The sequence below is a fragment of the Sturnira hondurensis genome, unplaced genomic scaffold (assembly GCF_014824575.4).
Source record: "Sturnira hondurensis isolate 20B ecotype Veracruz unplaced genomic scaffold, ASM1482457v3 Scaffold0004257, whole genome shotgun sequence".
Classification (NCBI taxonomy): Eukaryota; Metazoa; Chordata; class Mammalia; order Chiroptera; family Phyllostomidae; genus Sturnira; species Sturnira hondurensis.
In genome coordinates this window covers 3,788,214-3,857,722 of record NW_028076888.1, presented here as the reverse complement: position 1 = coordinate 3,857,722, position 69,509 = coordinate 3,788,214, and the positions used below count along the sequence as shown (strand labels likewise).

General features: G+C 54.3%; 3 protein-coding genes and 1 pseudogene across 3 annotated transcripts in view; 3 read left to right on the top strand and 1 right to left on the bottom strand.

The window, feature by feature from the left end:
- CFAP107 (cilia and flagella associated protein 107) overlaps positions 1 to 2,362 on the top strand; it is a 12,019-nt gene extending 9,657 nt beyond the window's left edge. Inside the window, exons 3-4 of the mRNA XM_037045320.1 lie at positions 707 to 884; positions 1,934 to 2,362. Coding sequence (XP_036901215.1) covers positions 707 to 884; positions 1,934 to 2,115 — 360 coding nt within the window. The 3' untranslated portion in view covers positions 2,116 to 2,362. The remainder of the gene's footprint in view (positions 1 to 706; positions 885 to 1,933) is intronic.
- A 5,973-nt stretch (positions 2,363 to 8,335) lies between these two features.
- On the top strand, positions 8,336 to 11,066 carry LOC118986278 (PRAME family member 12-like). The gene is made up of 3 exons (XM_037045050.1): positions 8,336 to 8,622; positions 9,041 to 9,613; positions 10,493 to 11,066. The coding sequence occupies exons 1-3, from the start codon at positions 8,336 to 8,338 to the stop codon at positions 11,064 to 11,066; spliced, it is 1,434 nt and encodes a 477-aa protein (XP_036900945.1).
- Positions 11,067 to 30,720: 19,654 nt separating this feature from the next.
- On the bottom strand, positions 30,721 to 48,546 carry LRRC38 (leucine rich repeat containing 38). Its single transcript, XM_037045195.1, has 2 exons — positions 47,462 to 48,546; positions 30,721 to 32,088 (listed from the first exon to the last, which is right to left on the bottom strand). Exons 1-2 carry the CDS (start codon positions 48,108 to 48,110, stop codon positions 31,835 to 31,837), a joined length of 903 nt encoding a protein of 300 aa, XP_036901090.1. The 5' UTR covers positions 48,111 to 48,546; the 3' UTR covers positions 30,721 to 31,834.
- Positions 33,508 to 34,373, top strand: LOC118986385 (60S ribosomal protein L13a-like; annotated as a pseudogene).
- Positions 48,547 to 69,509: the final 20,963 nt, after the last annotated feature.

Genomic DNA, 69,509 nt, shown 5'->3' with positions numbered 1-69,509 from the left:
AAATATTGGGTGTGGTTGGCATTTCCAGACCAGAGCAGCCACAGACCTCCCTGTGTGCTCCAGACCAGAGGACGGGCATGAAAATCGACATTCTCCTCCCCCGTAAATCAGCCCAGTCCCCCAGGATTCCTGTCCGGGGCCCAGGGATTTTCTGAGGAACAGCTCGGATTCAGGCAGTCGTCCCAGAGGAGGGAGAACCAGCTTTCTTTCCCCGGTAAATGACTCTCCACCGAAGGGGTCCCTCCCTGAGTCTCCAGCCGAGGTTGCCGTAAATCCTGTGCAGAGGAAGGCTGCTCTCTGACGCTTCCCAGTGACCGGCTGAAGTACAAGGTGCACACGCCAGGCTCCGCATTCAGCTTGCACTCGCCATGGAAATAGGCGCTTGGAGACTGGAGACAAGTAGAAGGGGACAACTTGAGAGCACAGGGGCATGGGACGAGATGGTGTGACCCTCCCTGTTCGGCCAGGGGGCCTGACTTTCGTGTTAACGCGTCCCAGTAGTTCACTGACTTGGCAGAAGAAGCTGGGGGTCACTGGTACAGGGCACTGACGGCAGCTAAGCTGAGGCGTGTGTTTGGAGGGAGCCGATCAGGGTGGGACAGACCAGTGTGGCCCTGGGAGCCCGCACAGCCACACTCGCCATCACCGGGGCAGGCAGGGGATGCCTGGCTCCCACCAGCAACATGCCATTGGCCTGTCCTTCCAGGGGCTCCCGTACAAACACGTCATCACCCACCACCAGGAGCCCCCCCACCGCCACCTGATCAGCACGTACGACGACCACTACAACCGGCACCATTACAACCCGGGCCTGCCCCCACGCCGTACCTGGGATAAACATAAGTCGCAGTGGCTTCCGGAGAAATCCGACTTCCCCCTTCTGGGTATTTTTATCATTTTAGATTTCCCCCTGTGTTGGGCTGTCAGGGGCCCACACCTGCCCAGGGCTGAGGTGTGCCCAGGGGACCCTGGTGCAAGGAGAGCATTGGCGTGAACCCAGGGGGGGAGGAGCCCTGTTTGCCCCCAGGGCTGCCACCTGCCCCCTCCCTCTGACCCTGGGATGAGGCTGGTGGTGGGATGAAGCCCCACCTGTGCCCTGAGCAGCAGGTCCACCTAGAGCACAGGTGGCTGGAGCAATGGGTCTGCACACCTGGACTAATCATTCATTTCCTAACTAGCACGATGGTCCAGGTGTCAGGCTTCACTGTACCCCTTGGACACTCAGCAAGGACACACAGGGAGGAACTTCTGCCCTCAGGGAGTTGACGTTCCAGTTGGGAGACGATTAAGACACCTTTAGGGAATAAGATATCTTAAGATCTAGTAGTTTTGGACTGGGATGTGAGCTCTGATGGAAACAGGGAAGGCTAGAAAGTGAGCTGGGTGTTCCTGGATCTCCTCTGGGTGGGATGATGAGGGCTGGGCTTTCCTGAGGAGATAACTGAGTGGAGAAGGAGGGAGCCACACAGGGATTAGGGGGAAGAGCATTCCAGGGTGGGGGTAGCTCCAAGATAGCACCAAAGGTTTTCGGAGGGATTTACCTGGGAGAGTAGCTGAGTCTGATTTATGTTTCAAGCTACCCTGACCCTTTGCCTCCCCCTCTCTGTAGTCCTACCCTTCAATGAATGCCATGGGACGTAGGTCAGAGAGTGAACGGCTTGTCACGCTGCATTAATTTTTGCAAGGGTTTCTTCACTTTGCAAGCCCACACTGCTCCTTTCCCTGCTGGGGTGGGAGAGTTACCCAAGAGGGGGCGGTGCCACCTCATTGGGTCATGGGCCTGACCTCTCCGAGGCCTCCTGGTCCCTTGTGAGTACACGGGAGCACCCCAGCCAGAGGCTCCCTCGAGCTGGCCAAGCCAACGCTCGCCCGCAAGCCTGCCTTCCCTGCCTGGCACTGCCAGCCCAGGCCCCGGACCTGCTTTCTCTTGCAGCGCCCCCTACAAACTACGGACTCTACGAGCAGCTGAAGCAGAGATGGCTCCCTCCCGAGGCTGGTCTACGAGAAAGCACCTACACGTCGTCTTACGCCCGACCACCGCTGTGCGCCCTGTCCCGGCGGGAGCACGCCATCCCGGTCCCTCCGCCTCGCCTGCACCCTGTCCCACGCTTCTGAGAACCACTGCCCCACGGGTAGCGCAGGCGGCACCAACCGGAGGCCTGCCGCACGGTCGGGCCTGCCAGGCGGGAGGCGCTGCGGAGACAGCCCGAGCTCTAAATCCAGCCTGTCGGAGGGGCCCTCAGAACTACGGTTTGGGTTTGGGGCTCCCGCCCCTCCTCCACACCCACGGTTCCTGTATTTTCCATCCCACAATTAAAGCTCTTTGACATGGTGGGGTGTCATGTATGTGCAGAAGGCAAGACTGGTAGAAGAAACGGAGGGACTCCTTAAGTTTCACTTCCTCATTTCACGGGAGGGGAAACTGAGGCCCACAGAAGTCATGTGACTCCATCAAGTTCTCACAACTGGGTCTATACCCCCCAGGAGTCTCTGACCCAATGGGGGAAACAAATCTGACTACAAGGTGCTTCTTGAAAACTCCATGAAAGAGTCCAGTGTGATTATGGGAAGGGCAGCCCCAAAGAGGGGGCCTGTCGCCGCCCCCGAAGACGCGCACTTAAACCTGAGGGCTCAGAGGTAGGGAAGACATGGGGCGTCTCCCCTCCATCTCCTGACTCTCAGATCGTTTTAGGAGTTTGGGGATGAGGAATTTTTCAGTGAGGGGCTGGGAGGGAGGGCGGACCCCTGGTGCCCGAACTCGGGTCTGTCCCAGCACAGGGACTCTGTGCTGTCCTCGCCCAGGTTGGAGTCCCCTGAGACGTGCGTTATCACCCGCTGTGGAGGCCACCTGGGGCCCAGAGTAGCTCCTCCCTGATCCGCCCCCTTGGACTGCCAGGGTTTGAACCGCAGAGCCCTGCTGTGAAAAACGGCCTTTCTCTGCCCTAGGCCCCCTCCCCAGCTGTTCGCCTCCACTACCGTAGAGACAGCTCTGGGGACTCAGTGGGCCCTTACTGCTCCCTGGCTGGGAGAAGGAGTGAACCCTTGTCTCCGGGAGCTTCTCCATGAACCCACACTCCACCCCACTTGCTACGCCCCTCCTGTTCTCGGGTATGAGCCCCCTCTGTCCAGCTGCTTCCTGTCAAGGTAAAAACGGCAACCTGGAAGCAAGGCTCAACAGACTGAGGAACATGCTTCCCCGGATGACAGTGTGCAGTTTCTTTTATACTTTGGGGATTCAGGAGGCGCTCTAAGGAGAATTAGGTGAACGTGGGAGAAAGCAGGGTGGGGACTGGATTACGGGGGAGTTAACAAGATTATGCGCTCTCCTGAAGTGCCACGACCCCAGTTCTGAAGAAGAGTCACTCCAGGGGCGTGTTAGCCTTGGGCGTGAGTATCCACCATGACCTGTGCGGGTGGCAATTTATGATTGGCTCACCCTATGAGGTTACTTTCGGTTAGGTTTATTACAGAGCCCCTCCACCCCCCCTATTTTTATGTTCACAGCCCTAAAATCCCTGCCCCGGGGTGGGGTGGGGCTCTGTCTCTAGGCCCCAATCACTCTGATGTCTAAAGATATTCTTCCCAAGAGCTCAGCCTCTCTCCGCTCCTGACTCAGCAGCAATGAGCCCCTCGATTCCTTGGCCAGGCTCAGAGAGGAGGTCGGCTCCCTCCCTCCGCATCCTCAAGAGCCTGGCCACCCATCCACGCCGCTGCTGTTGGCGCATGTCACCTGTTCTGCCACCAAAACAAACCAACCACAAATAAGCAACAGAAAGATGAGTGGATTGGACTCTTTTTCTATGAATTTTTTTCACATTTTTGGGGGGGTCACTTGCTACCACATTCTAGCAAATCATCATGAAAAAAAATGGCAGAAGAAAAGTTGAGATAATATTTATTGTGGGGAACCCAGTGTGGGACCGAGGCTTCGCTGGGTGGTCCCGTTGACTGTCACTGCCGCCAGCCACGACCGGTGTGCCAGGGCAGGGTTGGGAGTGTCATGTCTGCCGGCAGAGGAGGCTGAGCCCCTCCGTTTTATCTGCGCAGTTTGGTTTTTCGTGACAGCAGATTCTGCCGTGGAAACAACGTGGTGCATTATGGGTCTGGTGCTGTCTGAGGCTTCCTCCTGCCGCGGCAGAGCCCACGGCACTGGAAGGTTACTACGAAGCATTGACATGGGCAGCGCATTGTCCAGCACCAGGGCCATATGGTGTCATATTCAAGAGCAGGGACAAACAAGCGGGCCTTAGAATTCTGCCTCCACCACTGACAGGCTGCGGGGCCTTGAAGAAGCCACTGTCCCCCACCCCCCAATCTCTCTCTTCCTCTGTCAGGGATCATCTCTAAGGCAGAGAAAATTACTGAGTCCAGTGACTGGTGCAGAGTAAGTCCTGCATACATGTCGGTGGCTGTTGCTCAACATTCAAAGACAATAGACACAATCAAGAAAACAATCCAGGCCACAGAGGACGACTCAGACCTGAGTCAGAGCCCACTCACGGGGCAGCTGTTCTCTCTGCTGGGACGCAAGGGTGGGACCGTGGAACCCAGTGCTTCCGCCCGCTGGTGGGACGAGCCTGCCCCCTAGTGGCCAATTTGACACCAGCTTACAAGTGGCCAACAGTCCAGCAGGGCACTGTGGCCTGGCCCGGGGTTGAGCCTGAGGAAGGCAGAAAAGATGCTGTACTCCTTTGCTGCAGACCTGAGACCGACTTTGGTCAGTGGCCCGGCTTTGAGACTCGCCAGGCCTTCATCTTCTCCTCAGTTTGCTGAGCTAATCCCATCATCCTCTTGGGAGGGGCAAAGACAGAACCTCCCCTTTGCCCTCAAGGGTGACACTGTCTCCACTTTGGCCTGTCCCCTTTAGTGTCTTGACTCACCCAGGGAGAAGTCTCTCAAACCCTCTCCTCTCCCAGAAAAGCCCCATCTGTTACGTGGCATTGGGTCATTCAGGACAGCCTGGCTCCACCCTGCCCAGCCTCCACCCCGGCTCCCCGAGGCCGTTCTGACCTACCCTTTCTCGGAGGGGCCCAGGAGTCTGGGGGACTGGCCCGTTCTCAGCTGCCTGTCCCTTGCTCCCTGTGTGAGCTCAGGGTCTGCTCCGTTTCCTGACAGAAAGCCTAAGTGACAACTTGAGGCTCGGACACGTTTACTTTCTTTTCTTTGGGTACGGCACCATCGTCCTCCCGAAGCCGTTTTAACCCTGGGACATCTTGATAATTTTGCTGTGGCCAGAGGTCCTCCAGGGGGGATGCTTTCTGATTTCACGTTTCCCCTGACCGAAGCCGGGAACCAATCGCACCCTCCCCTGGAGCAGGCGGGGGGTGGCAACTGCTGGGCTGTCAGCAAAACTCAGTCTTGAACTTGCCCCCTCCAGGATTCTCTCCCTTCCTTAGTGATTGTCTGATCCAATCAATTAATCTGGAAGAAGGCGAAGACCTCATCAGGGTTAAGGGTTAGAGATTGAGGAATCTAATTAGGTATTGATTTCTGATTGGATGCTGATCATTGGAAAGGGGAAGATGTGATTACAAAGGTCTATAAAAGCCTTGGACACCAAAGAAGAGACAGAAACTCACCTCTGGAGTCACGGCTGGGGTCCTCACCTGGTCTGAGGTCTGAGCACCCGGCCAACCACATCAGCGCGGGTAAGTGTCCCCCTCCACTGAGGACGTCCTCTCTTACCAAAGGCAGCTGGTCTCACGGTGGCACGCCGTCTGGGACGGCACAGAGACCCTTCTTTTTCCTTTCTCTGCAAACCAGTAGATTTAAGTGTTCGGTTTTGCCTCTAAGTATAGTTTTGTTCAAATTCCAAGCATTTCGATTTGTAATTTGGTTTGTTATTTTTAAATATCTTAATGGAGCTGACTTCATTTTATTTTTTGTGTGTGTTTCTCCTTCCGTTATTTGTTTTGTTTTTGTTCTTTTCTGTTTTGTTTCTTTTTATTTTCATGTGTATGCTTTTCATTTTGTTTTGGTCCCATTTAAAAAGGTAAAAGATAGACTTCCGGCCAAGATGGAGGTGTAGGTAGACACACTGTGCCTCCTCGCACAACCAAAACAAGGATAACAACACATTTAAAAGAGGTAAAAAACAACCAGAACTGACAGAAAATCGAACTGTATGGAAGTCCAACAACGAAGGAGCTAAAGAAGAAACATTCATCCAGACGGGTAGGAGGGGCGGAGACAGGCAGCTGGGAAGAGAGGACCCGCAGCAAGGCAGCAGGTACAGGACTGGTAGGGTGATGTGGTGGCTGGCAGACTGGGCAGTCCCACATTCAAGGGCAGATAAACAGGGAGGAACAACTGGGGAGCTAAACAGACCGCACAACCCAGGGCTCCGGCGCAGAGAAATAACACCTCAAAACCTTTGATCAAAAACACCTGTGGGGGTTGCGGCGGCAGCAGGAGAAACTCCCAGCCTCACAGAGACTTTGTTGGAGACCCACAGGGTCCTAGAACGTACACAAACCCACCCACCTGGGAATCAGCACCAGAAGGGCCCAATTTGCTAGTGGGTAGTGGAGGGCGTAACTGAAAGCCGGCTGAGAGCTGAGCAAGCGGCATTCTCTCTCTGAGCCCTTCCCCACATACAGCAGCGAGACAACGCAGCCACGTGGGTTGCTCCACCCCTTCTACGTAACAGGCGTGCTGAGACCAAAAAAAACAAAAAACAAAAAATGAAAGAACAGATCAAAGTTCCAGAAAAAATACAACTAAGCAACAAAGAGATAGCCGACCTATCAGATGCAGAGTTCAAAACACTGGTAATGAAGATGCTCGCAGAAATGGTTGACTGTGGTCGCAAAATAGAAGAAAATGTGAAGGCCATGAAAAGTGAAATAAAGGAAAATATATATAGGAGACCAACAGTAAAGGGAAGGAAACTGGGACTCGAGTCAATGGTGTGGACCAGAAGGAAGAAAGAAACGTTCGACCAGAACAGAGTGAAGAAACGAGAATTCAAAAAAATGAGGAGAGGCTTAGGAACATCTGGGACAGCTTTGAACATTTCAACATCCAAATCATAGGGGTGCCAGAAGGAGAAGAAGAAGAGCAAGAAATGAAAAACTTATTTGAAAAATAATGAAGGAGAACTTCCCCAATCTAGCAAAGGAAATAGACTTCCAGGAAGTCCAGGAAGCTCAGAGAGTCCCAAAGCAGGTGGACCCAAGGAGGAACACACCAAGGCACATCATAATTACATTAGCCAAGATTAAAATAAGGAGACAATCTTAAAAGCAGCAAGAGGAAAGGAGACAGTAATGTACAAAGGCGTTCCCGTAAGATTGTCAGCTGATTTCTCAAAACAAACCTTGTAGGCAAGAAGGGGCTGGAAAGAAATATTTGAAGTCATGAAAGGCAAGAGCCTACATCCAAGATTACTCACTTAGAATGAAAAGGCAGATAAAGTTCTTCCCAGATAAGGTTAAGTTAAAGGAATTCATCATCAGCAAGCCCGTATTATAGGAAATGTTAAAGGGGCTTGTCTAAGAAAAAGAAGATCAGAAATATAAGCAGTAAAATGACAACAAACTCACACCTATCAATAAGCGAACCTAAAAAACAAAAACTAAGCAAACAACTAGAACAGGAAAAGAATCACAGAAATGGAGATCACATGGAGGGTTATCAGCAGGGAGGGGGAGGGAAAGAGGGAGGGGGCAGAATGGGGGAAAAGGTACAGGGACTAAGAAGCATACATGGTAGGTAGAAAATAGACAGGGGGAGGTTAAGAATCGTATAGGAAATGGAGAAGCCAGAGAACTTCTATGTATGACCCGTGGACATGAACTAAGGGGGGAGGGAATGGGGGCAGGAGCGGGTGTGCAGGGTGGAGGGGAATAAAGGGGAAAAAATAGGACAACTGTAATAGCATAATCAATAAAATATATTTTTAAAATGTTAAATGTGATTGGCATGCATTTGAAGGGCGTCTTCTCAACCTTCCCCAGTGGGCTAATTGTGGGAACGGAGGGTAAAGGCTGTTTGGGCCTCATGACGTCTCCATGTCCGTCACTTCAGGGCAACGAATGGTCTGCAAGTTTCCCTCCAGGAGGGCGGGGTCAGCTTGCGGGCTCCTCCGTCCCCATGTCCCGGCTGCCCTAGAATCAGAGATGCGGGTGCCTCTGAGATGCTTGCCCGGGGCCAGCAGGGGCAGACTGGAGCTGGGTAAACTGAGGCCCTCCCCATCGCCGGGCGGTGGCTTTGGCCCTGAGTTGGGTCTTCTGAAGGGTGGGGAGTCAGACGCTGGGGGTGCTCACACTTGGCCTGACACGGATGCTTTTTCTTCTAGACGTGTCCACGGGCTTCCCTCCGGAACAGATCGAAGATGAGCTTCCAGACCCCATCCAGGCTCCTGGACCTGGCGGGACAGAGCCTGCTGGGGGACAAGGCCTTGGCCCACTCGGCCCTGGAGTGCCTGCCCTCCGACCTCTTCCCACCACTGTTCATGCAGGCCTTCTTTGGGAGACACGGGGAGTACGTGAAGGCCATGGTGTGCGCCTGGCCCTTCGACTGCCTCCCTCTGGGGGGCCTGATGCAGATGCCTCAGCAGGGGACCCTACAAGCTGTGTTCGAGGGGCTTGACACCCTGCTTGCCCAGAAGGTTCGCCCCAGGTGAGGCTGATCCACGTAGCCCCATAGGGTCCGGGCCATCCCGGAAGACAGCTGGGCTCTGGCAGTGTGGAGGGCCGAGGGGTGGGCCAGAGGTTGCTGAGGGTGACAGGGACATTCAGAGAAGCTCAGAGGCCTGCTTACAACAAGGCCGGGGCACCTGAAACAACATGCCCTGTGTCCTCCCCACGGCACTTAAAGGTACTAGACCTGCCGTCCAGAAAGTATGGAAGGAGAGGAGATGGAGACAAGCAAAGCAGAGAAGGCGGAAGAGGGCCAAGGAGAAACCGATGCTGGGGTGCAAAGTGAAGGCCGGGGGTGGGGGTGGCAAATGTTGCCTCCCGCTCTCGGGCTCGCTCTGATCCGCTCTCGTTCTGTTGACTGCAGAGCGCCTCAGCCAGCGCCCCTGTTTCCCCCGCAGGCGGTGGAGACTGCGGGTGCTGGATTTACGGAACACGGGCCAGGACTTCTGGAGCAGGGGGTCTGGAGCCAGGGCCCCGGCGCGCTCCCGGACCGGGCCCGTGGCCGAGGGCCATTCCGGGGCACGGCAGCCCTTGGCCCCCTTGGAGGTGTTCATAGACCTTTGCTTCAGCGATAGGATGCAGGATCATTTCTTCACCTTCCTCATCTCGTGGGCCAAGGAGAGGGAAGGATCGCTCCACCTGTGCTGTAAGACGCTGAAGATTTTTGCGGTGCCCGTCAAGAACATCAGGCCCCTGGCCCTGGTGCAGCTGGACTGCATCCAGGAGGTGGAAGTGAGTTGCCCCTGGAGCCTGTACAGCCTGGGCACGTTTGCTTCGTACCTGGGTCAGATGACCAACGTGCGGAGGCTCTCCCTGTCCCACGCCCACATGCCGGCCTCCAGGGAAGAGGATCGGAAAGAGGAGCACCGCGTCGCCCGGTTCACCTCTCAGTTCCTCAGGCTGCGGCGCCTGCAGAAGCTGCATCTGGACTCTCCCACCTTTCTCGCAGGCCATCTGGACCGGATGCTCAGGTGAGCTGTGTGACAGTGCGCGTGACAGCAGAATGTCAAGTGCTTTGTCCCGTTTGCTGCTCTGAAGGGTGGTGTCACATAAACCCCCAAAGAACGGGGGGGGGGGGCTCGGAGCCAGGGAGGGTGGGCTTGTAAAGGCTTCCTTAGGGAGAGATGTCTAAAGGAAGGTGACTTCTGCAGAGGTGAGTAAAGAGGAAAAGCCACGTGAGAAGGAGCATTTCCAAAAATGAGCTCCGTGCCTGCTGACTGCGTGAACGCAGATGGCCCTGTCTCAATTCCCCCGCCTGGGAGAAGTGGTTTCGTGCTCGAGGCAAGGCAAGCAGTAGATGGGAAATGCGTGATTCTGGAGACTGAGGAGCAGGGGCGCAGAGGGTGACCAAAAGTGAGAGATGGTTTGCGGGTAACCTTTGCAGACTGGCCACCCAGCTGGTGTGGCAGGATCGTGCCCAGGTGTGTTCTTTCTGCCTCAGAAGAACTAGCCTCACGTGGCCCAGGTATCCCGGCACCTGGGGCCCCAGCCATGGACAGAAGGAAGCCAGAGTTGAGAGCGCTTTTGGTTTTACCCCCGGCATTAGGATTCAGGGATGCTCACTCTTGATCGAGGCACTGTCAGGCTCACCAAGCCTGTTCCAGTGTTTCCCATTTATCCATCCACCCTCCCAAGTGGAGTGCTCTGCCTGACAGGTGAGGAAAGGAAGCTTTGGAGATTCCGTGAACTTGACCCAGTCACATCAGTGGAGGTGAAAGGACTCTGCCTGCAGCAAGACTGGGGGTCCTGGCCGTTGGCCTTCATCAGATGGTCAGAGCCACCCAACACTTGAACAAACCAGTCCTCTGCCACCCCCACTCCCCACAACTAACTGCCCTGTCTCTCCCCAGCTCCCTGCAGACCTGCTTGGAGAGCTTCTCCATAACAAATTGCCTGCTGATGGAATTGGACGTGATGCACCTGTCCCTGTGCAAGAGCCTCCATCAGCTCAAGCACCTGGATCTGAGTGGCGTCTACCTGACCGAGTTCAACCCCGAGCTCCTCTATGCGTTACTAGAAGAAGTCACGGCCACGCTCCAAGTCCTGGACTTGGTTTACTGCGGGATCACGGACACCCACGCCGAGGCCATTTTGCCTGCCCTCAGCTGCTGCCACCAGCTCAGGGCCCTCAGCCTGTCTGGGAACCCCCTGTCCCTGGCCGCCACGGGGAAGCTGCTGCGCCACACCGCCGGGCTGGGCAGCCTAAGCTTCGAGCTGTACCCGGCCCCTGTGGAGAGTTACAATGCCCACGGGGGTCTCGAACTGGGGAAACTCGCCCAGATCCGGGATGAGCTGACAGGGATTCTGAGGGACTTAGGACGGTCCAGGACCATCCAGCTTAGTGCCAGCCCCTGCCCTCACTGCGGCGAGTCGGTGTCCTATCAGGTGGAGCCCATTCTGTTCTCCTGCGATAACCCTGCTTAGTGGGGTGCGTCCAGCAAAAGCTTCCTCCCGGGCACTGGGGAGCTGAAACCCAGGACCCAGGCGCAGACAGGGGACACACACCCATGTTGCAGACATGTGCTCAGTGTGAAAGGGGAAAGGGAGGGGATCCAGCCAGGGGGCAGGAATGCAGGGGCAAATGTTGGGGACTTGATGGGACATTAGGTGACAAGTGCCCCGTAGAGTCAGAAACATGAATGAATCGCGGAGGGGGAACTGGGCTTTCGATGCACGGGTGGGAGTTAACCTGGGGTAAACGGTTGTAAGGGAATGGTCAGAAATAAAGAAAATTTCCATGGCAACAGTCTGGCCCTCCATGGTATGTTGACCTGTGTCGTCACCCCCCCCCCCGCCCCGTGTACACCTCAGGGCTCTCCAGGTACTGAGGAAAAGGAAAGGAGTCGCCGAGTTGTCGGGGTCAGAAACTCTAGCGTCTGGGATGCGCTCGGCTGCAGGGCTCCCAGCACTGTTGTGTCCTTGCCTCCAGTTCTTCACTCCCGTCTGGGGCTTCTCGTACCTCCTTGTGGCTGCTCAGTGGGTTCACACAACTGGAACACACCAAGCGGCCAAGGAGTCCCTGCAGTGAAGGGGACCCCACTGCGGACTCAGGCAGTGACCCTGGACATGAGCCTTCGTCAGGCTTCTCCGGGTAGACCCGTAAGTCTCAGTTCCCAGCTGTTGGCTGTGCCAGGGAGGGTTCGCCACACAGGGCAGGGCCCCCCTGTCTGGAAGGAGTCGTCCACACTTCAGATGAACGGAGCTGCTGGGCCTCCCCAACCCACGCCTGTCGTCCTGGTGGGTCGCAGTGCTTCTGAAATCGACCTGCGTGTGGCCAGTAAAAACATCCACGTTCCTTGTAGCAAAATACTAAAATTATTCAGGCATATAGCATTTTTCCTTCATGTTTCTGCACCGTGTTAAAAGTGTAACCTTTTGTGGGGCTAGGTCACATCGATGAGAGGTTGACTTTGCTCCCCTAACGGCGCCCGACTCTCCCTGTCAGGGAAGACTAGAACAGCATCTTTGGAAATCAGTGTGTCCGGACGGGCAACAGAAACGGCCTTGCTTGTGCAAAGTCGCTGTGTCAGGCAGGGTTCTGCGGACTCACTGGCAGGATACACGTCTGAGTATGCAGGAGATTCAGCTCAGGAATTGGCTGGCGCAGTCACAGAGTCAGAGAAGTCCCACCATCTGCCCCCTGCTGGCGGCAGAACCTGAAAGCCGAAGGTGTAACTCAGTCCAAGTCCCGAGGCCTGAGGGCGGGGGTGGGGGAGCCCACGGTGGAACCCCCCTGTCTGAGGCCAGAGGCCTGAGGACAAAGGGCAGCGGGTATGAGTCCTGGAGGTCGAAGCCCTGAGAGCCAGGAACTGCGATGCCCATGGGCAGGAAAGGATGCGCCTCTTAGCCAAAAAAGAGAGAATTCATCCTTTCTTCCCCTTTGGGTTCCGTGGGGTCCCAGGAGATTCTGGCCTTGGTCACCGAATCAAACCCTAATCCTCTCAGGCACACCCAAGATTGTTACTGCCGATCTTGGCATCTCTCAGGTGGGCACAAAATTAACCCATCGCAGTGACACCCTGTGCAAAGGGCAGCTGGGTGAGGGCTCCCAGCTGTTGAGGGCGGGGAGGGACCTTAGGCAAGAAGCTCAGTTTCTCTGTAAAATGACGGTCATGGAGCTCACTCAGCTGAGCAGGTTCTTGCAGGCTCCAGCGGGATGATGCCTGTTGAGGGCCTGTAGTAAGTGCTCAATAAATGGATTTTTTCTACTTTCTCCCTCCCAGGAGAAGCCTCCAGCATTCACCCCTCAATCTTATCCTCGACTCGTAAGAATGTGGAGGAGAGCGGAGCACAGAGCATGCAATGGAACTCGGCTTCTACCTTAGCCAGCAAAGGTCGTGATTTACCCAAACAGCTCTAGCAGTCAGCCTGGGGGCAGGGGTGGGCAGGTAGGGGAGAGGGGCTGTGAAATGTGACAGACTGGATTCACCCCAGTGAATAGCAGAGAAACATTTCCAAGCTGTAGGGTTCAAGTGCCACCTGCTGGTCAGACCCGGTGACATGTTAGTGTTGCAAGCAGGGCTGTGCTGTTTTTTAAAAAGATAGGCTCTTCCAACAAAAAACCCACCAAGTTTTTAAAAAAAATTTTAAAAATAAAAGTAAAAAACCCTGCTAATATATAGATGCTCTTTGAGCATGTATATGTTGTGATTTGCGCAAGTATTACAGATACAAATTGCCTTTTAGATGATAAAGGAAACGTAGCACTTTTAAATCATGCACGTGGATATTTTTTAAATATTTAGTTTGGTTCAGAGCCTCAAAACAAAGGTTAAAACTGATTTTAAAGATCAATGACCAAGAACGACTTCTTTTTAAAAAATATTTAGAATAATAAAATATTAGAGCTGGAAGGGTTACAGTTATTTTTTTTAAGATTTATTTATTTATTTATCTTTTAGAGGGGAAGGGAAGGAGAGAGGGAGAGAAATATCAATGTGTGGTTGCCTCTCCCATGCCGCCTGCTGGGAACTGGCCTGCAACCCAGGCACGTGCCCTGACTGGGAATCGAACTGTGATCGTGTCTGGTTCACAGGCCCGCGCTCAATCCACTGAGCTACACCAGCCAGGGCGTTACAGTTATATTTTTAAAAGTGGACTTTATCCTTTAGAGCAGTTTAGGTTCACAGCAACACTGAGCAGAAGGTGGGAAGAGTTCCCATGGACCCCCTGCCCCTCCCCACGCACAGCCTCCCCACCATCAGCATCCCCCGCCAGGTGGTACATTTGATACAACCGATGGGCAGACCCCAGCACGTCCTTACCGCCCGAAGCTGGTAACTGGCATTAGTGTTAGCTCTCAGTGTTGTACAGTCTACGGGTTTGAGCAAATGTATAAAGACGTGTACCCACCATTTTGGGATTGTACAGAGTCATTTCATTACCCTGAAAGTCCTTTTTGTCTTCCAGAAGTTATAACGCTAGTTTTCACATGTAGATACATAATCCATTCCCAGTTCATTTTTATGTATGGTGGGAGTAAGTTTGGGGTGTTTTTGTTTGTTTGTTTGTTCCCATGTGGATGTCCTGTTGTTGTGGCACCATTCGTTGAAAAGACCTGTATCTCACCATCGAATCACCTTACCGAAACTGACCACACATGTGGGGGCCCCTGTTCTGCTCCGTTAACCTGCGTGTCGACGGCACACTGTCCCAGTTACTGTGGCTTTCTACCAAGTCTTGAAATCGGGTGGCGTGAGTCTTCCAAAACATTATTGTTTTATACAATTGATTTGAGGTGAAACAAAGTTTTTACATTTCCACATAAATTTCAAAATAAGCCTGTTAATTCTACAAAATAAAGCCTAATGGAATTTTGATTAGGATCGAATCTATAGATTTGGGAAAATCGACATTTTAACCATATGAAGTCTTTCAAGGCATGAAAGTGCTGTCTCCATTTGCTTAGGAATTCTTTAATTTCTTTTCACCCTACTTTACAGTTTTTAATGTGTGGGTCTTGAACATACTTTATTACACTTACCCCATCATGCTTTTGAATGGTCTTGGAAGTGGAATTTCAAATTCAGTTTCCAATTGTGTGTCACTCACAGCTCGCATAGACATACAATTGATTGATCTCGTAGCCTGTAATCTTGCTTAATTCAGTTAGTTCTGGTGGTTCCGGTGCAGGTCCTGTATGCTTTTATATGTGGGTGTTTGTGTTGTTTGCGGGTATAGACGGTTACTTCTTCTTTTCCAACTCAAATGGCTTTTCTTTCTTTTCACTGCCTGGTGCCTGACGTAAGGAGAACGCATTCAGTTCTCCATGATTAAGTATGAATTTGGCTATAGGTATTTTGAGACTGGCTTGGATCCTATTGTGAAATTATCTTTTATTCTATTTAGCTGAGAGATTTTTAAAAATCACGAATAGATCATTGAATTTTGTCAAATGCTTTTTTGTTTTTGTACCATTGAGACGATCGTATGTTTTCTTGCTTTTATTCTGTTGATATGGTTAGTCATGTGGATTGATTTTCTAATGTTAAACCAATCTTGCATTCCTGGAGTGAACCTCCCCGGGTGATTAAATCACTGGAAGAGAGATAGGGAGATGGGATTGGCAGAGGTGGGGGGTGGGGGCAGAGGTGATGAGAGCCAGCAGCCCCGTAAGTGGGACTTCATTTTACTATTATTTCCCAACTGTGTGCATATATGTTTATGTGCATATATATTACGGCAGAGCCTTCGTTTGTGTGTATTTTTCACAATAAAACGTATTATAATAAAAAGAGTAACAACAGGCTAATACATTTGAAAATCAAAAACGAAAGGGAAAGTTTCTGGAGAAGTTGGAAATGGCACAATTTGTGCAAGAAGAAAGAAAATCTGGAATGGATTGGTCAAAGAACCGGAACGGGGAGCCGAGGAGCCCACTTTCCCGGACAGCTCTGTTCCCACGCACTTCCCCTCGCCTGCCGTGGGGCAGGTCCTGTCTCACACGAGAAGTCCCAGAAAATGGGCGGGAGGAACAGCTGTGCCTTCGTTCTGTGGGACCAGCTGGCACCTACACTTCACACCGAGTACGGGCGCGAGGAGGAAAGTATTGTGAATTACAGGCCCATTTGGCAAAGATTCTTAATTTGGCCGAGTCCACGTGTGTTCAAAAGTGATCTATCCTGGCCAAGGGAAGTCCACTTCAGGAACAAAGCCAGCCTCTGAAACTGTCGGTCTAAATTCACCCCATGGACAGGCTGAAGAAGGGAAACCACAGTCGCCTCAAAAATGCGGAAAAGAATGTTGGAGAAATCAAATCGCATTTGCGTTAAGAAAGAGTCTTTGAAAAATCAAATGTCATGTACTCAAAACTCCTATTAAATGTCAGATGCGGTGCAGAAACTCCTAAGACCCCTCCTTCCTCAGGAAGAGAGAGGACAGCAAGGGAACAGGACGTCCGGAAGACTTGCCTCCTCATGTCCCTTTGCTCTCCAGCGAGGCAGACGTGCAGGATTTCAGTCCTTCAGTTAGCACAGAGCGTGACCTACACATTCACCTTGTCTCGTTCCAATCCTTGATTCTTTTGGCTGACAGTCTGCCTCTGGGACATGGAAGCAAATCGGACCCTGCGCCAGGAAGGAGATGAGATAAAGGGATTTTATCCGGTGCAGGGACAGGGAAGTAAAAGGGGCAAATTGCCTCGAGGAAGCAAATGCCGTTTCCGAAGAGAGACAGACCAGAGTGGTGGGCACTTGAGCATTTTGGTCTGATGCTGGGCGTGGGCAGACTTTTTTTTTTTTAATAAAACTTCCTTTTGCCTAATGGGGATACCACTGGAGGTTCAAGTCTGTATTCTGGGATAATCAAGGAACACTATTTAAAAAGCAGCTTATGGCGTGTATTGTGTGTGTTTTTTTCCCCCCAGGAGAAGCTCAAAATTGATTTCCCGTGTTGTTATTTACCAGGGCAGTCCCCAAGAGGGCCTGTTCATAAATAAGGTGATTAAGGTTCATAAATAAGGGCCTGTGATAAATCAGGTGATTAAGCTGGCAGCTGGCCCCCCACCCCACAACCCTCCACACCAGGATTTGGCCAAACCCTTTTGGTTTCGCAATCATGCTTCTTGCTCTCAGACAGCGTCCCCAGCGCCCGCAGAGGCTGCCGCTTCCCGGGTGAGCGTGCATGCAGGCGCGGCCTGTCCTCCGACTGGCAGGAGGCCAACACAAAACGAGTCAAAGAGCTGTCACCTTTCACAGCAGCACATCCCAGGGGACAGTAACTCACTTCCAAACAAGACAGCAGTGGCCTTTCTCTCTATGGGGTAGAATGTGCCGCCACCAGGGGTGGGACGTGGTGTAGGAGCCGCCAGGGGCCACATAACCTTGGCTCTGGGGGTGGAAGGAGACAGGCAGGGGTCCTCTCCCCTCTGTCTGGAATGCTTTGCCGACCCCACCCCTGCCCCATGACTTTTTACTGGGCTGCTCCTTTGGGTCCTCGAGGTTTCAGCTTCTATGTCACCTCCTCAGAGAAGCCCTCCCTGACCACCTCTACTGTTCCCATCACCACTCCGTTGGTTTCCTCCCCGTGCCAAACATATCACAACTTGTAAGGATGAACATTCTGTTCTTTCTAGATGACCAGTTCTGGGCGGGACATGAGACCTCACCTTGTCTTATGTGCCGATGTTGACCCAGCAGCGACGGCAGGTCTGGCCCCGTGTAGGTGCTCAGGACACATTGTTGTTGAGACTTGAGGGGTAATAACTGGCCATTCCTCTTGCCCTGTCTCCATATTCAGCACCGGATGAGAAGTGCAGGTTCAAAGGTCAGTGTCCTCCAATAATACGTGGACTGGGGACTCTAAGTCCCCCACTGGAACTGACCAGGTTAGAAGCAATCTGAGGAATATGACGTCCCTCTCTGTGACCCACCCCCCAATCTGTGATCCTCCCCCTGAAAGTGATTCCAACCTCTTCAGGGGGCCCGATGGGAATGGGCTGCCTCACGAGATGGTGCTGGCCGTGGTCTGGTAGGCACCCTCACTGTGCCGCCCATCGCTGGTGGACGAGCCCCTCGGGAAATCCAGGGGCAGGTGGCCCGTTCCATGCGGGAGGCAGCAACACAGTCCCTGGAAATACCAGTACTCTGAGTCACCCAGAACCATCCTTTTCTACGGGAGGCTCAGCGTCCCCTGAGTCCTCTTCTCCATGCACAACCGTACAAGTGCCTGCATTTGCTGTGTGTTGCTTTTCCATTTTTTCCAGTGGTGGATGTCCTTCCTCCCTTCCCATCGGGGACTGCTTGTGAAGAGACTTGCTGGCCATCTCCTGGGGCAGCGGGCTTGGGGAGGCAGCCAGCTGTGGCTTTGGGTAAAGATGAAGGATGACAGCCGTCTGCGAGGCAGGCGGAGGGCGTGGGGAGACAGCAGCCACCAATGCCCAGTCGTACATAACTGTCCGCCCACCCACCTACAGTGGAGCCAGCCCCGTGCCAGCCGGGAGGGGCGAGGGAGGGGGCTCTGGCCCCTCAGCTCAGCAGAGCTAGGAATGCCACCTCTCTGACCGACTTTCTGAATCTACCCCAACCCTCCCTACTCGGCCTGCACGGGGGCAAGAGGGAGAACCCGACTGGCCAGAACTGAGTCCATGCCCACTTGCTGGATGCCCATGTTGGGGCGGGGAACCCCCAACCTCTCCCAGCTGGTTTCCCCTTTCTTCAAATGAGCTTAATGGCTCCCTGCTTTACAGGAGTGTTGTGAGGACCATGCGAGAGGTGTGTGTGCCCACACACCGTCAGTTCTCGTTGTTCGAGGTAGTTACCTTCCACCAAGTCACGAAAAGGCTGAACCAGCAAATTCTGAATGTTGGGCCCTGGGGGAATCTCTGAGTTGGTCCCTTGAGCCTCTGGTCACAACATCTTTGTCAACCGACTGACGCACAACATTGGTTTATGTATGTTTCTGCCCAAAGACGTCCTCTTTCCTGCGTATTGGGGTGATGACTTACGACCTCGCCCCCGCCAGCCTGCAGTGCTCTGACTCAGGCCTGAGCGAAGCTCACCCAACACATGTACCTTCTCCGTGGGGCACCCCACAGCCTCCTTGGGCTTAGAAACAGGAGGCAGCACTTCAGCACTGTGCTCGGGAGTCGTCGTAAACAGCAAAATCACCAACGAAATGCACAGCAAAAGCCCCAAACGCGACACTAAGTGGACAGTGCACGGGATGTTTGCGGGAGGAGAGGCAAAACTAGAGGGGGGAGGGTCACTGTGTCTGACGTCAGCTGGGAGCGGGCAACACGCTTGGCGGCTCCAGTTTTGCTGCTCTGAGTGCAGGCGGCTCCATGAGTGTGGCTGGTGTGGTTCAGCGGATGGGGCGCGGGACTGCAAACCAGAGGATTGCGGTTCGATTCCCAGTCAGGGCACATGCCTGGGTTGCAGGCCAGTTCCCAGCAGGGGATGCACAAGAGGCAACCACACATTGATATTCTCTCCCTCTCTCCTTCCCTTCCCCTCTAAAGATAAATAAATAAATCTGAAATAAAGAAAAGAAAATGCAGATCAGCTGAAGGTATGCATTCCCTGCCAGGGCCCCAGTCCCAAGTCACACTGGAGACTAAGGTTGGCTGGGGGAGGGAGCCAAATTTCCAGAGAAACAGCTATAACTCATGTATATGAGATTTCTAGTTGCCTGCCAATACCCAGTCTCCATTTCTTCCCTAGTAAATAAAGCAACATTCTAGTGGTCACGTAACCCTCTCAGCTCCATGGCTTCTTTTCTGACTCTCTTAAAGGAGTTGTGGCCTGGTGACCCAGTTCGAATCAATAGGAAATAAGCAGAAGTGTTGTGTGAAACTTCTAAGAAGTCCTTTAGAAAGGGAGTGCAGTGTTCATCCATTCTCTTCCTCCTTCTTGCCGGCTGGGATGCTGAAGTGATGGCCGGAGCTCAGGCAGACATCTTGGACTGAGAGGTAGAAGTCAGGTGCTGTGGATGGCAGACCCCCAAGGAGAGGGAACTTCGGGTTTCTGGAATTGCAGAGCAGCCAAAGAGTCCTTGACTGACCACCCAATGAGAAATAAGCTGCTGTCTTGTTCCCTGTTTCCTTTGTTGTTGGCTTGTGTGTTGTTATTTACGACCAAACCCAATCACAGGCGATATGAGAGGGCTCTGACCCTGCGGTGCCATTAGCCAGCTCTTTTACCATACTGTGGTCACTTCACCTCTTTGTGTCTCGATAATCACATCAGCAAATTGGCAGGGAACTAAAGTAGCAGTAATTAAAGAACCCTCATTCTCATTTGTCTGATGTATAACTCTTTCAATGCATCTGTAAGGTCATTCTCCAATGAACGATGGAAGGAGAGCTGTCATTGTCACAGAGATGCCCTTGTGACACTATGTAGTGCTAATCAGCCACACAGAAAATGCTCCAGGAACGTTCCTTGAATGAATGACCAAAGGAACCGGGACCAGGAGGGCAAGCCAGCACGTGGTCAGAGTCTAGCCAGAAGATGGCACAAGCCTGGCAGCGGTCGGAGGCAGCTGCTGTTCTTGCCCATCTTCAGGAGCCAGCAAGTGGCGGAAGCAAGGGCTACTTAAGCAAGAAAACCCCAGGCGGCTCCAACTCACCCCAGGCAGAGGTGTCCAGAAGAGGACAATCTGGGACATTTAGAAAACTGGACCCGAAAAGTATTGCCCAGTCAATGCTCCTAGTCCCGGCAACAGATGAGGCTTCCTGCTGGGGGGGGGGGCTGGGTATGTGACCCCCAAAAGATGGAATTTCAGGTCAAGATCAGGGCCTCTGCCCAGGTGGGCCTGGACCCAGAAGCTGCCATTACCTAGAGATGTCTTCTCTGCTGTGGAACCGCCAGCTACTATCTTGTTAGAAACGATCTTTATCTGAGAAAGAGAACTCTTTTCAGAGAGGCGAGCTGCCTACTGTCTCCTCTGTCCTCCATCTCCAGGGATGCCCGGACCCATCGGGAACGGGATTTGAGGTTAAGTCTGCCCAGGAGACACAAAGGTGTTCCTTGCTTTTGTTTGTTTCTCCCTTTTTCTTTTCTTGATTTTCTTTTCAAACATGTTTCATTTCTTTTCTGGGGCAGAGGCTGAACCCTGCTGGCTCCTGCTCACCCACCCACTGCTCTGTTTATAGTCCTCGCCCAAGACCCCCGCAGAAAGGAGGGCAGGGCGGCCAGCACATCGATCTTGCATTTCGATCCATCCTCTCCATGTCTGCACCCCCAAAGCAGAATTCTCCTTTCAATGTAGGAGACATACACATCACATGGAATTCACCGTGTAAAGTAAACCAGTCAGTAGCATTTGGTACGTGCCCAGTGTGGTACCCCCGCTGCCTCCATGAAGTCCCCCAACATTTTGCCGTCCCCAAAAGAAACCGCGTGCCCATGTTGGGGCTGTTCCATGTGCTGGGAGGAGGTTGAGATCAGCCCAGTCTAAGGGCTGCGAGCTCACCCTCTGGTGATCGGCAAGGGGCAGGATCCACATCATATCTCCAGAGGGGGGCGCCACCTCAGCGGTGGGAAGTGGCAGTCTCAAGTACCTCTTTGAGTTCCTGATTGAGAAAAAGACATCCCCTGGCTGAGGTCTGTGGACCTGTACACACCCCTCCTGGGGGGGACCTAGATTGACCCTGACCATATTTATTTGGATTTAGAAATGCAGGTTATGAGGAAAGAAACAGGTGGGATTTAGGATTATACATTCTTTGTCCGGCTTCCTTAAAGAAATGTCCTGTCACTCCAGGGATCCCATGGAACCGAGGCTCTGCTGCGTGGAGGCAGAGGTTTCCTTCCAAAAGCCTTGTCTAGAGCACCTTTTATGCTTGTCTCCCTTGTGGTTAATCTGAGAAGATCTTCCCTTTTCATAAGAGAAAAATCCCTGGGCACCATTCATCAAAGCACTGGGAAGGTGTTGGTCGGAATGGCGTGGCCGGGGTTACAAAGCTGGCACTGGGGACCGGCCAGCCTGCCTCAGTCCAGACAGACACAGGCAGAGAGCGCCCATAGGCACTTGTTCCTGTAAGGGGTTGGCTGCTGCTTAAGCACCCCCACGGCCAAGGGCCCCTGAACTCTGCCTGCCCTGGACGGGGGAGGACTTGTCACAGTGGGCATGTGACATCCGGGGAATTCCCAGGAGCTGGCTGCATGACTATTTCTGTCTAAGAAATGGGCAGCTGGAGCCCTCCCGCTTCCCCAGGGACCCTCCCATTGGTGCCAGGTGGCCCACCGGGGCTGCAGAGGCAGCCGGGAGCCTGGAGGCTTGGAAAATGTCAGGATCCCCCCCTGCTTTGCAGAGCGTCACCCCAGGGCGACCATGCCCTTGCTTAGGAACTTCCAATGGCTTGCTGGGACACAATGTGGCAGGCCCAGTGCCTCTGGCTGGCTCTCAAGGACTCTTCTGGGATGGAAAGCCACCGCTCCCGATGGCCATCTTTTGAGGTGTGCTGGGCGCTCCCGGCTCTGGGGTTCCACCCCCTCCCCCAGTGTGACCAAGTCTTGGTGCCTCAGCAGCCAGCCAGGGCCGGAGGAAAGGGCTGTGCCCTGAGTCTGTTTGGTCATGAGCCCCGCCCCCAGGCGCAGTGCCTTGCCTCCCTCTCCCACAGCCCTATTACCCCCACACCTCTACCTCTCTCTTGGGTCCCCGAATCTCCTATGTCTTGCAGGAGTTTCTGCTTATAGCTGTGAGGACAAACAGAGGGACTGGAGGGGACCGCCTGGGTCTGAAGATGGCAGATGAGAGGGGACACAGTTGGTGGGGGTATGGTGCTATGGAGAGAGCTTGGATAGGATGAACAGGCACTTTCCTGGCAGCCTGAGTGCCGGGGTCTTCCTCCAACCACAGCCTCATGCTGCTGGACCCCCGCTAGAGTTCAGTGGCCTCCCGGTGCAGGAGCTTAGACGAAGTGGCCAGTTTTCACCAGAGGCATTTTTCCTGGCCCCTCGCCCCGAGCTGGGCTCCGCAGGTGCCTGGCACTTCCTGGCGTGACTTGTCAACATTTTCGGAATCTCTTGTTTTACTTGTCTTTTCTGGTAGCAAATTGCGTGTGGTCAGAGGCTGCGTGCGTCCGTGCTACTGTGTGACCAGACCAGTGCCAGGCCAGGGAGTAAAGAGTTAACTGCTACGGAACGAATGAACGAGTGAGCCGTCCGCCCCAGGTAAGGAGCATCTAGCAAAGGGTCATTAAGGCAGGACAACTTGGGGAGAGGAGGGAGGAGGGCAAACCCAGATGACCTGGGGGCCTGCTGCACTCTCCCTGGGACCTGGGGGACAGAATTGAGGATGTCTCAGGGATGTGCCGGTGGCTTGAGGGACGTGGGCGCTACGGGTGGTTATGTTCTGCCTGGGCGGGCCGGGCTGCTCTGTGCTGGGAGTCGGAGTGGAGACCAGAGGTCACCAAGGCTGCAAAGCCAGGGCTCCTGTCACCTCCTCAGCCCTCCTGCTCTCACACTCGTGTCTCCCACCAGCAGCCAGGCTCTTTGGAAGATGGGGGCTGAGCGAGAGAGCAAGCTCTTCCAGGGAACTCATCACGGGACAGACTGACCTCCACGGAGAGCCAATCCTTGGAAACTTGAATAACCCCCGTGGGACGCTGTCTCCTCCCTCGAGAGGCAGGTGGTGGGCAAGGACAAGTGAAGGCCGTCCCTTTCTGCCGTCCCTGGGATTTAAGCCCTTTTGGCAGGGGAAGCCTGTCCAAGTAATTAATGGAAGTAATTAGAGGTCAGATGGTCACAAATGGAAATCACTCAGTACCCAGTCACAGATGCCAAGGCTGGCTGAGAGGAGGAGAGGAGGTTGCGGGGCTGGGGGGTGGAGGGTGGGGGGGACTCAGAGAGGAGGGAGGGTGGCCTCTGCACCTAACAGGACGTAGAGATCCGATGGGGCTTGTTCTCCAGGTTCACAGACCAAAGGCGAGGTGCAAAGTCTGGCTGGGGGTTCGCATCTGCGGTCAGCAGCCTGCACTGAGGCTGAGGGGGGGTTTCTGAGCTGCAGCAAAGATGGGGGCGGGGCTGCTAAGGAAAAAAACACCAGAGGTGGTTCCTGACATCTCAGCAGCCCTGGTCTCAGAACTGTGCCCCCTGCAAGGTGAAGAGGCATTTTCCTTTAACGCAGTCAGTGTACCTTATAAATCCTTCCTGGTTGCATTCTTCTCATTTTATGTGTGGCTTTCAAGTCCTGGGAAAGGGTAGAAAAATTTTCACCCACCCACCCATCCATCCATCCACCCATCCATGTATCTATCCACCCACTCACCCACTCACTAATCACCTACCCACCGTCCATCCATTCACTCACATACCCATCCATCCACCCACCACACCCATCCACTTCACAATACTTATCAGGCTCCTGCCAAGCCCACGGCAGATCTGGGCTGTGGGTATGCAGGAGAAACAGGCCAAGCGTGGACCTCACTCTCGTGGTTGCCATCTGTAGAGAGGGAACAGTACCCGGGCAGGCCAACAGGACCCAGGACCCCATTGCATTCCTCCACACAGCCACGAAGGAATGCAATGGGGTGATGACGCATTAGAGGGTGACAGATGAGGGTCTCTTTCATGGGGATGGGCAGGGCGGACCTCTTTGAGAAGGTGACCTTTGCGCTGAGACCTGAATGCCAAGAAGAAGAAAAGATGGAGGGGAAGAGCATTCCAGGCGGTGGGGACGGCCAGGACAAGGGCCCTCTGTGGGGAACTGTAAGGGTGCCAAGGGGCAGAAGGCATGAGCAGTGGGGACAGGGACGGGAGCAGGACCACTCACGTCAGCATCCCACATCTTTAGTGGCAGCCAGGTGAGCGGCACACCCAGCTCCGCTACCCTCCTAACACTCAGAGAGGGAGCGCTGAGGGACTCTGCTGGAGTATTTTGTTACTCCATTATTCTAGTACTCGGGTTACACACTCGAGAGTCCTCCAACAGAGCCATTTCGGTGGTGGTGGGTCATCTGCAGTTCGCTGGCGTGGACCGCGGCTGGGACCCGCCTCCTTGGACTTCCTTCTCTAAGGGAGGGAGACCCTGTGGTGTGGCCCTCTCTCCGATGGGCAAACGTGTGTTCCTCTGTTCCGGGGACAATGGAGGGTGCTGACAAGTGAGTGTGGGGGAGTTAAGGGCTCCTGTCTGCCAGGCCTGGTCAAGGGCTGGCACTTAGTGACGGTGGCCCGCAGGCCCTGACTTCATGGAGCTCACGGTCTAGAGAGTGTTTCTGGGGACAGAGGATTCCATGGGGATACAGGGGATGGAGGAGGTGTCTGTGGTGCCAGCTCAGAGCCCCACGGTGGGGATGTCCCAGCCCCGCCTTTGTCACCTTCCCAGGTAGCTCTGGAGGGTGTGGGGAGCCCACAGCTCCCCACCCAACCCCTGCCCCTCCCACCACCGCCTGGCCATTCAGTGGGAAGGACCAGGGCTGCTCAGTGCCTTTGAAGCCTGCTTCCCTTCCTGCCCCACCTGAGCTGGATCTGCTGTGGAAGCTGGCGGTTGCCATGGCTGCAGGAAGCTATTTGCTCACATTGATAAACCTGGACAGCAGGAAATCTGACAAAAGGGAGGTTTTGGCGTTCAGGGAACTGGGGAATCTCAGGAGGTGGGGCAATAAGCCCAGCCTAGGGACTAGTCTGATTCCACAGGGCGGGTGCTGTCTCTGTTTCCATCGGAAACACAGAGTCCCTGTGGGGCGGTGAGTGAGGGCTGACAGGGAGGTCACCTGTGAGGACCCCTCCAGGATTGCCAGTTTGGAATTCAAAGCCTGGTGGGATGGTTGGGGGTGTAGGAACCCCAAGAACCCCAGCAAGGTGAGTGGAGGGTCCCAGGCAGGGGTGGACCCTCAGCAGACATGATGGATGCTCAGTGGAGGCCAGTTTGGACTGGGTTTTAAGCCCAAGAGAGACTCCATCCCCAGAAGCACGTGGGACTCCTACCAATACTGCTTTGAACTGTACAAGCTCACTTATACCCAGATTTTTTTTCAATAAGTGCACAGTCAGCCCTCCCTATCCCCACGTTCTGGATCCATGGATGCAACCAACCTCAAAACTGGACCAGAACACAATACTTAAGTTATAAACAGATTTTCGACTGCGTGGGAGTCGGCATCCCTAACCCCGTGTTACTCAGGGGTCCCCTGTACTTAGTGTCTGTGGGTTGGGGGGTGTGGGCGTGCTTTTACGTGCTTTTTCAGGCAGGTGGGACCCAGCAGGACAACATCACTTGAGTACTTGTTCCTGTGGCTCCACTGTCTTCCTGGCCAGTGGCCCCCAGGGACCTGCAGGTTCTGTGTGTAAGAGCAGCCTTGACATTTGTGCAGTCCTGGGAGCACCAAAGTGGGTCCATGAGGCTGGCAGCGGCAGGTCTGGGGGCTGGTCACCAGGTGGGAAAGATGAGAACTGAGCTCCCGGTGACAGGCCGGAGGTCTTCAGACTGCTGGCTCCCGACTCCTGTTTCCTGGTGCGGGCACTTCCGCTTGGATTCCACTGTTCTTGGACACCACACCCTTCTGTGCACCTAGGAACGAATGCACCACTGCTGGGCTTCCGAAGGAGGGGGTACAGGGCCAACTGTGGGGGGTGGTCCCTCCCCTCATTTCATCGCCCAGAAGTCAGCGCTATTCTGTTCGCAAAGGAGGGCTCATAGCTCCAGGAGGGCCCAGGGCATGGCCACGGGCACTCAGCTAGGAGGACAGAGTGGACACTTAATTGCAGGGCTGACCACCCCTACGCACCCCCAGGCTCCTTTTGAGGTTGATTAAGGTGGGGTTGCTTCCTCTGATTATTCACGGTCAGAGACTTGAATGGGGATGGAGGTTCTGTACTGAGTGGTAAACCCTGAAAGAACGGTTCTTGGAAAACCAGCTCCCAGCTCAGGTTCCAATGGGAGTCCAGCGAGCAAATGAGTTCACGGCTAAGGGACCTGAATATAGCTGTGAGGTTGTACCATAAAAACATGTATTTTTTCCCAAGGCCAAAATATAATGACCTCACACCTCGAAAAGGCATGTTTTCAAAAAATGGATTACATTTGTAAATAGCAGACAACAGTGTTCACACACACAAAAAAAAATTTATGTGGAAAAACAATGTAAAGTTTGGATGTGTGTTTATTGGCCTGGAGTCTTAAAAAACAAAGCTACCTTGTTGGCTGCAGACCAATGAAACCCACAGGGGTCTGCTTGGGGGAGGTTTTACTGTACTGGGGACCCCTAGACCACTTTGCAAATAATAAATTAGTTTCACTCTGGAGGGCACTAGAAGCCACTAAAAATGAGTTCATGGCCAAGGTCCAGGGCTGACGGCTGGCTCAGAGGGTGGTGGGGGGATGTTAGAGACCTAGAGCCTTGATACGCTCCAGGGTCCAGTTAAATTTAATAGAGCTGGAAACACCATGCTGGCCGCAGCCACTGGCTGCACCTAGAACTCATTCCTATAACGTTGGCCATGTGAACCTGTGAGGACCCTGAGTGGGCCAGGAGGAGGATAAGAGGAGGAAGAAGAGGGGGAGGAGGAAGAGAACAGAGAAGCAGGGTTGCTGGATGCAAAACCCTTCTCCATCGCTGGTGGAAGCGACCCGTGTGAGTGAGTTTTTCAGCCTTGCTGTTTAAGGGCCCATTCTGACCGGCCCTACAGGGCGGAAGTGGTGCCTGGTCCCAGGGCCACTGACAGGGTGTGTGGCTGCCCTTTGGTCTCTGCTGGGTACTCAGGTCCATCTGGGAAGCCAAGACAGAGTTCAAATACCCTCCATACACCCATAGCTAAACATTCACAAGTCACAAATGAAGACAAACTGTTAAAGAAAACATTCTATTCAGCTACCTTGACAAAAATACCTTGTTAATGAATGGCAAGACCAGGGTTAAATGACAATTCTTGAATTCCCAGGAATCTGGCGTGTGGGCCGAGCCCTCCGACACCTGCCCCTTTCCTTCCCCAGCCCTGGCTCCATCCTATGTCTCAAGGGGTCTTATGCCCCCCTGTGTGGACACCCCACGCCTCACATCCAAACCCTGCTCACATCCCCCAGCAATATCTACTGCCTGGCCACTCAGTCCCCTCTGGAGGAGGGACACTGGGAAGACAGGCTCATCCCAAGTTTGGGGACAATTGAACAGGAAATTCTGAAATCCTGAGTGCCCCAAGAATGTTCTGGAAGAGGGCACTGATTTGGGGTGGGTGGGTGCCCTTGGCCTCACAGGTTCTTCACCCCAGGGGGAAGAGCAGAGTTGGAGGAGGGCCAGAGAAAGGACCCCTTGCCCACGTTCAAGGGCTGCATGGGTGCCACCCACTGTCGCCACGGTAAGACGAATTCATTTGTGATGCTGGGGCAATCTTTGGTTCTTAGATCTTAGAGAGAGTGAGACTGTGAGACAAGATATTTTTGGTGGTTTTGATTCTCTTGATGGGGTCCAAGATGATGGATTTGAGGCTCAAAATAAACTCAGTCTGGGTGTGCCTAGCCAGTGCAGGCTGCTTTTCCTGGAGCCCAGCGCACAGCCCCAAGATGCTGCTCCATACTGTCCCTGCTGGCCAGAGAAGGGAATGCAGCTGAGTGGAGTAGCTGTGCCTTGGTCAGAGCACCAGCCGCCCAGGCGTCCTCTCCCCACTGTAGTCCATCCACCTTCTCTGAGCCTCGGGGTCCTCGTCTGTAAGATCGGGGTGATGGCAGCTCTCGCCAGGAGTTGTGAGGATGCTGAGGTGGAGTTCATGTCTGTAGCGTTTCTAGTGTGGTGCCTGGAGCTCATTTGTCTGCTCCTTCGGCCCACGTTATCTTGGTGACCCAGGACTGTGTGCCAGGCACTGCTCGAAACACCGAGACACAAACCACCCAAGTTCCTGCCCGAGGGCAGCTCCTGGTCAGGTCCAGAGAGACAGACCGTAAATGAAGAGATGGGATAATTTCACATCGCGGCACACGCTGGGTAAAAAAGAACACGGGTTGCTGCGACAAGAATGATCCTGAGGCAGTGACATCTGAGACCCAAAAGACACCTGTGCAGATCTGAGGGCCATGTCTGCCGCACGGGAGCCCTCCACTGCCGTAGAGCATGGTCATTTCCATGGTCAATAATAATAATGATGATGATGACTGGAGACCCCATTGCAAGTCAGGGAGCCCCGAACCATCGCTTGCTGTCTGTGCCCTGTCACATCTTAAGGGGCACTTCCCCGCTGAGCTGTGGCTGCTGGTCAGCGAACCCCGCAGACGTCCCGCCGGTCCCCAGCATCCCCACGAGAGCTTTACGGCCAGGCAGCAACCGTTTCCTCGCTTTACGGCCAGGCAGCAACCGTTTCCTCGGGCTGTATGGTAACGCTCGTCCTCTTCCTCAGCATCGTGTTCACTCCAAAGCTGGGTGCAGCCGGCCGAAAGGAGGGTTGGTTGGTGCTCAGAAAGCCCGAGCTTGCCCCTCCCCTTGTCACTCACTCATTCGGGAAGTGACTGCTGGCCCCTCTGCCCCGCAGGGTCCGCACTCACTGACCAGAAGGAGCCCCTTGATGCAGATAAGGAATAAAATGGTCTCGTTAGGAGGGAATGCATTCACCAGAACCTGTTGTAACAGGGTCTCCTGCTCTTTCCACAGTTCCAGACACCCTCCTGCTAGGATCCTGGGGGAAACACAGTGTGGCTTTGCTGGGGGCCCAACTGGGTCCTGATAGGCTGCTCCTGGGGGTAGGAGACGGAGACTGTGATGACAGGCAGCATCCCAGCCCCACACAAGTCTCGGCTGCTGCTCCGCTGAGTCTGTGGCTGGGCTGGGGAGGTGATGACGCTAGACTGTTTTGTGTCTCAGACGCACAGCCTGGGAATGCTTGGTCCTCCCTGTCGTCTTTCATCTTCCCTCCAGGGGGCGCCATGTCAGTGGAGTTCCCTTCTCTCCAGATCTGAAAACCTTCTTCGGGAACCTTCTCTCATAACAAGGTGTAAATAACGGCTGAAACCTTTAGGGTGAAACTCGAATATCACCTGGGGGCTCAGGATGACCGACTGCAGTTTGCCTACATGGTTTCCTCAATGGAAGCATGACCTGCACTCAAGGCGGAACCTACGGAAGTGGTCATTCAGGCGCTGAAGTTGCCATGGAGTCTGGGACGAGGCTGCATGTTTCTCCATCTGCCCCGTGGGACAAGACAGCCGCTTCGAGCCAGGAGTCTCCTCCCCTGGAGCCAAGCATGCTGGAGGCTCGAAGCGGGTACCAAGAGTCTCCTCCAGCATCGGGGGAGGGGAGGAAGAGCAGAGAGAGTGGAAGAAGGGAGGGAGGCAGGCAGGCAAGGGGATGAGAGAAGAAGGCAGGGTACAGCTCCAATCAAAAGCCCGTCCCCAGTGGGATGGTTCATTTCATGCGTCAACTTCATTGGGCCACTCGGTGGCCAGGTATGCATTGTTTCCGGTGTGTCTGTGAGGATCCTTCTGGAGGAGGTCAGCGTTAGAATCTGTGGACTGTGTGAGGCAGACAGTCCTCCACGCTCTGCCTGCCTGCCTCACCAGGGTCTTCTCCCGCCCTCCAACTCTGAACTGCACCCGGTGGTCAGGCCTCTGGACCTGACTAGAGCCAAACCACCAGCTTTTGTTGGCTCTCAAGGTGGCTAACTTCAAATCACAACACTTCTCAGCTTCCAAAAGCATGTAAGCAAACTCCTTACAACCTCTCGGGATAGATGGATAGATAGATGGATGGATAGATAGATGGATGGATGAATAGATAGATTACACATCTCCTCTGTTGGTTTTGTTTCTCTAGTGAGCCCTAATATACCCAACTACCCAGTTTATTTATTTACTTATTTATTTATAGAGAGCAAGGGGGGAGGGAGAGAGAGAAAGAGAGAGCGTTTTTGTTCCACTTATTGCATTCATTGGTTGATTCTTGCATGTGCCCTAACTGGGGATCAAGCTTGCAACCTTAGTGTATGAGGACGACTCTCTAACCAACTGAGCTACTCTGGCCAGGGCCCAGCAACCCACTCTGGAATGCTGTCCACTAGTCATTCTGTCACAAGACCTCCTTTATGCCCTTCAAGGGGCTCATCACCACTTGTAATAGGAGGCCCACACAAGCAGGGGCCTGTCTTTCTAATTTAATGCCTGGTGCCTAGCAAACCCTCAGTAATTCTTTATGGAAGCAAAGGTGGAAAGGCGCAATGGAAGGAGTGTATTATGAGGAAGAACAGAGAAGCAATGGCCAGCAGTATCCCTGGAGCTTCCCCTGAGCCCCTCACCTGAGCGCCAGACCCAGCAAGGCCCAGCGCTGCTGCCCCGAGGGTTTGCCCCGTGCTGGCTCACATTAACCTGCTGTGACCTGGAAGGACATTCTTTCATCACCGTCCGTGAGCAGCACGCTGCCTTCCAACCCTGGAAAACACTGCCTGTCACCGCGGAGGCTCCAAAAAATTATCCCACACACCCAAGGGCCAGGGATAGAGTTTTTTCAGAGGCCAAGCTCCAGTTTGTTTTGTCATATTTTAGCATTCTGTTGCCTTGATGCAATATGCTTTCTGGAAGCCTAGCCCCCAGGAAGGTTTTAGTGCAAGTTCTAGAACGGCCAGGTGTTATTTGGCTGAGGAGGGACTCAGGGGGCCGAGTGTGGGGACAAGGAAGGGAAACACTTTCAGAGGGAAGAGCAACTCTGAGCAGAGGCCCTGACGACCGAACGAAACGACCGTCCTTCCTCTTTGGACTGCTGCCTCTACGGGTAAGGATCAGGGTTTGAGTTCCGGAGACCAACGTTTTCCTGACCTGCTCACCAAAATGTAACAACCAACGCCCTTCGGCCAGTTCTCAGCTCTCTCCTCGGTGCCACGTAGCCAAACGTGGGAGCGGGACCTGAAACCCAATCCCCACTCTCTGAGCTGCTGCCTCTCGGGAAGAAGGAGGTGTGGCGTGGTCTCCCAGGCCAGGTCAGGGAAACGGACGTCCCGAAATCATCTTTGTGGGCAAGAGCTGATGGTCTCACACCCCCTAGGTTCGCTGTCAGCCAGCAGCTAGGAAGCCGGACTGGGTCATGTCCCACACACACACCTCAAGCCGAGAGGCAGCCTCTCCTCCAGGAATCCGTCCTGAGCTCCTGGCCCCACAGGCTCTAGACTCTGAGCTCAGAGGTCCCGCCCAGTGTGCCCATCCGGGTGTGAGGCACCAAGCAAGCACCGCTCCGTGCTCTGGGCACTGGGGTGGTCGTCTTCCTTTTGCCATTTCCCTCTCTTCTCGGAGGGGAGCCACCAGCGTGGGTTCCTGAAAGCGAAGCGTGGGAGGGTGGCTCAGTCGTCCTCGTCCTCGTCTTCCTCCTCGGCGTCTTTGTTGGGGGTGCACCTCTGGAAACACTGCACCACGGTGGCCAGGAAGAAGCTGGAGATGATGGCGGCAATGGACACAGCCACGCCAGAGAAGATGATGATGAACAGGTCTGTGAGTGAGAGGCTGAACTTGCACTCGCTGAAGCTGGCCTCCGACAGCTCTTGGAGGGATACCCTCCTGTTCTCCAAGGGCAGGGAGCACTGGATCTCACTGAGGCCTGGAAGGAGGCGGCAGAACGAGAGAGAGGTTTAGGCTGCAACCCGGGTTTGCCTACGATTGGGCAAGGGAGTGTTTGCAAAGTGCAAAGCGGAAGCAGACCCCAGCACCAAAACGGGGGAGCCAGGGAAGGTGATTGGAATGAAATTTAAACTTTTTTAAAAGCCTCAGAACCACCACCATGGGAGATAGCAGAATGTGTCGGGTTTCCTCGGCCTCCTCTAAGGCGTGGTACTCGGGGTGCCGAGGGAAGGGCAGCAAAACCTGCTTAGGGTTGAGGACCTCTGCAACCCAGACCTGGTAATACCCAGCCTTGGGGAGGGTGGGTGGAGGGCAGGGCAGATGCTATGGGATGGGGGCTGTGTTCGAGTTTGCTACCAAGCACAGTCTACACGTTCCAACGGACACACAATATGAACTGTATACAAAGTCGAGTTGCTGCCATGATTTTACAGACTTCAGATATAAAAAAGAACGCATGATAGTAAAATGCATAAAGAACTCACATCTTCTGCTTCTCATCTGGAAGAAGAGAGAAATGCAGAATGGTAGTGATTCACACTCACATTGTACTTACTAACGGCAAACACTAATCTAAGGGCTACGTACGTCAACTCTTAATTCGCACAACCGCCTTCCGAGGTAGGTACTGCCATTACGTCAGCTCAGCTCAGGATGAGAAAACCGCAGCTCAGAGAGCTTGTGTCTTCAGCAACCCAGCTTCTCCAGGACCTGAGGACACCGTTTTGACATTGAGCCTGACTGCCTGCGTTTCTGCTTACCTGTGGCTTCCGTTCAGTTCTCAGGAAAACCGTAGCTGCTCTTTTTCATTGCTTCCTGGTTTCAGAAAGCTGACCCCTCAACCCATTGCCAGCATTATCTGAAAGTCAAGAGGGTTTCTGGGCACGGCGCTAATTAGCTTGTTTCTGTCCCGCCAAGAGCAGCCCTGCTGATTGCATGGGCAAATCCGCAACCACCCTTTGGGTCCTTATTTGCCTATGTTTCCTTCTCCAGAAAGAGAAGAAGAAGGAGGAGTGGCTGAACTTTGTCCTTTCTTCTGCCCTGGCCCACTTTTTTGTGTGTCAGTATCCAACCCATGATGTTCCCCTTCCCATGGGAACCATTGCCTAGCAACCAGACTCTTGGTCCATCCTCTCCCAGAATCAGTGCCTATTTTCTATAGCCAAGGCATTTGCTGGATCACAGAACTGCAAGTTTGTCCAGCTTTCACTTGATTATGTTTCACGGCTGTTTCTTTTTCTTGAAGATCCCAAACTCTAGTTAAAGTCTTTTGAGTGTTCTAAATGCATTTGAACAGTCCTAGCTGGTGTGGCCCAGTGGATTGAGTACTGGCCTGTGAATCAAAGGGTGGTCAGTTCGATTCCCAGTCTAGGGCACTGGGTCGTGGACCAAGTCCGCAATGGGGGACACGTGAGAGGCAACCACACATTGAAGTTTCTCTCCCCCTCTTCCTTCTCCCTTCCCCTCTCTAAAAATAAATAAATAGCTTTCCCAGGCAGCTGCGGAAGGTGGTGGAGGGGCAGGTCCTGGTGCTCGATGGCCGAGGCCATCTCCTGGGCCGCCTGGCGGCCATCACGGCCAAGCAGGTGCTGCTGGGCCGGAAGGTGGCGGTGGCCCACTGTTGAAGTGCAACTTCTGCAGAAACAAGCTGAAGTGCCTGGCCTTCCTCTGCAAACGGATGAACACCAATCCATCGCACGGCCCTTGCCACTTCCAAGCCCCAGCTGCATCTTTTGGCCGACCATGGGAGGCATGCTGGCCCATAAGACCAAGCGAGGCCAGGCCATCTTGGACCACCTCAAGGTATTTGATGGGACTCTGCCGCCCTATGACAAGAAAAAGCGAATGGTGGTCCCTGTGGCCCTCAAGGTGGTGCATCTGAAGCCCACACGGAAGTTTGTCTACCTGGGGCACCCGGCCCGTGAGGTCAGCTGGAAGTACCAGGCAGTGGCGGCCGCTCTGGAGGAGAAGAGGAAGGAGGCCAAGATCCATTACTGGGAGAAAAAGCAGCTCATGAGGCTACGGAAACAGGCCGAAAAGAACATGGAGAAGAAAACTGACACATACCTAGAGGTCCTCAAGACCCACACGCTCCTAGTCTGAGCCCAACAAAACTGACTGTTAATTCCTCGTGCTTGGCCCAGCCTGCCCTTCCTCCGTCGCCGCCCTGGGGTATAGGGGACCCCCAGGGACGGTTGTTCCGGGGCCACGAAGGCTGGGAACACAGAAGGGGCCTTAGTCACTGCTGTGTACGAAACACCTTTTGAAAAGCAGACGTGGCTCTAAAAGACGTACAATGTAATTTACTTGTGACCCGCTCACTCACAGGAGTTTGGGGAACCAACCCTTAGAACAGCTAGTTTTTTCTCAGTAGTTACAAATGAGCTGGAAAACTCTCAAACTTCCCACACAGTCAGACACCATGCCCTGCAGCCGGGAGGACGTGAGCAAGCACGGGGACAGGACGAACTTGGTGTTGGCCGAGGGCACTAAGAGGTGCACAGCCCAGGCTGCCGGCCTCGGAGTCACAGGCATCGCGTCTGCACATTCCTGTACCTTGTGATCACACGCGAATAAGTCATTTTAAAATAAATAAATAAATAAATAAATTCCTTAAAAAATAAATGCATTTGAACAGAACAGGAGAGCTTTAAGACAGCATTATACTGGGATTTCCTTTTGCACACTTTTTTCTTCAGTGGAAAAATGGAAAAATTGCCCTGGCTGGTGTGGCTCAGTAGATTGAGTACCAGCCTGTGAACTGAAAGGTCACCAGTTCAATTCCCAGTCAGGGCACATATGCCTAGGTTGTCGGCCCGGTCCCCAGTTGGAGGCATGTAAGAGGCAACCGATCAATATAGCTCTTGCACATTGATGTTTCTCTCCTTCTCTTTCTCCCTTCCTTTTCCTCTGTCTAAAAATAAATAAATAAAATCTTTTTAAAAAGTGAAAAAAATCAATTGACCTGCCTTGTCTTCACACCCACTTGTCTGCAGCCAAAGATGCTATGAAAACAAACAATCTGGACACCAGTGAGGGGTTATTAAGCACAGGCATTTCTAAAGCCAACGTAATATTTTCTGTCTCCAAAGCCGTAAGAGGTCATTACTACCTGGAGAAACATTGTTGAAAGTCCTTCTTCAACGAGGAAAACAAACACAGCAAAACCACCTCAGCTACAGAGCCAGCCCCGGCTTCTCAAGTCACTTCTGATTTCCACAATGTTCTTTGTGCCCTCGGATTAGGTTTGGCGTTTTTACAAAGTGCCGCCTTTAGGAAATGTCACCTCACATTTCTCTGTGGCTCGAAATGACAGGCTGGTTTGAACAATGCCACACGCCACCCCCGTCTGGAGTGGGGGACTCTGGAACTCGCCCATCGGTGCCAGTGTGATGAGATTAACTGACTTGATGGGGTTTCAGGGCTCACGAAGGGCGGGCCGGGAATACAGGGAGTTGGACAGGGAGTCAGCTGGGCCTGCAGAGGGGACAGGGCACCACGGCCCGGGCGTACTAAAGGCACCTTCAAGGCCCACCGCAGAGCTCAGGAGTTGGGGTGACCTGACTTTGGGGTTCTCTCTTCTCTCCTGCAGAATCTTACTTCAGACCAGGGTCTCTCAGCCTCAGCACAACTGACGGTCGCGGTGGGATAACCCTTTGATGGGGGCTGTCCCGTGCACTGAATCGCGTTTATCCTGATCCCTGAGCTTCACCCACGAGAGGCCGGGAGGGAGCAGGTCCCCTCCCACTGTGACAATCAAAAAATGTCTGCAGACAAGTGGCCCATGTGCCAAGGAGGGGGCTGGGAAAAGAGACAGAATCCCCGACTGAGTCAGACCTTTGAAGGCCGGGCTACTCTTAGCTATTATTCAGCCATTTAGTTATTGAATAGCTTTCTTTGCTTCATGCATTAACAGAATGGGTGAGGCTTCATGCCAGATACAAAAAAAAAAAAAAAGAAAGAAAGAAAGCAAAGAAAGGTAGGAAGGGAGGCAGAGAGGGAGGGAAAAAGGAAGAGAGAGACTCACATCTAATAGGAAGGCACCAGGATACAGACACAATAATGACACCGTGAGAGATCCACAGACAGCCCAGAGGGGTGCGGCCGGTGGAGGGGAGGAGGGCGCCCTCGGAGACCCTCCTGCCCGATTGGGAATGTTCTCCCTCCTTCTCTGACCCCGGTCTCCTCGGTGGCTGAGTTAGGGTTAGCGAACAAAAGCAGATAACTTATGTGGCACCTTGCATGTGCTGGTCGCTGTTCTTAGGGCTTCACATGTGTCAGCGTCTTTCGGCAATTTTCACCCAATGTGCTGCAAGATTTTTAAAACAGGCAACACCTGACTGTTTAGTCAGGGGCACTGACCTCTTTGCCCTGAGAGGGTCAAAGAAGGAAATGACAACAGCCTACGTGACAATAGCTGTCCGGTGGGAATGAATGAAAATCATACCTGTTTTCCTTCTGTCAGATCGTCAAGATAGATATTTTTTGATGTGTCACAGAATTTTAGAAATTAATTTACGTGTGCCACAAGATGAAAAAGGTTGAGAGTTGCTGGCCTACTTAATCCTCATGCCCATTCAACGAGGAGCCTAGTGCAATTGCCCCCATTTTACAGATGATTGAACTGAGATGTCAGATGGCTTCCTCAGGAAGTGGCTGAGCCGAGACTGGGCCCAGCCACCCCAGCTTCCCACCCAGTCACTGGGGTGGGCCGGGCAGGGAGACCCAGGGCTGCACCAGCCCGGCCTGGGGCCTCAGAGCAGTTCCCTCCCCGAAGAGCGTCTTTTAGAAGGATGCCCTTGAACTTTCCAGCACCTGGAAAGCTCAAGCTACGGCACAGCCTCTGGACGCTCCGAGGTGCAGACCTGGAAGGGCAGCCTCGCAAGCGGAGCTCAGGTGGGACATTAAACACCCACCACCGTCTTATAGGAGAGACCATTTGCACACCATTAAAGCTAAGAAGGGCAAGGTCACACTCAACAGGGATCGATACATTTGATGTTAAGAAAAACACACCACAACGCCCTCATGTTCTCATTTTGCAAAGGACGAAAGGGCTGCTGGTCCCGGGCCGTGTCTGGGCAGCACCGTCCGATTCTGCAGTGGACGAAGGGCCTGGGCCTTGCTTCTTCATTCCTCAAGACTACAGCTCCATAAACTGCAGCTCCTTGGCCAAGTCCCCTGCCTTGGCCCTCCCACAGGTTTGTGTCAATAAAGTCTTATTGGAACACACCAGGCCCCTTGGTTTACACCCCATCTAGGGCCGCTTTTGTGCTACGAGCAGGTTTGAGGAATTGCAAGAGATCACATGACTCACAAGGCCTGAAAGCGAACAATGACGACCCTGGTTTGCAGGGTGGGAAACAGAACAGCTCCGTCATACGCTTACAGTCACGTACATAAGAAACAGAGGGACTGGGGTTTGGAGCAGGCAGTTCAATGCCACAGCCTGTGCTCTTAGCCACTCCCTGCCCCTATTGCCTTAAAGCTGCTCACGTGGTGGTGGCGGGGGTCCTCAGACCCAGTGGTCATGTTACCCCAAAGCTGCGCAAAGAACCTGTAAACCTGTTCCGAGCCCCTGCTCCCTCCGAGGGTGGCCCGGGCCCAGAGTACTCAGTGGAAAGAATGTAAGAGGTCATCCTAAAGGGTTTGGGTGTTGTGTTAGTTTCTCGGGGCCATTGTGACAAATGACCACAGACCTGGTGGCTTGCAGTCCACCTGTTCTCTCCCAGTCCTGAGAACCGGGAGTCTGGAGTCAGAGCCTCAGCGAGGCCCGCTCCCTTGTCCTTTTCCCTTCCTTGTCTGCTGCAGGCTCCCGGGGGCCCCAGCTCTCCGGCTCCATCACTCTGACCCCTGCCTCTGTCCTCCTGACTTCCCTCTGTCTCTGTCTGTCACTGCTCCCGCTTAAGGGCACCTGTCACTGGGTTTAAGGCTCACCCGAAATCCAGGACAACCTCGTCTCGCAATCCTTAGTTATATCTGCAAACACTCTTCTTCCAAATAAAGTCACAGACACAGGTTCCAGGGGTTAGGAGGTGCTCATGTCTTTCTGGCAGATACAGTCTGACCCACGACAGGTGTCCTACATGTATCAGTCACTTGCTCGCCTTTGGCTCATCCTCTTCCACCTCCCCTCATTTGGAGGTTTCTCCCAGGTTTATTTTGAGTAATCACCTCTCACCTCTTGGGTACGCCTTGCTGTACCTTTCTTAACACGCACAGCCCGTCCCCGCTCAGGGCCTCAGCATGTGTCCCACATTGGGCCAGAGTCCCCCCATCCCGTTATACTGCATCTTGAGTGGATGGACCAAAAAGACGGCCGGGGCCCACTCAGGCCCGCAGCCCCGCCCCTGGGGTCTGCTTTCTAGACCCCAGAGCTGCCTCGTTCTTTCCTGAGCCTGCAGCCCCAGCCTTCTCCTCAATGTGCTAGTTACCTGACATCCCTGTAATAAGTCCCTCTCTTGCTCACATTAGCCAGCGATGGCTGCTGCTGTTTCTTCTCAAAGGCCCAGCCCAAGGCACACAGAGTTCAAGGATGGGCCGGACACCTGTCTTCTCAGCCTCTGTGGGCAGCCACAAATCACCCTACTCTGCCAGCTGTCCTCCAAAGCCACGTGCCGGGCAGTTCCAGGGTCCTAAGAGAGTGGGAAGGAGTTAGTACAGCTCGCCCCCTCTCCCAGGGAGGAGACTCAGGGGACACACACACTGGAGGGAAGTCAAGCTCCTTCCTTCTGTCCCGTTACGGGTCTTCCTTCAGCTCCCCTCTCCCTTCACCAAAGCAAAGTGGGCTGCGGCTCATTCTGGCCCAGCCGGACGGGCCCACTGCTCCTTGCCTTCAGTTACCTCTTCCTTCTCCGCCAGGGCGCATGCTGGAGAGACAGGCCACCTGCCTGGTGCAGAGTGCCTCGGTGGCCTGCCTGCTGCCCCCCCTCCAGGCTCTGTCCCCTTGACTGATGACTTCTCCCCAGCAGCTGACACCTGAGCTGGAGAGAGGGAAGAGCCGCCGTTCTCCCGAAATAGCTGGTGACACAGCGGAAGGCAGGTTGGGATTAATCTCTCATCGCTGGATAACCCACAGGCCTCTGGCCAGGGATTTCTCAGGGCCTCTCCCCTGATCTGGCTTCTGGGGAGCTGCCCAGCCTGGCTCAACGACAGGCTCTCCGAAGCACTTCTTGTCGTTAAAAAAATGGCTTTGTTTTCCTAATCCCACCTAGTACGCATTTAAAGCCTGTAAACACATTAAATCAACAGAAGTAAAACGGAGGTAAAAGGACTCCTGAATACGTGCCTGACACGCACACCAGGGTGGATTTTTCCGTGTGGACATAAATGCTCCAAGTGGAAATACACTCTGCCCCTCTGCGGCCCACCAGGCCCGGAACATCTTTCTGTATGACCGATAAAACAATCAAACATCCATCGGGATGGCTGCATGGTGTGTCACCGCGTCGGGGAGCGTGGCCTGCCCTGTCCCGGGGTGTGTGCAGTCTTTCCTTACGAGAAGCCAAGCTGCTAGGAGCAGCCGCCCGCACGATCTCCATGGTTTCCCAAGACATTCCCACAACAAGGTGAAGACTGTGAGGGAGTCTCCGAACTCACACCTACAATGGCTTCTTGTTACTTTGTCTTTGCCAGTCTGGTAAGTCAGAAAAGGGCAATTTTTTCAGTTGGTTGGTTGGTTGATTCCTCACCTGAGGACATGCTTATTGAATTTAGAGGGGTAGGGGATTTTCGAGAGAGAGAGCAGAGAACCATCGATGTGAGAGAGAAACATCGATTGGTCGCCTCTCCCACGCTCCCCAACTGAGGACCAAACCGGCAACCTAGGCACGTGCCCTGACCAGGAATCGAGCCTGCGACCTTTCAGTTTATAGGATGATGCTCCAACCAAGTGAGCCACGCCAACCAGGGCCATGTTGTTGATTTAATTTGCATTTCTCCCATGACCAGCAGAGCTGGATGTGTGCTTATTGGCCATTTGGGTTATTCTTCTGTGAACTGCCTGCCCAAGACCTAAGAGCTTCCAAGTCTTCCCAAGGTGTGAGAAGGCCCTAGTGACAAGGCGTGTTGGTGACAGAGTAGCTGATCTTCACCCAAGTCACTGCTAGTGCTACAACTCCGGGAAGGGGGGGGTCCCCCTCCCACACCCTGAAGGAAGGACCGACACAAAGCTTCTCCAGGGACCGCTGGGCCTTGGTCCCGCTGCCCTCGGCAAGAGCCCCCCACTGCCTGCACGCCCGTCCTGTAGCCCCTGGAGTGAGAAGTGGGCTCTCAGTTGACTACCAGCACCTGGAGAAGTCGTGGGTGCCATGCACAGCCCCTGCTGCAAAGGAAGACTGCCCAAGGGGGCATCGGAGGCGTGCGGGGCTTCTGGGAGGGGGCAGGTGCTGGGGACACCCGCTCTGCTTCCCAACACTGCTGACCGTTGTTCCATCACTTGCATTAAATACCGGCTGCTCCGCCGCCCTCCCTGTCTCAGCCGGCAGGCACTTCTCCTAATGAAGCAATCAGCTGATTTCTACTGGAGGAGCCTGTCACCAGCAGCATCGGGTCAAGGGCTCCCGCGTGGTCTTGGCTCCTCAGAACCTGTCTGTAGAAGGGCCGCACAGATTGGTGAGCCCACCCCGCTCCCAGGACTGTGACTTGTGTCTGCTGTCCCCCATTCCAGCCTAGCTCCCACCCCCAAAGCTCAGGACACTGACATCAGTCTTGCACCAAGCATGGAAAATGAACTGACCCTCAACATAGCGTTCCCGACCTGCCCTCCCCAGTAGGGACTGAGTGGAGATGATCACCGAGGGCTTACGTTTTTATCCTCTGGGTGGCAGCATGTGTTTTCCACTAACCCCACCAATGTCACCATCCTGGGCAGCATCTTGATCGTCACTGCCGTGGCTAGTCCAGCGCCTCCCCAGTGTCCGCCATCTCTCTCCACCCTGATGCCCACCTCCCCCATATCCATCACCTCCTCCGCCACCATCTCTGTCACGATGCCATTTCTACCACCGCCACTGCCCTCCTCCCTCCCCAGTCATCAATAACTGACATTGACTCTGAGTTGGGCCCAGGGCCGAATGCCAGGGACACCGACTCGTGTCTAGTTAGTATTGGCGATCTGGTTAGAGAGAAGCTTCCGGTGCAGCCAGTGTGAAGAAATCGGAGACTGGCCCCGTGAGTCTGGTGCCTCCCACAGATGTGGGTGATCCACACACCGAGCCGCCTCTGGGTGCTCAGAGACCCCGCTGTGGCTCCCCACCTGGACCTGCCCTTCCGAGCACCAGGGCCCCAGGTTAACCTCTGCCCACACGCTCACCGGTCAGCTGGGAGAAGCGTCGTGGACGCCCTGGGAGTGAGAAGGGGCGTGCGTGTTCGTGGGTCCCGTCCGACCACAGGGTTGGTGAAGACGACACATCCCACGGGGAAGCAGCGTTACTTATTGGGACGGCTATTTACCAGGAACTGGGATAAACGGGGCAGCACAACCGTCTCATTCAATCCTCGTTCTCAACCAGAGGAAGAGGACTTCGCCAGTCACTGAGCATTCGGGGATGTCTGGGGTTGTCACTACCGGGTGGGATGCTGCTAAACCTTCCACAGGGCACGGAGTGGCCTCCAAGGCAAAGAGTGTGCCGGTCCCCAACGTCAGTGGTGCTGGGGCTGAGAGGCCCTGCTGGAGAGTGATTTGTTTTCTATTCTCATTACATTTTTTTTAAATTGTAGTAAAATAAAATACCATAAGTAATGTAGCATAAACTTTACCATACTTGTCCTTTTTAAGTATGCTGTTCATTAAGAACGGCATGAAGCACATTAAGGCAGTAAGATCATTCACACTGTGGCCCTGGTTGGACTGAACGCCAGCCTGAGAACCAAAAGGTCGCCAGTTTGATTCCTGGTCAGGACACATGCCTGGGTTGCAGGCCACGTTGGGGAGTGCAACAGGCAACCGCACATGGATGTTTCTCTCCCGGTCTTTCTCCCTCCCTTCCCCTCTCTCTAAAAGTAAATAAATAAAATCTTTAAAAATAAGAATACTCACATTGTCATATGACCATCACCACTGTCCGCCTCCAGGACAGTTTCCCCTTATAAAGCTGAAACTCGGTCCTCATTAAGTCCTGACTCCCCACGTCTGCCCTCCCGGCCCCGGCAGCCCCCATTCTGTTTCCTGTCCCTGTGAACTGGGCTACTTCAAAGCCCCCCAGACAAGCCGAATCGTACGGAACTTGTCCTTCCGTGAATAGCTCGTTTTGCTCAGCTCAGTTACCTTGGGGTCCGTCCAGGTTGCAGCCTGTGTCAGCATTCCCTTCCTCTTAAGGCTAAATGCTACTTCACGGTGTGGATGGACCACATTCTGCTCATCACTCACCCACCATGGACACTCGGGCGGCTTCCCCCTCTGGCTATCGAGCGGTGTACAGATGCGGGGCGGTTTTCCGATGCAGAGACTTGCCTGAAGTCACACAGCTCCTCTGAGGGGGTCTGGATGGAAAGGTGGGCCTGCCAACAAAGCCCACCCTCTCCGTGACCCCACAGTGCCCTCAGGACTCACAGGGCTCCCTCAGGTGTCTGTCATCTAGGAACTTGGCTTGACGGCTCCGCAGGGGACAGTTTCGTCTGAGCCATGGGACTAGGCTTGGTGTCTCCCCACCTCCGCTCAGCAACACCACCCTCCCTCTCTCCTCCGGACCCCGTTCATCCTTCCCCATCACACAGGAGGCAGCCTCTCTTGGGGTTCCCTGGCGGTCCCTCTGTCCCCCAAGGCTGCGGACCCCCAAACGGTACTGCTTGTGACAATCACCCTAAGACATCTCCCCAGGAGAGCTGCAACTTCCCCTTTGCCCTGTAAGGTTTTCTCTATGACTCCAAACAATTCTAAAATAATTTGCCCACAAAAGCAATTCCGATTTTCCTAGGAAGTCAGAAACAGGGTGTTTTTTGCCCCCTGTCTGCTGTTTTTGTTATATTTCTGGTTCTCCTGGCAGGAGGACAGGGGCAGACATGCGATCCTGGGCGCAGACACCTTCTCCTTGAGGTTTTCAGGGGTCCTGGCATTGCGGCAACTTCGGTCACTGCAGCCAGAGCTATGGGTTCTTGGGGAGGGACCTCAGCCTGAGACATTGCTGGGAGGTGTCCTTAGGAACAACCCGTGCGGGTAACGAGGACGCCCGGGTCCTCTGGCCTTTACTTTCACAAGTGGGGCAATGGGCCTGACAGGAATAATGTCTCCTCACCCAGAGATGTCCCCATGCGAATCCCCAGAATGGGTGGGGATGTCACCTTACATGGCGAAAGGGACTCTGCAGATGTGATTAAGCGGAGGATCTTCCGATGAGGCGTTCACCCTGAATTGTCCCAGGGGCCCAAGGAAATCTCAAGGGCCCTTGTAAGAGGGAGGCAGGCGGGTCAGAGTCAGAGAGGAGCAGTGTCCATGGAAACGGAGGCTGGAGCGACGCAGGGCCCGAGGCCCCGAGCAGGTGCGCGCTGCATGAGAAAACAGCGGAAGGGGGCGGACGCCACGCCTGCCGATTGTGTCAGGCCGCACAGAGAAGCGAAACGAGAAATAAAAAATTACATGCCATTCTGGAAAAGGCCAAACCGCAGAGACAGCGGGAAGGTTAGTGTTTACCAGGGAGGGGCTCCAGGTGGGAGGGTGGGAGGTGAGGGGAAGGGAGAGGCGGAGCACAGGACATTTTCGGGGCCGTGAAATTATTCTGTGCGACGCTGGGACGGTGATACGCGACAGTGTCCGTTGGTCAAAACCCACAAGGATGTACGTTGCAAAGAGTGAACGTGATGTAAACTCGGGACTTCACTTAAATGTATCAGTACTGGCTCGTCCATTGTAACGGAAGGACCATGATAATGCAAGACGCCAATGATGATGGGGGTCGTTGGGAGAGCAGCATGGAGGGGAGACACCAGAACTCTGAACTCTCTGCTCGACTTTCCGTAAACCGAACGCTTCTCAAAAAAACAAAGTCTGCTAACTGTGCATGAAATACAATCACCATCAGCATGTAGATGCATAGCCTTCCAGTCGTTTGTCTAAGGGACTCGCTTCTGTCTCCTGGCGGCTTGGGCTCCGGCCTCTGCTGGGCGCTCGGGGCTGTCCTGAATGGGCAGGAAGCTAGGCTCACTGTCCCCTGTTAGCCAGCAGTAAGGTCACCCTCTGAGTGAATTGACAGAGTGACAGGGTGACACTTCCAGAGAGAGCCAGGGCTGGGGATGGAACAGCAGGACTGGGGAGCAGGCCCTCCGGGAGCAACCAGGGCAGAGTGGGGTGGCCTCGGGTCGTGTGTGTGGTTGCCTCTCCTCCGGCACCTGACCCTGGACACGAGTCACTGGGAGAAAGGTGACACCGGGGGACTCAACTCCAATTAAGAGACAAATTAAAAATGCAGTGGCCTGGGGCACAGGGGACAGTATAAACCTGTCAAAGGCAGGAGTGAGACCTCAGTCAGCCTCTGCCAGGAACAAGAACCTTTGGGGTATAACTGCAGCACGTCCACTCAGCTGGCGGCCGAACGTGCGATGCTAATCACAGCAAGAGTGGGACGTGGTCGCTCGGCCAGTCAGACGTTCGCCGGGGGGCTGGGCAGAACTGGGGCAGGTGTGGGCATGGAGGTCCTCTCTGCTCGCCAGCAGTGCCCCCGTCTGGGGTGTGATGGGGCAAAATGCATGCAGAGGTTTAAAATACACAGAGACTTCCACCCTGACCCCCCTCTCAGAAAACCCACCCCAAGGGAACTGGCAGCGGCTTCCGTGAGCTTCACGTGTGTGATGGTGCTCAGTTCAGTGCTGTTTGCGGACAAAAAATAAAAGGCAACACCCCACATTTCCATCAACAGAAGACAGGTCCGATCGATCGGTGGATAAAATGACCTGAAACAGGGCCATTGAAAGTCAAATTTTCAAAGAACTGCGAAGACAGGGAACACTCACAGCTTCATAACAGACACCAAATCAGTAGTAAGAGGTATAATACAGCATCAGTTTCTTCAAAAACATATACGTGCCTAAGAATAAAACCTAATTAAATATGAAAACTCTTCAATACTGGTGGGATTCTGGGTAGTTTTCTTTCTTTTTCTTTTTAGTTTTCATTTCTTTGTGAGATTTTCCTACGGTTCCCAAGGCTATGAGGAGCCTGTTATTCTATACCCGGGAGCATAAAACTGCTTTCATTCTCTAAAGTGAGAAAGATTTGCGCGTTCAGGAGAGAAACCAGAGTATTGCTTTCATTTTTAAAGAAAAAGAAACAGGGTCACCTTGGAATCACCGGGAGAAAGGACCCATGTGACCTGCAGACAGGCGTTAGCATTTGTCCCTTTGTCTGAACTGCTGTTTATTTTGTCAGCGTGACAATGAGTCCCCACTCCTCAGACCAAACCAGGCTCTCAAGTGTCTGCCATCAGAAAAGGGAAGTGTGGTTAGGAGGAGCCCCAGCAGGGACCCCCAGGGAGCCATGACGTGAGTCAGGGCCTGGCAGGCAGGTGGGGTTAGCGATGTAACTGGTGAGCACCCTGTGAGATTCCCAGCCAGTAGGAGAAACGGCATTTTACATTCCTACCACGCTTTCCTCTCCCCTGCTTTATCTGGTTTTAATCCTGAAAATCACCGGGTCAGACGACCACACGGCATTCCGTGTCCCAGTTTCACAGGGAGGAAGACAAGGCTCAGGAAAAACTTACGTGACCCACCCAGAGCCACCCAGTTTTAAGGCAGGACTCAAGCCTGTGTCTTGAGACTCCAAATCCAGGGCCCTGTAGAGACCTCGGAGGTCAACAAAGCACTTCAGAGATGAGAAAAGGGAGGCCGGCAGGAGAGGCGGCCTGTTCAAGGTCACAGCTGAACTGAGGCTGAAACCCACAGACCCTGACCCTGTAACACCTAGCCCGCCCCGCCCCCGTGCATGACACCGAAAGCCAATTATTTCAGCCCAGAGGACAGTGGCGGATGGTGATGCCAAGGCCACTGAGAAGCAGGGGCAGGAGCCATCAAACCAGGGCACACCCCCATCCCACAGTCTTCACTGGGACATGCCTGTCTGCAGGGCAGCTCCTGGTGGGGGAGGTCAGGGGAGCCAGGCTGGTGAGTGAAAGCAAAGTCCGAAGCTGGGGGACTCTGCACCTTGCAGGTCAGGTCTCTGGAGGACTTGTTCAAGTGCGAGAGCAGCCTGCCTGGGCTTACAGTGCCAACGGAGGGGCCTGCGTCTGCGGGGGAGTGATCAGCCCTGCCTGGGGCGTGTGCTTGGTCAAGTAGGGAACGAACGAGTGAGCACAGGAACCCAGGGCAGAGAGGAGCCGCCTCCTGGATTCTCAGAACATGGAAAAACTCCGCACCTCTGTCACCTTTTATAACCTGTGCCACACAGCTCTGGGTCCTGCTCTGCCAACGCCTTGGGGATAAGCCGCATGCTCCCCAGTGGAAGGCTGGGATCCCCTGCGGGTACGGATGCTCCGCCTGTTCCCAGTCTGGGTCTTGTCCCTAAAGGAAGCTGAGGCCCCTTCTCAGCACGGCCTTCGCTTCCTACTCCCTGGCCTTCATGGGGCCCCTTAACTGCGTGTCCCTGTGCCCTGTGTTCCCTTCTGCAGGTGGATTTGCAGGTCCGTGTCACCCCGGGAAAAGTACCCAGGGAAGCCAAGGATGCACCGGCCCACGTTTTTCTTCAGCAGGTTCACGTCTGAAAAGCCACGGAACCACAAATCGTCACTGCCACCACCGGCTCTCAGCAAGCTGCCCTGACTCCCCACCAGAAACATCCTCACCCCTTCTCGGTAGGAGAGCCCACTGGGGGCCTAGAAACTGGCACCTGCTGGGCCTCTGGAGGCCGTTGGAGACTTCTCAGATCTGCCCGGCTCTGTCTGCAGTTCGGGGCAGAGAGAACAGGGCTGAGCTCTTTCCTACGTGGGAGGGCGAATTCCACTCACAAGGGGTTGTTCGATAATCCCCACCCTCCAGTACTGGGACACAGAGGCTCACGACATGATTTCGGCCACGGGTGCCTGAAAAATGGCCGATTCTTAACTTTGGAAAGTAAGTTGTTGGAGAAACTGGGGGAAGGGTACAGCATCAGGACCCAGAAACCCTGGAGAATCCGGGTGTGTCCCGTCCGGCCTCCTTCCCCCACCCCCACCCCTAGCAAAGCCCCAGAAAAAGTCAGGGAGGGCTGGGATCCTGCACGGGGTACACCGGGGAGAAACGGTCATCCAGGGCCGGCTCTCATGAGCACCCAGACCTCTTCCAGGATCCACCCGAGCCTCCGGGCTCCTGGGCTACAGTGGCCTGTCTCTGCCCCCTCCCGCGCACGCTCCCCCTGCCCAGCCCCGCGCCCAGCCGCACTGGCTCACCTCTGGGCAGCTTGGACGGGTTCTCCTGGATCCAGGTGAAGAGGTGGGCGAAGTCGCAGTCGCAGAGCCACGGGTTCCCGTCCAGGCGCAGCGTGCGCAGCGCCGGCAGCGCGGCCAGGGCGGCCACGCTGAGGCCGCGCAGGTTGTTGTCGTTGAGCTCCAGCACTTGCAGCGACTCCAGGGTCTCGAAGGCGGCTTCGTGCACTCCCGCCAGGCGATTGTTGGCCAGGCTCAGTCTGACCAGCCTCCCGGCCGAGCGGAAGGCGCCGGCGCCCAGCTGGGTCAGGTTGTTGTAGCTGAGGTCAAGGAAGGCGAGCTTGGCCGAGCCGCTGAAAGTGCCCTCCTCCAGCGAGCGCAGCGAGTTGTTCCTGAAGTCCAGGTAGACCAAGTCGCCGTAGAAGATGAAGAAGTCCTCGGGGATGCGCTGGATGCGGTTGCCGGCCACCAGCAGCTTGCGCACGTCCAGAGGGAAGGGGTCCGGCACGCTGGGCAGCCCGCGGTCTCGGCAATCCACGGTGTGCGGGTCGGTGCAGGCGCAGCCCGCGGGGCACGCGTGCCCGGGCCGGAGCAGCAGCAGGAGGCTGCAGAGCCCGAGCGCGGCAGCGGCGGCGGCGCCCGCGGGGGCGCGGGGGGCGGTGCGGGGGCGCATGGCCCGGGATCCGCGCCAGCAGCGGCGACGCGGGCGCGGCTCTCGGGACGAGCCCGGGAGCGGGGCTGCGCGCGGGGCCCTGTGGCCCGACGCTGGGAGACTGAGGGCGGCCGAGGCGGGGAGGGCGTGCGCCCGGGAGCGCGGGGGCGACCGAGCGTAGCGCGGGCGGACTCGGGGAGCCCGAGGCGGAGGGGATCGAGCCGGGAGAGCCGGAGAGGGAGGGGCGGGGGACTCGCGAAGGATGGACCAGGACGGGAAATTAACCTGCTGTTAAATCCCAGGGGAGTGACGCGAGCCGCAAGCGCAGCCAAGTGGCGGTGGACAAACGCGGCCCCGACCGGACGGCTTTCCACCGGGACTGGATAAAAGACCTGCCCTGTGCACTCGGCCTGGAGCTCTCGACAACTAAGTTCAGTTACTGAGCGCCCCCCCCCCCCCGCCCCGAACCCTGGCAGTTTCCAGGGCGCCGCGCCCGGTGCCCCCGCGCCCCCGCCCGCCAGGTGCAAAAGCTCCTCGTGCGCCACCCCCCTTGCCAAAGGGAGTGTAGCCCGGGTCACTGGCTCTGCGCCCAAGGTAATCCCCGTAAACTCCCGGGGGCCGCGCCCCGGGCTGTCCAGGGGGATGGTCAGGGCGCCGGCGGGCTTCGGGTAACTCCAGGGTGGCTGTTCTTCCTCTCTCTCTCCCCCAGCCCCACCCGCATCTCAGTGAGGCAGGCGAGGTCAGCGAGGCCAGCAGCTACCAGGGCGCCCGCTGTGGCCCGGAGGACGGCCGGGGCCAGTCAGCACTTTCCGTGTTGGCCCGGAGCTTGTCAGGACCTGGCAGCCGCAGGCAAGAATCTGCTGCTGGTGTACGGAGGCCCAGCCGGCGGGCGCGGTGGCCTGGAGTCCGGAGGCCTGGGTTCCACGTTGGGTGGCCTCAGTACCAGCGCCTGCGCTCCTCTAGGCCTCCTGCGCCCCATCTGTGAAGTGGGAAAAAGTAATTTGTACTTCACCAGCTGTGGGAGTGGACCGCGGAGTCAAGAAACCAAATAATACAAAGATCTCTTCCCTCTTCCCTTTCACTGCCTCCCCCACCAAACTCCCGGCTTTGGGGAGCAGGGTTAGGGAGGTGCCCAGGCGGAGGGACAGCAAGGCGGCGGTCACTTTAGCTTCAGACACAGGATTTCCCTCTTCACCCCCGCCCCGGCAAGCCAAACTCCTCCTCCCCACCTCCTATTTCAGAAACTTTTCTAAGGAGAGGTCCCCACAGAGCCACCAAGCTGTTGGCTATTTTGGTCTGAATACCCTGGAATTGATAAGCTGGACCAAAATAACCCGGGGAACAGCTGTTGGGCACCAGGCCCCCAGAAGCCCTGCCCTGGCCCCTGGCTCTGGGGCGCTTTGGTGGAGGTGCAGATTCTGAAGCCACAGAGCTAAGCCCCAGATTTTCCCCAAAGGTACAGGGAGGGTTGGTGCTTTCTGATGGATCAAAAACCTGGGCCTCTGGGGCTAAGCCCACGGCCCCACAGAGGCTGAGTGTGCAGGAGGAGCCCGGGAGAGGGGGTGGGGCTCTCTACAACTCCCTGCTTCCACGCCAGGCTTCGGCCCCAGACCTACTGAGGCTTCCATCCATGCCCCCCTCTTCCAGGGTCCCCAGTTTGCCTTTGTCTTCCCCAGCTGCACAGGCTCAGACCCCTCTCTGGTCTCATCCCCTTGAAAAGACAGGCGCTGGAGCCATGGTGTGAATGCCCCCAGAGTGGTGAGAGTGCCCACGAGCTCACGTGATGCACAAAGGCAGAGACAGACCCAGCGCAGGCAGGTGGCAGGTATACAGGTCCTGCCTGCCGCGACTCTCCAGGAGCACCCTGGAGAGGTCGGCTATGCCCTCCACCTTCCCAGTCCATGGCTTGGTTTCTGAGGCTCACTGAAGTAGTCGGGGAGCCCTCAGCATCTCAGCTCCAGGCCACATGTGTTTGGTTGGGTTGCCTTCTTGCACAAGTGTGCCTGAGTGTCTGAGTGTGCGCGGCCCTGTGCAGCGGGCTGCTTGGCTGGAGCCCAGGCCTGGGACTCAGGCCCCTGGCCCTGGTCCTGGCCCCACCCCTAGCCACAGTGCCTTTCCTGGGCCACTGGACCTCTCTGGGAAATACTTCCCAGCCTGGGGTCCGTGGGCCCCTTGAAGATAAACTCTCTTCAGGATTTAAAAAAAATTCGGTGAAAGTCAGGCTTTTAGGAGGAAGTCACCCAGAGTAAATGCTGCCATTCTGGACAGTGGACTCCGGGGCAGCCCTAGTTCTGTGCTGAGCAGGACCCGGCACTCATGGGTGACTCTGAAGAATGAAAACCGAGCTGAGTTTCTACTTAGCAAACACAGGGCATTTACTTAGCAAGGGCTTGCAAACAGGGGGTGCGTGGCAGTAAAATAATAAAAGGAGCCCCTGTAATAAAAATGTTGCGAAGTACCACTCTTGGCCTTGATGGCCTTGCCTTGAAACTAAAGAGAAAATACCTCCTGTCTCCCCTTCTACAGAGGGCAAGTGGCCCATGTGGAGGCACAGGGCTGTGGAACGGGAGGTGAAAAACAATCGGATTGCTCAGTCTTCTCCAAGGGACCAAGCATCTCCTTATAGCAGCAAGTCCTTGCTTCTTGCTTTGAGTGCCCCCCCAGAGTCCTTTGAATTCAAAGTTAAGCATTTTTTTTCTAATTAATGTCAGCAGGATCAGACACAGCCAAGGTTCCTGGGGAGCAGGGAGGCCCCCCCATCTCTCAGGATTCCCAACCCTTGGGAAAACACAAGCTTGGCCACCTCTGATTCTCCCCCAGCAAGGAGAGCACTGCCGTGACCTCAGCAAGGTTGCACGGGCAAGCTGGTGACAGCTGCTGGAAATAGAACACAGGCATCCTGACACCCCAGTGGCCCCCCCTCGCCCTGCTCCCTCCCCAGGAAGGGGGGCCCTTATGAGGCCTGACAGGAAACATTGCAGGTGACCAGACTGGCTCATCAGCTCCACACTTGATCTTGGCCAAAAGGCTGAGAAGCGATAATCATCAGCTCTGTTTCTGTATTTATTCTCAGAGTCAACACAGTTTGAGATTCTTATTCCAGAGGCTCAGAGCACGGGTGTGGCCTGCTACTTTCAAAGCTGACATCACGCCTTCCCTTCCAGGGCTGGCCAAGCCCGATTCTGCCCCCTGCCGTGCACTCCCCAGCTCCCCAGCGCCCCAGCGCTTCCTGTCTTGTTGTAGAGGCAGCCCACGTCTGACTCCCGGTGAGGATTTGGGGAGTGATGTGGACAGTGGTCCCCAGAAAATCCCTGCGTGGGGCCTGGCCCCATATGCAAACACAGTCCGGTTGTCAGATTCTCTTCTATGGTTGCCAGACCGACCACTAAATTAGCCAAAATCCTAGGGCCTACATTATGAACAAGAGGATGCCAGTATGGTACATGCAGGAGTCTGAATTCAGATGCAGACACTTGAATGATAAAAGGGTGGCTGGTGCTTGGTGATGTCATTTGGGTTACTGGTGGGTGTCACCGTAATGAGCCCCTGGTTGACCTAGGTAGGAAGCATGAGGACACCTCGAAGGCCCCAGGGGAGGAGGTGCACTCTGGCTCTTTGCCAGAAAGGGAGGGGCTGTTGGACTTGAGAAATCTGACTCTCCACTTCACAGACAGCTGTGTCTCTGTCCCTCACCCCTTAACTGGCCAACCCCACCCTCGCGTTCCCACCCGCTGCTCTTCCTCACCACCACCGCCAGGGGGCCCCCTCTGCCGTCTGCACCTGTGACAGCTGAATCCTGACTTTCAGCTCTTCTCTCTCCTCCCGGCTAGGCTGTGGGGTGGTGAGAGCCCCGGGAGAGCGCACTCTCGCCCTGCTCCTCTCTGGCAGGCCCGAGCCGCTCTTCAGAAGAGGAGCTCCTGCCCTTAGTTCCACTCCTGGAGCCAGGAGATAAACCTTCAACTGGTCTAAACGGGAGGTAGGACGGTGGCAGTGGTTGAGAACTTGGGCTTGGAGTTAGGCCCGGGTCAGATCCGGGCCCTCCCGTTCCCTGTCAGCCTCAGTTTTCCCATCTTCGAAGTGGGACACGCTCGAGCCTCCACCGCTGCTGTTGGGAGGGGAAAGTGAGCTGTCTGTCGAGGGCCTGGCAGTGGGACTGACAGTGCACGGTGGCCACAGAGTTATAAGTCCTCTATCTTTTCACCTGTAAGCCGGTCAACATTTCATGGAGGTGGCATTCTTCAGGTGAAGAATGTGTCTGTCTCGCTGGAATTTATTTGTTAGGGATGCCCTAACATGCGAGAGCCAGTTTTAGTAAATCTCCCTACCCTGAGCCGGATTCCGACCTGAGACAGGGAAGAAAGACATGGACATGCACGCGCCTTAATCCTCCCCGCACTCTGTGGTAATGGGTGGGTGGCCCCTGCTCCGCCCCCAGCCCCACCCCCAGCCTGGCTGGTGTGGGTGTGGGCAGACTAAGGAGGCTGAGGACCTGGGGTCAGTCCCTCAGCCCGGCACCGGGAGAGATCTGTTCCCTGCTCACGGCTGGTGCTCCGCATGCTGGCCAGCCATCCAGCAAATGTGTGACCTTGGGGAGGGCTGGAGGAGGACAGGGATAGTGCCGCCCTGTCTCTCCCTGGAGGAGAACATCTCAGAGCACACATCCCGAGAGTCAAAGTCACGGTCATTCCCCAGGCAGGAGGCATGTGTCACAGCCAGCTCAGGAGTCATTCGTGTTCCACTCGGCTCTCCCTCTCAGCCTCTCCAGGGTCACCTCCTGAGTCCCCACTGGCATCATCTTTTACTGAAGCCCCCACTGCCCTCCTGCAGCTGCTCCGGCCCAACCCCCACTCACCCTCCTGATACTTAAGAAAGCCCCAGGGATCCTCTGACCCTGTGCATCTGATCATCTCCCCTCCCTGTCCGACACCTCAGGTAGATTTCTAAGGTGACGCCCCTGTTGGACCCCACTTGCTGGTATGCCTTTAATGGGGGCACAACCCGTCATGTGACCTCCTTCTAATGAGTAAAATATGGCCCACGTGACACAAATGCCATTTCTGCAATTAGGTTACAAAGGACGACGACTTCTGTCTCACTGTCGGACCCTCCCCCTGGCCTCTTTGGTGCATGTGCTTTGACGAGGCCACACTGCAGACGCCCACATGTGGAAACCGGAGGACGGCCTCAGGTGGACAGCCAGTGAGGGGCTGCTTCCTTACTACAGTCACATGAGCTTGGAGCGGAGCCTTCCTGGTCGGGTACTGAGATGTCTATCCCCGGACAACGTCTTGCCTGCAGTCTGTGAGAGCCCCTGAGGGGGAGGAGCCAGTGGAGGCCTGCCCCGATTCCTGACCCATGGGGACTTCGAGATCCAAAATGAGTTTTGTTTCAAACTGCTAATTTCAGGATCACTTGTTACACAGCAATAGCTAGCTAATGCACTGCAGCACCCGAAATAACATCCCAGCAGACCCTGAGTGGTTTGGCCCCATATGCCCCTCCCACCCCACCATGGGCCACTCCCCCCCAGGGCTCACCACCCTCCAGACACTCTGGCGCTTTTGTGCACCAGTCTAACTTGTCACATTGTTCCCACCCCAGGACCTTTGTCTGAGCTGTGCCCTCTGGCTGAAGCTCTTTTCCCCAAGCTCTTGGCATGGTTGGTACCATTTGGTCTCAGAAGTTTCCTCAGTCCAAATGTCCCCTCCTTGTCCTGGCCTTCTCTGACCTCCTGTCCTAGTCACTGTCTGTGGCACCACCTTGTTTTATTTTCTTCAAAGCCTTTATGACCGGCTGACGTTACCCAGCTGGTTTGTTGGTTGACTCCGTTACTCTACCTTCCCCCGCTAAAATTAATGAACTAATTGCTCGGTCCCTGCAAATGATACTTCTCAAGTCGGCTACCAGTTTCTCAGTGGCTCCCAGCGGCCTCTCACCTGGAGACCCCCGTCTGTCTTTTCTAGAGGAGCATGGAGCTTCGTCCCTCCCAGGGGGGCCTTGGCTCTGTTCCTGCGGAGGGAAAGGGGCCCCAAGTGCTCCAGCTGTAGGCCTGAGGAAGTCGGGGAGTTTGAGCTCCTCCAGACACATTTCTGGTTCCTTTCCACTCCTTCGAAAGCAGACAGCCACCATACACGGCTTTATCATGTCTGCCTTGAGCCTCACACATACTCTCTTTCCGTCTTACCTTTTAGCACATTCCAAGTTCGGATTAAGGAAACCTGGCTTCCTCCAGGGAGCCTTCCAGAATTGCCCTGGACACCTTTCTAGTCCCCTTATTCTCCATCCTGGGAGACCAGGTGCCTTGCTACGTATGGGGACACAAAGATGGAGCAGGCACAGCCCCGTGCTTAAGGAGCCCATGGCACAGGAGGCAGCCATAAGAAGAAATAACCACGTTTGGTTGGAGCTCAGGACTTGGGTGTCAATCTGCAAAACTCCGACTCACACTGTTTCATTGAGTGCCTTGAAATACGGGCAGAGTCAAAGCTCAAAACACCCACCGTTGGACGAGTCCGCCTGCGTGCCGGTTCTAGTCTCATCACTTCTAGGCTGTGTCTCTTCTGCGGGGGCTGTGGCCGCTCTGAGCTGCAGTTGCCCCATCTGTAAAATGGGCATTCGTAGTCACCAGCTCCTAGGGCTGCGCTGAGGATTAAAAGGCATGATACGGAAATTAGCATGTGGCACAATATCTGAGGGTGTGCCGAACACATAGTAGCATCCTGACACTGTCGTCATTTGGACACTTCCAGCTATGAATGTCTGTTGCCTGCTTAAACAGTCTCCAGCAAGGCATTGAGCTGCGTCCTGGGAAGACAGAGATAGAATAGACAGCCTCGGTTCTTAGGTGACTCACAATCTCCTTGAAGAGAGGGGACACACAGCAGCAGCCAGCAAGCAATTCAAGGACTCGCCATGTATATGATAGCTGCCAAACAAGTCTCGTGGGTTCATAAATGCCACAGGCATTTGGAGGAGTCAGGGACGCCTGGGCAGGCGTGACTGGGGAAAGGTACATCCTGGCCCTGTTGAGCGTATTTTCCGAATCGGATCTCGGAGCACACGGCCATGTGGCTTCATGCTTCTGTACCCTGGCACACCGCGTTCCCTCCGCCGGTCCACCTGGCAGGCTCAGGCTCACCCTTGGAGACACCTTGCGTTTTTCCAGGTGGCCTTGACCTTCACGGGTGCAGCCAAAGATTTCCTCCTTTGCATCTCTCACTTTCCCAGCTTCTGTCACTGTCCCTTACGTGTGCGGTGGCATTTATTAATGACATGTTTGTCTCCCCGGCTGGATTGTTAGTCAGCTCTGGTGTGAAAAGCAAGAGGTCCTGGTGAGCAAGTATTATGTCTTTTCCGTCTTTAAGTCTCGGATTCCAGCACAGGGCCCTGCCTGGGGCCGGCACTCATGGTCTGTGCCGAATGAATGAAGGAGCGCGTGCGTGTATGAGTGGGTGAGGCCACCATATGAAACAGCAGTTGGACCAAACACCCTAAGTCTGCATTGTGCTGGAGAGCTTGAGGGATTTGGGGTCTCTGCAACTGAGCTTCGGAACGGTTAGGTCAGCCCCACGGATTCCACGCACATCGCTGGGCGGCCCCTGGTTTCACTCCCGGCTACCCGCCTCGAGTCCTCACAAGAACACTCGTGGTGATCTGAGTTCCCATTAACCGCTGACAAGATGAAGTTCCTTGACGTCCATGATCTCAGTGGATCCTCACAGCAGTTGCTGGGCGGGCTATGGGTCTGTGTTCACTCCACGGAAACCGTGACTCTGGTGGCTCGCCTGCCACTCAGCTTTGCACAGCCAGTGAGCTGCAAGGATGGTGGGCATTTCAAACCCTGGAATGAGCTTCCTGCTCTCCCTTTGCAGCGCTGTGGACCCGAGGGCTCTGTCATAGGATAACAGTTAGATGCTGCCGATGGGATGGACCGGCTGCTTGGATGTGGGGCCTCAGAGCCTGGGATTTTGAAGTTTATTTTGGACCAGCTGCACACCGCTGATCGCAGAGTACCTCTCCCACACCTCCGTCCTTCCAGGTGGGGCCTGTCTGGGAAAGGAGATAGAGAGGCCGACATGACCCAAAGCAGTAGTATAAAGCCACAAGCATTCTTTCTAGTAAATGCAGAGGCATCCAGGAGGCTATTTGTATGTGAATTTGCATGTGATTTGCATACATTTGCATGTATTTCCCAGAGCCCTCACAGTGAGTTCATGACATAAACCATTAAAGGTGAATCCACTTCCTCTGTGCCAGCGGATGGCGGATGTAGATGCTTTTCCCATCCAAGGGGTCACGGCTTCTTCCCCCCCGCAGTTCCTTCTAATTTAATATGAAATCATTTTCAGTATCACTGGAGGCCTCAAAAGCTGCAGAAAACACATTTATGCAACAATAATAATAACGATATCCGACACTGAGCGCTTACTATGTGCTAAGCACTGCTCTATGAGCTATAAATATCTTAATCTTCTCAACAACCCAAAACGTGGGTCCAATGACTATCTGCATTTTATTTTATTTGTTTATTTTTTAAAGATTCCATTTATTTATTTTAGCAAGAGGGGAAGGGACAGAGAAGGAGAGGGAGAGAAACATCAATCACATGCCCCCAACTGGGGACCTTGCCTGTAACCCAGGCATGTGCCCTGACTGGGAATCAAACCAGCGACCTCTCAGTTCGCAGGCTGGCACTCAGCCCACTGAGCCACACTGGCCAGGGCACTATCTGAATTTTACATGTGAGGAAACTGAGGTCTACAGGCTGAAGTTCACATGGCTTGTCAGTGATCCAGACGTGGACAGTCTAGTTCCTTTTGTTGATGCAGCAAATATTAGCCCGAGCCCGTACTAGGAGCCAGACAGTATTCTAGACACTAGGAACACTATAGTGCACAAAAAAAGACGAAGAACCCAGGTTCCTTCCACGTCATTGCTCTGCCAAGCACCTAGGACACAGTCTTTGCTGCGTGGGTGGACCTAGGTGGCTTCCATGTCCTCGTGTCACCAGCAGGAAGGTAGGAAGGAGCACGGGGTGGGGACATCCTCAGTCTGCTAAAGCCCAGACTGGGGGGAGAGTTGACTGTCACTTCTGTTTCTTTTCTGTGAATGAAACCGAGTCCCAAGGTCACATCCAAGTTCAAGAGGGGCTAGGGAATTGGGTCTGGCCAGGGGTCAAAGGAGGAAGGGAGAACACGTCTGGGTGGACATCCAGACACCTTTGGCACAGAATGGCTTTCACCAAGCAGACAAGTTCACTGGGTGATGTCAGAGAGCAGGCAGCACAAAGAAAAAACACAGAAGCAGGAGAAGGAGCTGGAAGATGGGGGAGGGGTGACATTTTTAGACAGTCACAAGCTCTTAATCACTGTCCTTAACTGACCCCCAGACGTGTTCATGTTCACAGTGACTATGCCAGAGGCTTAGAGGAGCCCCAAGCCCTCCCTGAACCAAATAAGGTCAATTCATGTCCAGCTGAGTGACCAGGTGCTCAGGCGAAGCAAGAGTTTCCTGGGCCTGACCTTCATGCCTTTTATCAAGGTATTTTTATTTGTTAGTCACTTCATTCTCGTTTTAAAAATCCTTTAAGGTGGCTAGGGTAAGTGTTTTCACCCCCCTTTGACAATGGAAACTGGAGGCCCAAAAATGTTCAGTCCAGTTAGAGTATAAACTAGCGAATTCCTGTGTGCCAAGGAGCTGGGATAAAAAGACAAATGAGATGTGGTTTCCTCGAATACCAGGACAGGTAGCTCAGTGTAGTATGTAGACGTGTAAGTAAACATTTGTACACCATACAATATTTAAGGTATGTACAAAATACAGTGGTCCAGAGGGGGAGGGGAATAACAATTCTACCTGGATGAGAGGGACCAGTCAAGGGTCAGAGCAGAGGCGATGGCTGACCAAGGTTTTGAGGGGTGAATAGGAGTTCTACAAGCAGGTGGAGAAGCTGTTGCAGGCAAAGAAAACACATTCCAGAGAGAGGAACTGTGTGCAGGAACGCGCAGAGGTCTTACGGAATGCTTCAGAATTTAGCCAAACCTCTAAAACCAATGCTGGGAAGTAACCCCGGTCTCTCGATGCCCCACCCGTGCTTGTTTTTGACTTTTTACCTCTGTCCCATGGTCTGGTAGACCAATCCCTGGGTGTCGGACAAGCATTTTAAAAGCTCCAATGGCAGGGCTGCATTCCTCCAACCATACCCAGGGCATGCGAGTAGACTTCGCCACTAGGGGGCACCCTGCAACCCGGCCTGACCCCCGGCGTGAGGGCGGGGTTGGCGCAGCCTCCAACTACAGTCGGTCATTCTGAGCAAGTCACTGAATTCTCTCGTCCTCCTCGGTCTGTTCCCTGAAAGAAGGCCCCTGGGCGAGATGATGTGTAAGGTCCCTTCCTGAGGTACCTTCTCTCTAATTAGTGGCCATGCTGGGGAAACAGATGAAACAAACCCCCATTAATCTGCCCCTGGCACTTCAGGGCGCTGAGCACCATTGCTCTGCAGGTCGGGGTCATCGGCTCCACCCTCAGAGTGGAACGTTGTGACTGTCACTTCGCCGTCCCTTCTTCACTCCTTGTCCCATTAGTTTTCTTGTTGGCGAATGCAGCCCTTCCGCTTTGGGTAGCAATCTGACGACTCTCTCCTTGATCAAACTCCATTTGGACCACTTTTCCGCTAGGCCGTCCTCGGGCGTGTCCTCGAGTCCAGAGTTAGCTAGAACCCCCACCCTCCGTGTCCGACCAAGTCCCTCAGCCGCCACCACCCCTAGGTGAGGCCCGACCGCCCTGGCCTGCCTGCAGCAAGAATCCCGTTGGATCAGATTAGAACCCCGACAATCCCTGATAAAACAGTTTTCTCCTAGTAATTTCCCATCCACCCACTCCCCATCCTGTTGCCTGCCTATAAAGTCCCATTTTTAAATTTATTTTCCTAGGATTTCAGCTCGATTCCTCGCTTGTACTGCAAAATACCTTCGGAGAAGCCCCATACCTATCGCTAGAGTCCTGACTCAAGTCTGTCTTACTGTCTAAACAGTGTGCTGAATTATTTATCAGACTCCACCCCATCTCCGGTGATTGGGCCAGGCCAGAACACGTGACCCAGTCGCTCCAATAAGATGCCAGCTACTGTTTCGCTAGAACTTCAGAGAAGGATCTTCTTCCACGCTGAAATGTTGCAGCGTGAGGGTGTACTGCCTGCAGCTGCCCGGCCGTTTTGTGACCACAGCGAGCATTTATTAAGCGCCTCCTGTGTGTATGCAGGACCCTCAACCAGCGTGAAGCCCGTGGTACCGCGTGGAGGACCAGTGAGAAGCCGTGCAGCCTCTCCGGGCCTCTTGGCTCCACCAGCCAATAGTGTCCTGCTTTTGCTTGAACCAATCTGAGGTTTGGGTTGGGTTTCCTGTCTCCCGCAACTCTGAAAACAACAACAGCAGCCAACAATGGCTACCTCCTCGGCGGGAACCTGCAGCGTCACTACCGTTTCAGTCTCAGACCAGCTGTCAGGGCCTTTGGGTCAAAGAGGTCTCGGGGAAACCGTGGGGACACTGAGAAAAACCTTCCCCGTGGAAGACGCACGGACGCTGGGCTGGAAGGATCACCTCTGGACACTGCATCATGAAAAGAACTATGCTGTCTTTGTCCCTGTGCCTGGCACACAGCTCCTAAAACCCTTGGAGGTTCCTGAAGGATGGGGTGCCTTTTGTTATTCATATCGAGCCCCTTGAGATCATACCTTACTTTTTTGCTAATGGAATGACTCAGTGTGGGACCTGTCACCAGAAAGATCGAGTAATTAGAGGGTAAGAACTTCAGTCCCACCCCAGACCTCCGGGGAGGGGAGAGGCTGGGGACTGAGTCTATAAAAACTCCTGAGCAGGTTGATGCCCAGAGCTCCCTCCGCGAGCCGTTCCAGCAAATAATCAAACCTGAGGAGGGGGTCAAGGGAAGCCCTGATTTACAGTTGGTCACTCAGAAGTTCAGGTGACCCGATACCTACAGCTGGTGTCTGAAGTGGGAGTGGCCTCGTGGGAGGGAGGCCTTTAGCCTGTGGGAAGAGACACTGCCCCCAAGTGGGCAGAGTCAGACTCGAATTGAATCGCCAGGCCTGCTGTTGGCACTCGCAGAACCGGAGAATTGTTCGGTGTCCGAGAAAACACATCGGAGACACAAAACAGGGTTCGCTGCAGTCGTTCCCCACATCGATCTCTAATTCTGAGTAACATTAAGTAAATAGAGAAAACATACAATGCATAACTAGATGTTTATAGTCTCACGATATCAGAAATTGAATTCAAGCCCTGGCTGGCGTGGCTCAGTGGACTGAGCACTGGTCTGTGAACAGAAAAGTCTCCAGTTCGATTCCCAGTCAGGGCACATGCCTGGGTTGCAGGCCAGGTCCCCTGTTGGGGGCATGACAGCAGCAACCGGCCTCTGTATCTCTCCCACACTGATTTTCCTCTCCCTCTTTCTCTTCTTCCCTTTCCCTTTCTCTAAATAAATACATAAAATCTTTTAAAAAATAAGAAATTGAATTCAAGGAGCCCCAAGAAACACACCCACCTCTGGTTTCTGTCCCCTCCCAGAGAGCACCAGGGTGACACACCACCAGGGTCTGAAATGTCAACTCCTTAGGCCCAGTGCTCATCCCTGCCTGCACCTCTTGTGACTTGGGCACCCTCCCCAACCCCCACTGATTCTACACCCAGCTCTGTGCTCTGTGAAGTGGGGACTGCAAATTCCTCAAGAAGACTGTTCAGATGTTTCAACTAAACAAAGTTTTGTTTGCCTGTCAACGGTACTTTCTCCCCCCACCCTCCATCAGCTGCCTCGTTCCAGACTCCTGCTTGTTCCTGGCCCTTGTTTGCAGTAGAGAAGCTCGTCAGAGCTTGGGAGGAGCCCGTGGTTTGTGGCTTCTCCAGTGGCCATCAGACTGGATCTGTCCTGGGCAGCGTGCAGACGAGGCAAGTCTGGGCCTGCTGGCAAGCACCGTGCCACGGGCCTCAGAGGTGACCAGGGGCAGCGTGGAAAGGGGAGTGGACAAGGGTGAGCCTAAAATCACTCAAGGAAAGGAATAAATGGAGCTAGATGAGCTAATCGTGTGTACGTTTAAAGGCCACCTCAGCCAGTAAGCATTTATGGAGCACCTCCTGTGTACACAAGGAGCCTGAAACCAGCCCTGGACCAGGTAGATACTCAAGGGAAGAGAAGGGTGATGGAAGACACAAACCTGAGCCACCGGCGTGGGTCCCTGGTTCCCAGCAGTCGCTCAACTCTGATCCTCACGTGGCTGGCTCGTGGTGGAGATGCTGTTAATCATTACTGGGGTCAAAGGGGAGGGACTTAGGCAGGGCCACTCCAATCAAATTGGAGATGCTGAATCTGGGGACTCTCCGTTGTCGGTTAGGAGGCCAGCCATCTGATTCTTTAGGGAGCAAATGACCTCGGTAGAGGGTGGATTTCATCACCCAAAAGGATGGGAAGAGGTGAGGGGGAAATGCTTAACAGGAAATGACACCTAACTACCAATTTCCCATCCCATTTCCAGGTCCTTCAAACGAAGTCCCTCTGGACATCTGGTCTACCTTTCGGCCCCCAATGCAGGGCTCATGCGCCCACACACTAGGGCCAATTAAGGCCGTTTTGCCGGCTTCTTCCCAAGCCCCATGAGAGCAGAAAGCGAGTTCCTCACTGTGATGCTCCAACTCCCTCTCCTGATTAGGTATGCAGGAGCCGCAGAGGGGTGACTGTGGCCTTGGAGTTGTGGCGACTTTCAGTATCCTGAAGTACAGAACTCAGGGAGGGAGACCTCTGAGCAGAATGACAATGCACATTGGAAAAAGCAGAAAAGCAAAATTACTGTCTTGCAAATAGTGTCTTTGATGAGAAGGCGCCTTGCAGATGAGACTCTCAGAACAAGACGCATTGGGGTGACGGCTTTCATGGTCTGTGAAGGAATGAGTGAACAGGACGGGGTCAGACACACACGTGCCCCCACTTTGGGAAAGAGACGTGTTCCTGGAAAGGTACCTGCAAATTGGAATTTTTATAACCTACCTAAATCATTTTTTCCCCATTACCTTCCTTGCAAAAATGGGTTCTTGGAATATCCATAAGCTTTAGGATGTAATAGAACTACAGCCAAGACTGTCCCAAACCTTTTAATGTTATTACTTTTATAGCCGGTACCAACCATTTTCTTACAATAAAAAAATGACATTTAAAAATGTGCAATAAGCTAGGGTTACTTCTGTACCTGGTACAATGGTCTCACTGTCAGCCACCCTCTCCCGAGTAGTTTCTAAGTTTGGGGCACCAGGCAAGGCACTTTCACCGGGTGTCAAATTGAGTTCCCACAGCAATCCTGTGATGTAGACATTATTTCTTCTATTTTGGGGGTGCAATAATAAAGTTTAAGGAGGTTAGGTAACTTACCCACGTCCATGACTTAGAGGTGGCAAAGCTGGAATCCAAGCCAGGTCGGGACGACTCTGGGTGTGGTATGCTTTCCCCTCCGTACCTGGCCTGAAGGTCTAAAGTAAACCAAACTCACAAGAAGGCCAACAGCAATCTCAGTGGCTAAAGGACGCAAACACAGACCCACGTTCTAACAGGTTCGAGTCTCTTAGGAGGGTGAGAGATGGGACACAACTTTCACTGTGGTGATGGGGGAAAAACTTTCCCTTCTAGATGCTTTGGCCAGTCTAGTGATTAAACTCACACACAAGACGTATCGACAGGAAAATATAAAAAATTATTTCATGGGTACAAGAGCCCCAAAGATGTGGGGCTCAAAAGGTGTGACCAACGCAGTAGCTAATTAGTGAGAAAGTAACCAGGTTTGTTTATGCAGCATTCTCGGCCCCTTGTTCCCTGTCTCCGGTGACAAGATGCCTCCTACCTTCCTGGCACAGAGAGAGGGAACCTTCCCATGGAAGATTTCTTTGCTACTTTGAGGGGGGCGAGCAAAGGTCAGAGTGTCCTTCTTGCACCTGCTGTTTCTTAAGCACCTCTTATCCTAAACAATCCCTACGGCGAAGTGGCATATTTCGGGGCTGCACACTTTGCTCCAGTTTACTGTTTCGATCTCAAATCCAAACCACGTATGAAGTCTCTTGGCTTTCATGACCTCTTGGGCAAGGCTGAATGGGTGGTAAGGCAAAGACCCCACCTCTCCAAGCCCAACCGGAAAGGAACCAGAGGGGACGGTGTGTATGAATCACGTGTCAGGAGTGAAGGGGCGTGACTGCTGACACCCCCCAAGGCCTGTGGATCTGGGGAGCCCAAGCTGGTGAGTGCAGTCCCTAGCTTAGAAACCTGAATGTCTAAAAATGGCAGTGTTCTTGTCCTGCGGCCGAGTGGCAGCCAGCTCCGTGGATGGTCCCCAAGGGCCCCCTCCTGGCACTGACACTCTGCACAGCCCACACTGTACGGAGGGGGTTCCCATGACCTGTGGCAGGCAGGTCAAGTTCTAGTATTAGGTCATGAAAAGGCAGCAACATCCATCTTGGACATTGCTCTCTCTCTCTCAAAACCCTCTCTCTGGGGGAAGCCGGCTGTCACGTGGTGGGGACACTGAGGCAGTCTGGAGAGAAGCCCATGTGGAGAAACACTGAGGCCTCCTGCCAACAACCCCCTAGGTGAGCTTGCAAGTGGACTGTCCAGCCCCAGACGCCTGTGGCCCAGGTGACCTTTTGACGGCAGCCTCCAGAGAGTGCTTGAGCCAGAACCACCCAGCTCACCAAGCCACTCCTGGACTCCTGACCCACATACCTGGTGCGATGATAAGTGTTTGTCATTTTAAGCTAAGTCATTTGTTTTGCAGAGGAAAAAAATACACCAACTACTGTTGTTTTCTTTACAAAGCTTCCACTCAGATGATGGTAAACCGGCCAGGTTGTCCCCGTCCGTGACAACTCCTCTCCTCTCCAGTTCACTTACCCTCTCACCCTCTTTAGTTTGAGCAACTTCATCAACGCACTAAGTCTCAACTCCCGGCAGCTGAATCCGAAGAAGACAGTAAACCCCTGCTTCAGGCAACGATTTATGTGAACGGCGCCCCCTGGTGGACGGCGTGCAGGCCGCGCGTCTCGGTGTGGCAGCCGGGCCAGCCCCTACGCCAGAAAAAGGTCCCGAAGGCAGGTTTCTCTGCGGTGATGGCAGACAAGGGTGATGGTGGTGGTACGATGATTCATTTTCACTGGGGCTGGCAGAGTCAGCCTGAGGTTGCAGCCACGGCCCAAGGGTTTAGGTCGTTAAATCACAGCAGAGCACCTGCGAGGCATGATGGGGCGGAGGGTGGTCATGAGCTTGGGCACTGCTGGTGTGGCACAGAGAGCGGCAGTCCCACCTGGCCACGTCATCAGCTGGGCGACTGCACACGTGGCTTCACCTTCCTCCAGGACTCGGATTCCTCAGCTGTCCTGTGGGAATAATGACACCGCCTCCTCTGCCCGACTTGGAGTGGCTGGAAGTTACCGTGAGTTCACCATCATTGTTATCTTTTGCAAGTATTACACCCTGCTTGTGAGAGAGGGAACACTCAATAAGAATTTCTTTTTTAAAAACATTTTAATCGATTGGTTGATTTTCAGAGTGAGAAGAAGCGGGGAAGGAGGGGGAGAGAGGAAGAGAAACATCATTGATTTGTCGCTCTGCTTATTCACGCATCCATGGGTTGACTCTCACATGTGCCCTCACGGGATCAAACCTGCAACCTCCGCTTATTGGGATGATGCTCTAAGCCACTGAGCTACCCGGCCAGGGCAATAAGGACCTGAATGGACGGAATGAAGGCTCCATTTCTCCGGGAGGGAGACAGCCCTCCAGTCCTGGGTAAATCGACAACCAACAACAATGATGATGGTGATAAAGCCACACTTTTCACTGAACGATACGATGTGTACAGGACCAAGTGACCCTTCCTCTCCGAAAATGTAGCCACGATTCAGCCATTTTTTCCATGCTGGAAAAATTTCCAAAGAAAGGAAATGTCATCTGTTGGCCAAACACAGCAGCTGTGTGGTTCCAGGTGTCCCTGGGGGACCCTGGGGGATTCTAACCTGAAGACGCAAACACTGGGCCGTTAACTTAAGCCCGACTTAACTTCAATCAAGCTGCCAAGCTGGAGAAGCTATAAATAGCCCCGCTGGCTGCTGCACCCTCCCTCCGTATCCAGGGCTGTATCTGAAGGGCGCAAGTGGTGGTGAACATGCCAGTTGTTTCTTCTCCAGCTTCAGGACCCAGGTGGGATCCACCACTGACGTCAGAGGGGAATTCGCTCCTCCCCTTCCGGTCTAGAATTTCACAGCTTTTCTGCGCCAGGAAGGACAGCCGGGTACTAGACACACGGGCAGAGCAGGGCTGGTGTGGCCGCGGGGAGCTGCCTTGCCTGGGCCTGCACACGCGTGTTAGCAAAGATTTAGACAAGAAGAGGAGCCTCAGCTGCCTTGCCTGGGCCTGCACACGCGTGTTAGCAAAGATTTAGACAAGAAGAGGAGCCTCCTCTTCGCCCGGCCTCTTGCCCTGCCCCTTCGGGCTCACGCCCACCCACCCTCCCGCCAAGCCCCACTCAGGCACCCACGGGGCCTGCTCTGTGCAGTGGGGACACGGTGGGGGCAGGAAGCAGGAGCAAGCGTGGACAGGCAGCAAACGTGGAGAGAACCAAACAGGAAGGTCCTCCCAGGCAGAAGTGGTTTGGGGGATAATGAAACAACAACTCTGGGACTGAGGAAGACCAGGTGAGGCCCTTTGAACAGGTGGCCAGGGACAGCCCCTCCGAGAAGGTGACGTTTGAGATGAGAGGACCCAGATGATTGAAACAACGACGAAGTGTTCTGTTTAGAGGCGGGACATGCCACGTGATTCACGGGGTCCCTGGCGAGCTGAAAGCGTGGGGCCTCCTTCGAAACCTACTGAGAATTTGAAGATGGTGCCGCAGGGCCCCGTGTGGCAGACTGCCAGGGTCCGCGCCCCAGGAGCAGGTCCCGGGAGAAGGACGAGGCAGTGTAAGAGCCCCATGGCTTGGATGGTCTTGGAAAGTTCCAGAATGAGAAAGGCCAGTGTGCCTGGAGGGCGAAGGGCGGGAGAAGCGGTCAGAAAGGTGTGTGTATCACGGAGGCCGACGGAGCAGACTTTGGTAGCCAGGAGAGGGTATGTTTGGGGGCATGGCATGAGGGAGGGAACCTGATGTGATTAGTATTTATAAAGATCCCACAGGCCACTAGGTAGAGGCTGGTTGTAGTGGGTCCGAGGGGAAGCAGGGCCCAGGGTAAAAGGCAGAGATGGTGGTGGTGCTGATGGACAGGCCCAGACAGCCCACAGTGGTGTCAGCCACCTCCCCTCTGCTGGAGATTTCCCGGTGCCTCACATCCTCAGGACCTCTGTCTGCCTCTCACTGGGGGTCATCATGCAACTCCACCTCCAAACCCAACCGCTCTGTGAGGCCTGGCACATAGGCTGGCCCCACCCCTGGATGGCACCCACCTGCCCAACTAGACTGGGGCCATCTTCTGTGTCTCCGCATCCATCACAGTGCCGGGCACACGGTGGTTCGTGTTCAAAACCTCGTTGTCAAGTGAGTGAATGAATTTATTAATTCGTCGGAGAAGAAACAGGGCCCTGCTCCCAGCAGGCAAATCTGAGCCCAGACCTTGACCCGAAGAAGGAGGCTTCTGTTTCCCAGCCCAGCCCGTTTCCCTCTCATTAGATGTTTTTTTAAAAAGGCAAAAAAAAAAAAAAAGGAAGGAAGAAGCTGGCACCTGAGGCTGTGACACCCAAATTGCAGCCTCTGCCTATTGTTTACACTATATTTGTTCTGTCTCCAGGCCTCATCCTGGGAGACAGGAAGGAATATGCCAACTGTCCCTCCCCGCCCAGCAGCAGCACCCCCAGAGGAATGCTGCCCTGTTGCGCCCTCTCGTGGCCAGGATGGATATTGCATATTCCCCAAAGCGATTTTTTCCCCCAAAAACTGGAGGAAAAAATCGGCTGATTTGGAGCCTGAACAATTTAGCCAGAAGGAGGAGTGAACCGCGGGAGAGGCTGGGGTTGCCGAGGGCCTTTTGGGCTGGTGGCCTCCATTAACCCGAGCTGATATTTGTCTTGGGTTGTCCCCCAACCCCGGGACTGCCAAATTACGTTGGATGGAAGCTCTCCTAGACAGACAGACGGGCCTTGCCAGGGAAGGACAGGCACACTGAGACTTCAGATGGCTCTTTGTGGCCCCTCCACAGGGCTGCTTTCTTTACCTGCAGCAGGGATGAGGTCTAAGAAAAGCCCAGAGCCACCATGTAATTTGGAGCTAAATACATGATGGATGCCCGGAGATTTAAAATTAGCCTGTGAACTTAATACCGGGGCATCACACTTGCTTTCAAGCGCCTGGATGTCTGTTCGGGAGGCATCACTTGGGAAGGACTCCCAATAAAATAATCAGACTCCATCCTCCCTGGAAATAAAAAAGGGACGCGCTCTGAAGGGGACACTGTTGTCCCTGGTGTTCCCCAGCGGAGTCCATGAGTGCAGCTGGTTGTCCGTGTGCACTCCTGCCCCATGTGGGGTGTTACTTTGTGGCTCGCACAAATTAAGGTGCGGTTTGGGGCAAACCTCACCTACGTATTTGCTGTTTTATAAACACACCCCACTTTGCTCTCCAAACTGAGGTTCCCCTCTGTTCCCTGCTCCACGGTGGTGGGCATGGTCCGTGGAGTGGGGACGATGAGGGGGCTGGTCCCTTGGCGCCTTGTGCAAGTTTGTGATGAGAAGAGACGTGGAACAACTTCGCATTAACATCCAGGATATATGGGAATGCTGCCCCTTAGGCTCTTTATGTGCATCGTTTCATTTCATTCTCACAGCGACTCTACACGGTGGATGTTACTACCTCCACGGGGGGGGGGGGGGGCTCGCCCATGCTCGAGCAGGAGGGCGTAACTGTGGGATGGTGTACCCGACAGCCGCGCCAGAACCCTGCTCTGATTCCCCCCAAAGTAGAACGGAGCCTGCCAGGTGTTCCACCTCAGACCCTCTCATCTGTTGGAATTGGGGTGGGGGGGGCAGGCAGTAACACCCCTGACCCTCCACTGGAGAAATGGGCTGTATCAGTTACCTGTTGCTGTGGAACAAATTATCTCCCAGTTTAGCAGCATTTTAAAGCAATACACATTTCTGGTCTCCGTTTCTGAGGGTCAGGGATCTGGGAGTGGGTCAGCCCGGGCTGGCCCAGCCCAAAGCCAGGGGAGGCTGGAGGGTCTGCTTCCGAGGTCACTCACTTGGTGTCGGCAGGGAGCTTCGTTCCTTGCCACGTGGCTGCCCGCAGCGTGGTTGCTGGTTTCCTCTAGAGTCGTTGTTCCCATTTACTCAAGGTCCTATCGACCACCCCTGATGCCGCGTGGCACAGCACCAGACACAGTTTCGGAGAGGTAGGGCTCCCTGGGCACCATTGTGGAGGCTGCTGCTCACCCTGTGGACAGCGAAGTTGTAAAATGGAAAACCAAACTATGGCCTTAAAACCGTAAACCCTGCATCAAAGGATGCGGCGTACAATGTGTGGTCACAAGGGACTTCTTCAGACTTTGTCTCTGACATACACACACCGAGCCACCTGGGCACAGGTGGGGCTGGGGAACCGCAGCCCCACAGCAGGCCAGGTAGGCTTGACGCGTGGAGTTGCCGAGAACAAGGCATTCTGCCGGGAGAATGGGCTGAGCCGGGCAGGCTCGGCGACAGGTCCCGCCTGCCCAGCCAAGGTTGTTTCTACCCCCGGCTTCTTCCCATGGGGCTGGGACGGCTCCTGGAACAAACTCGCCTTCACGGGAATGACGGCCCCAGAGTGGGTTTTTCACTGACGCCGTCCCCGGTTCCATCGGTGCTCGGTCCCCTCACTGCCTGTCACCCCTGCTGAATGTTTCATGAACCCCTGTAGGCAAGGCAAGTTTCTCATTGACTTTGGTGTCCCCAGAACCCAACATGGGGCGTGACGTGTGCCAGGACTGTTGTTACCGCCACCACCACCATCTTCCAGCACCGAGTACCGAGCAGGTGTGGACATTCCTTCATAGGAGTGACATCCTTCCCTCACCACAACCTGTGCAGCAGGTGCAGATACTGTCTCCAGGTCACGGAGACAGCAGGCGACCTTGGAGAAGACCGTGTGCCCGAGATCACACAGCTGGCAGGTGGTGGCATTTGAAGCCAGCCTGTCTGACTCCACCGTCTTGCCCTTAAACCCCACGCTAGAGAGGCTGTTCAGTAAATATTTACTAAAATAGATGAATTCAAAACCCACTATTGACTTAAAAAAAAGGAAAGAACGCCCAAATAAGTGAAGTTGTCGGACCACAGCAAGTTCTAGGAAAAATCTAATCCCCTCTATGGGTCTCCCAGGTCTGAAGAATGAACTTGAGGTTGAAAAGAGGAGCAACA

Coding starts and splice junctions, on each gene's coding strand:
- LRRC38 (XM_037045195.1), bottom strand. CDS start 48,110: ATGCGCCCCCGCACCGCCCCCCGCGCCCCCGCGGGCGCCGCCGCCGCT. Junction 32,089..47,461: donor CCCGTCCAAGCTGCCCAGAG/GTGAGCCAGTGC, acceptor GCCTCCTTCCAG/GCCTCAGTGAGATCCAGTGC.
- LOC118986278 (XM_037045050.1), top strand. CDS start 8,336: ATGAGCTTCCAGACCCCATCCAGGCTCCTGGACCTGGCGGGACAGAGC. Junction 8,623..9,040: donor GCCCAGAAGGTTCGCCCCAG/GTGAGGCTGATC, acceptor TTTCCCCCGCAG/GCGGTGGAGACTGCGGGTGC. Junction 9,614..10,492: donor CATCTGGACCGGATGCTCAG/GTGAGCTGTGTG, acceptor GTCTCTCCCCAG/CTCCCTGCAGACCTGCTTGG.